At 31.8% G+C, this 63,283-nt stretch overlaps 2 protein-coding genes and 1 pseudogene across 4 annotated transcripts; 1 reads left to right on the top strand and 2 right to left on the bottom strand.

The window, feature by feature from the left end:
• The first annotated feature begins 5,042 nt into the window (after nucleotides 1-5,042).
• Nucleotides 5,043-11,590, top strand: LOC129302644 (MDIS1-interacting receptor like kinase 2-like; annotated as a pseudogene).
• Nucleotides 11,591-17,266: 5,676 nt separating this feature from the next.
• On the bottom strand, nucleotides 17,267-18,648 carry LOC129301727 (uncharacterized). Of its 2 annotated transcripts, none has more exons than XR_008591081.1 (2): nucleotides 18,323-18,648; nucleotides 17,267-17,374 (listed from the first exon to the last, which is right to left on the bottom strand). XR_008591081.1 is itself a non-coding variant. In XM_054940319.1 (2 exons), the coding sequence occupies exons 1-2, from the start codon at nucleotides 18,517-18,519 to the stop codon at nucleotides 17,740-17,742; spliced, it is 414 nt and encodes a 137-aa protein (XP_054796294.1). In that variant the 5' UTR covers nucleotides 18,520-18,648; the 3' UTR covers nucleotides 17,648-17,739. The 2 variants fall into 2 exon arrangements, 1 of the variants encoding a protein (XP_054796294.1); XM_054940319.1 differs by lacking the exon at nucleotides 17,267-17,374 and adding an exon at nucleotides 17,648-17,956.
• Nucleotides 18,649-31,215: 12,567 nt separating this feature from the next.
• LOC129304235 (putative lipid-transfer protein DIR1) lies at nucleotides 31,216-32,523 on the bottom strand. Of its 2 annotated transcripts, none has more exons than XM_054943928.1 (2): nucleotides 32,135-32,523; nucleotides 31,216-31,436 (listed from the first exon to the last, which is right to left on the bottom strand). In XM_054943928.1, exons 1-2 carry the CDS (start codon nucleotides 32,448-32,450, stop codon nucleotides 31,423-31,425), a joined length of 330 nt encoding a protein of 109 aa, XP_054799903.1. In that variant the 5' UTR covers nucleotides 32,451-32,523; the 3' UTR covers nucleotides 31,216-31,422. The 2 variants fall into 2 exon arrangements, with proteins under 2 accessions (XP_054799903.1, XP_054799904.1); XM_054943929.1 differs by having other exon boundaries at nucleotides 31,216-31,548; nucleotides 32,135-32,518.
• Nucleotides 32,524-63,283: the final 30,760 nt, after the last annotated feature.

The following is a 63,283-nucleotide window of genomic DNA, read 5'->3' as shown; positions in this document are numbered from 1 at the left end:
TACATCCAAAATAAGACCAGCTCACTTGAAAAAAATGTTCTTTATCAAAGAAGAGAAAAATTTATCTGAAAAGAATAGGATCAATAAGTGCATTTCTCTCTCTCTCTATTTTTTTTAAGAAAACAAAATTAACCTATCCAACAATGCATAAGTGAAGTATGGAAAGTGAAGGCAATTAGGCATATTGTAAGGAATTGATTTTAAAAATTAGGTTTGATAAGTAAATCATTAAGCATAAATTGTGTTAAATTCTAATCATTGGCCCAATATTTTAATTAAAAAATTTTATGAGGCACATTGAACTAGCGTCCAATTATATAATATTGATATAAAATTTTATATTTAAAAATAAAAGAAATATAATACATGCTTAAAAATAAAAATAAATTAGAAAAAACTAATATGAGTCCTTATAGTTTTATTAAATTTTGAGTAAGGTTTCTTTAATTTTTCTCTCTCTATTGAATCCTCATAACTCACTTCATTAATGGTAGCAATCCATCTGTTAATTTTTTTCCTCTTGCCAATGTGAATCAATGTTGGAATCAAGATTGCGGAAATGCAGTTACTATGAGATGAAAAAAAAAAGTAGGAAGAGAGAAGAATGAAAAAAGGAGTGAGAGGCGTGGGGGTAAAGCCACGACCTCCTTGGGAAGAAAGAGTGCTTAAAAAATTGTGCGCGCGCGCTGCTGTTCAATACCATGTCATCCTATGTCAGTATGCATTAATATTGTCAGGAGCATTGATTAACGAACGGATTAAGAGTGCGTTTGGAAAGCCTCCAACTGAATGAACTACGAGAATCTAATAAAAATAAAAAACATTGGAGGGACTTAATTTAAAATTTAATGAGATTATAAGAACAGGTAGATTAAAGGAGCAAAAATGCTCATAAAGTGATCAGCCAGACACCTAATATCTTAAAATAAAAAAAGAATAAAAATATCTATAACGTTACATAAATGGGTGTAAAAATAATTAGATTGTTAACTTTGACCTAATATCATTAACTTTGACCATTAAATACTGATTGTGTATGCCACATGTCAGTCTTTGCTGACATAGACTAATAAAGGGACAAAAACACCCATAAAGTTATCGGTTAGAAGCAAAAATACCTACCAAGTCATAAGTTAAGAGCAAAAATACCTATAACGTTATTAGAGTTGGTATCAAAGTGATCAATCCATCCAATCCCTTAAAATGTTGACCGTTTAGCTGACAATTAAGTAAAAGGTAACCATTTTTTGCTAACACAGACAAAAAATATTCTTAGATAAAATTCTTTGGAGGTTAATTAGTCATATCATTTTGATTGAATATCAAATTAAATTGCTTATTTCTTTATAGCAATGGTGAAAATTATTTAAAATTTTTGAATCTATCATGAATACAATTGCTTAAGGTTGTGACAGTATTCCTAAACTAGATGTGCTCGGTCTCAATTTTTGATTTTGTACAACCTATTTCACTAGGTTAAATTTTAGGTTTTGCATATAAGAAAAATGAGTGGAGAGGGAGAAAGGAATGGAGTGAGATACGTGACGATAGAGAGAAACCATGTGGCATTGAGTTTGATTGATTGATCACTATTACATCCACTAATGTAATATTATAGGTATTCATATGATGTTCGATCAATCTCCGTAAAAATTCATTTGGGAAATTTTTTGTCTATATCAACGAAAAAATGATCAACTTTTACTTAAGTGTCGGCTAAACAGTCAACATTTAAGGGATTAGATGGATTGGTCACTTTTACACCAATTCTGATAACATTATGGGTATTTTTTCTCCTGACTGACAACTTTGTGGATGCTTTTGCTCTTTTATTACTCCACGTCAGCAAATATTGACACGTGGCATGTACAATCAGCATTTAACGGTCAAAATTAATGACGTTAGGTCAAAGTTAATGGTCAAGTTACTTTTGCATCTATCCATGTGATGTTATGAGTATTTTTATTCTTTTTCTCATTTTAGGATATTGGGTGCCTATGGCTCATCACTTTATAGATATTTTTGCATTTTTTTCCTAATTTTTTTAATAAATTAATATGATGCATTCATCAATCAACGATATCACCGCAATGATGCATGGTTGAAGACTCTTGTTTCTGAATATATGTGTGTGGAAGGGTGTGCAAGGCCATCCCAACAATTTCGTTGGTTCCTTTTTTCTTTTTTTCCCCCCTTCCTTGTATTAAACGTTAGAAAGTGATGTACGCCTATTTTCTTCTTTTTATTCCTGTTAAATATACTTTTTTAGCTAAGCAACAGAAAATTAATTTAATATATTCACCAGCTCATTATGTCCATCTTTATTACTCCAAGAGGGAAGGAAAAATACTGTAGCATTCTCTCCTATAATTGTCTAATAATTCAAGAAAATTCGTTGGGAACAACTTTTATTACTTTCTAATGTATTTTATATTTCCCCATTAAGTGAGTCGGATAAGATAGAGGGTCATTTAATTTAAAATAAAAAAAGTTACTTTAATTACGTTTAGCTCTCGATTGTTGGAAATAATTAAGCCAATCATGAAAGTTTTGTTGGGGCAAAAAATATCTAGTTTTAGCCCTTTTTTATTATTTATTTCAAATAAGTTATCAAAATAAGCTTTTTCTAATATAACTCTTATATGTGCAACTTAAACTCTTTCAACAAATCTCCCTCATATTCATGACAATTTTCTCATGTTTAATTTAGCCTAACTAAAATTGCCTTTTTAAAATTTTAAACAAGCTGGATAAGGGTCCGTTTGGATTTCAGTTGAGTATAATAGATTATGAAAATAATTGATTAAGTGGTAGATTTTAATCATAATTGATTATGTTATAACGTAATCTGTTTGGATACTATTTTTTTAAAATTGATTTTAATTGAATTGAAGATATTTGGATAATTTAATCAAAATTAATTTTTAACTATATAAATTACTATATAATTTAATTTTTAAATATCAAATATTAATTTTTTAAATATATAAAGTTTAAATTTTATTAAGGAAAAAAAAAGAAAAAGAAGAGAGTTTAATTTTATTTTTATTAAATTATGTGCTTTCTTTGTAATTTTTTCCTGGGCTTGTTTTTGTAATTTTCCCCAATGTTTTTGACAAACTTTTGGCAGAAAGCGGACAGAGGGAGCTTCTGGAAAAACGCGCATTTTGGCCCATAATCGATTTTTGATCATTTTTGACTGTTTGGATAAATTGACAGAAAAAATTAATTTTGGATCCAGAACGCACATTCTTTCCTCATCCAAACGGGCACTAAAACAATCATTATGGATGGGATGGAGTCAAATCCATGAACCGTGCAAATAGGGATGATTTAATAAGGTCTTCGTATGAGTGTTCTTTGGTTGTCAGATAATTGTACCGTGTTTGCAGGGTTGTTTCAAAAAGTCATGCCGTAGGTTTTTTTATGAGGTCTTTTCCATTATTTTGTTGAGTCAAGTCTACTCAGGCATATTTTCCATTATTATACGTTTGTTTAATCCCATCACAAAATTAAGGAGAGGCTAATTAAATGCAGTACATAGTAACCTAACAAGAAATGGTAGATTTAGAATCTTTAGGTAGTGAGGGAAATTTTTACCATAAATTTTACTATATATATAAAAATATTGTTTATGTAATATTTTTTGTCTATATTACAAAATTGAATTTAGATTTATATGAAGCGTGTATGGTATTGGGTCTATATAACTTTTCATATTAATATCAATAGTTTCATAGCTTGTCAGCTAAAGAATAGAAGTAAATCTATCACTTCTAGTATTTTGATTTTACTTTGAATCTCAACTTGTATTTCTTATTCTTTTGAAATTTTGTACACTATGCAAACAAAAAAAAACATGAATTTTAAATGTGAGATTATATTTAAAAAATTAAATCTAAAATTCAAGTCTATCAATTATCCAAACACCACCTGAAATTATTTGAACATAAAATATGGGGTAAAAGAGCAAATTGACTCATCAACTATAGGTTAAAAATGTTTAGGACCCTAAGCTCATTTTCAGTACGATGTTTTCCTTCTACTTTTAAAAATAATGCAATATAGCCTTACTATTAACAAAGGTTAAATTTGACCATTAATTTATAAGAAAATAATAGGAAAAAACCTCAAATTTTTTTTTAAAAAAGAAAAGTCTCATGAAATTTTCTTGGTCCTTTTCTATAATTTTTGGGTTCTTATCTATAGTTTTCGAATCCTTTACTATAATTTTTTATTTTTTAAAAATTTTTGAATTTCTTTTATGTCATTTTTTGTCAACTAACGATCAAAATTAACTTTTGTTAATTGTATCGGTCAAATTTTACTATTTTTAAAAGTTAAATGGAAATGTAGCACCAAATTAAGTTGATGATATGTTCTTGAATCAATATTTTAGGGGCTAATTTTTCATTTAATGTTGGTGGAATGAGTATTTCGTTGAATTATTAATTATTTTTGCTTAGTTATTAAGTAAACATTTTCATTAACAACTATCTAGCAGTAGTTAATAATTTTAATAAAAAGGCGCAAAACTTCAGAATAATTTTGTAATTCATTAAACTTGTATGTGTTTAAATTGCTTGTGTGGATCTGAGGGCGATTGTCCCCTTAATATTCTCCAAGTGTATCCTCATCATTAATTAATGGCATGGCCACTCCACTCGCACATGGGTTATTTTTTCTGTCTTTTAGAAGTCTTTCTTCCATCTTTTTTTTTTTTTTTGAAAAAATAGCACGGTGCTTCTTTCTTTATTAGTTAACCCGGTCGCAAGTTCCAAATAAGTCCCCAAATAGCTAGATAGGCATAGAGTCATAGGTTCTTGACACCCTATTTCAGTGGCGATGCTTTTTTTTTTTTTATAATTAATATTATTGTCTAACCAAAAAACTTGCCCTCATGCATGTAAATATCTCTACCGCATCCTTTAACTTGTTATAGCATTACCAATTGATCCAAAGTTTCCTTCTTTGCCATGGGATTTCTATTCAGAAAATCTCAATTCTTAATTGAGATGTTTGCATTTTAGGGGGTTTTGTTCATGGGCCACTTAAATTTGTATTCATCACCTGTTTCTTCTTTAATGACTTTGGGAAACAATGAAGCCAAAGCTCTGCTGAAGTGGAAAGCTAGTCTTGATGGTAGAAGCCAAGCTCTCTTATCTTCATGGAATGATAGCTCTATTCATCCTTGCAATTGGGTCGGGATTACATGTGATGAGTTCAAACTTAACTTTGTTGATTTTTCTTATAATGAGTTCTCTGGTAGTGTTCCAACTAGTATTGGCAACTTGTCTGCACTCTCACAAGTTATTTTGGGTCATGACAATCTCTTTGGAGAATTTCCATATTGGGTCACACAAATGGCCAGCATCATTGCTCTAGGATTAGATAATAACAATTTCATTGGCCATATTCTTGAAACTATAGAAAATTTAGCCAACTTCACATGGCTATCTCTAGGAGTCAACCGCCTTTCTGGCCATATTCCTCCTCAAATTGGTAGGTTGACTAACCTTGTATACTTATTTCTTAGTGATAATCAACTTACTGGTTCCATCCCCCATGAAATTGGAATGTTGCAAAATGTTATTGAACTTGAAATTTCACAAAACAATCTCTCTGGCAATATCCCTCCTATAATAGGAAACATGACTAGCTTACAATATCTTTATCTTTATTCCAATCAAATATCTGGGCCCATTCCTTAGGAAGTAGGGAAACTTTATCATATGGAAATAATGCAATTGTTAGACAATCACATATCTGGGTCAATCCCATCCTCCATTGGGAATATGGCCAATCTAGTCACCCTCTATCTTTCTGAAAACAACCTTTCTGGATTTCTTCCTTCTAGCATTAGAAACGTGACTAAGCTTTCTCAACTTGTTTTTTCAAGAAACAAGCTTAGTGGCAATCTTCCATCAGAAATCAATAATCTCACACAATTGCAAAGCTTGCAAATATGGAATAATGATTTCACAGGTCATTTGTAACATCCTGAAACTTTAAGACTCGGATTTATAAAAAATAAAATAAAATAAAATATCTATAATTAAATTAAAATTTAGAATAATTTGATAGAGGTCCAGAGTTTGAATTTTACTAAGCAAAAGTTTGGTTATTTGATTTTTAACTATGGGAAAGATTACCAAAGTTGACCCGGGCTTTTGTGCAATAATAAAAATGTTAGGCCATTTCTTGTAATTTTCCCCAAACTTTTAGATCAGCAATTTAAAGACCAAAACTGACGCAGAAAACACAGAAACTGAATTGGAAAGGAAAGGAAAGGAAAGGAAACACACGAGAGGGAGAGAGGAAGAAGAGAAGAGAAAAGGAGGGAGTTAGGCTTGGATTTAGGAGTCTTTGCGACCGTTACGAGCTTGGCTACACGATAGGTAAACTCCCTACTTCAATCCTCTTCTTTTTCTCTTGATTTTCTTCAATTTTTGGAAGAGGAGATTTTTGGATATTGATCCCAAAGGCTTTATTCTTTTTAGCTTTTGTTTCTTTGGATCCTAGGAAGCATGTTTTGAGTTTTTATATAGTGATCTAATATTTTGAGTGGATAATTGGATGAAAAGAGGTGTTTTGGGAACAAATTAAACCCTGAGAGATTGGGTTTTGCTCTTCAATGGTTAAAGCTTATTAATTTAGTTATAATTTTACTATTTGAGCCCAATAAGATTTAAATTAAGGTTTGGTTTTCATTATAAGGGCTAATGGTGAAAGTTGGTGACACTGAGTGAAGGTTTTTAATTAATTAAAAATTATATAAATTAAAAATTAGCCTAATGATGGCTAATAAATGGTTTTAGTAGTTAAGCGATATTACCTGAATGGTTGATTTAATATATGGACCATTGGGATGGACTATGGCTCATAGACCCAAGTTGTGTGGTATGAATTATAGTCTTCATTAATGCTATTTGACATGATAAGTGATGTGGATCACTTATATGTTGTAGGAATTGTTGGTGGAATTTGTTCAGAAGTTAAGGAACAAGCTGAGTCCTATTTTATACAAGGGGAACCCTTTTGGTACCAAGGGTTGAGGTAACAGGGGAAATTTATATTTCTTATTACTCTGTTTTAGCTATTTTTGAATAAATGTTATTAGCTATCATGTATTACATGTTTTAAAAGATTAAATGTGCTTTATAAGGGATTATGGGGTCCTAATTTGATTATAGTGCAAATATATTTTTTAATTGTTTAACAATAATGTTTTTATGAAAACAAGATTTGTTTACATGTATTTTAATCATAAGGAATAAAAGTTGCACTTGAGGAAGTGTAACTAAGTAAGGTACCTTAGATAGGCTAAGGAACTGTTTAAGGGAGATTTATAAATGTTATACTACCTTAGAGTGTTGAAGTGATCAATACTCAGGAAAGGTAGACACGAATAAAAGGCATGATCTCAGTGGGAGTTCACCAATGAGAAGGTGTGTACTTTTGATATTCTATGGCATACTACCAGTACTCAATGTTGTTTTACGTATTATGGGCTCAGTGTACTAAAGTGGTTAGTGTATTGAGTGTTCGACACCTCTCAGTGGGGGAGGGAATCTGACATATGAAGTGTGAGGTTGAGTGCCTAGGCCAAGGTAGCCCTCACATAGAGAGTAAGTCGGGCTAGCTCTAGGAGGGAGTTAGCTTTAACTACTTAGCATTCACATCGAAGGGGCATAGGCGGTTCGGTGGATTAGATCATGTCTTAGATTTTGTTTTGTGCCTATGGAGGTACAAGTAGGTATAATGTTTACCTGCGAATTAAAGAGTGCCAGGGGCATTTTGTTGGTCATGAAAGGCCATACTGGCCTATGTCATGCATTCATACATTTTAAATAGCTAAATTATATACTATGTTGAATTTATTATTCATTTATTTGATTATGGCTTACTTTATAATAATCAATGTAGATTTCTCTATTACTGAGACTGTGGTTGTCTCACCTTTTTCTTTTCAATATTCTAGGTTCAGGCGAAGGATCTAGTGGTGGACAGGGAAAGGAGCAAAGCTAGGGGTTTGCTTGTGATTTGTAAAGAACTGCAACCCCTTTCTTTTGAGCAAATATATTGTAATGTATTTAGGATTAGGGTGCTAGTAGGATATGATGATATATGTATGTGTGAATATGTGTGGATTGTGTGCTTGTGTATAAATTTTTGTCTGTTTGTAGACTTGTGGCTAGGAAACTTGGTTATGGTGTGTGGTTTTGATGGATTTACTTAGTAGACCAAGTTTCTATTACAAGCAAATATTTATTTTGATATATATATATGTGTGTGTGTGTGTGTGTATGTGTGTGTGTGTGTGTGATTCTATAAGCAAATGCAAAGTGGTTGCATTGTAAATGGTGTGCTATGGGCAAGCATACACCTTGGATAGAGAGAGTGGGTGTGTGAGCCCCACAAGGAGTTCTGAGCCAAGTGAAAATGTTTAGCATATGTATTTACATAAATACATGGTATTTGGATTGATTTGTAACCACTCTTGTATGATTTGTGCATTTTGGAGGTTTAGGGTCCATTTTGGGAAATGGCACTCGGGTGGTCAAATTTTGATGTATGGGGGTTTTCCATCATTTGAATATTTTATCAGGTGTTTTTAGTCTTATTTGATGTGTCCAAAGTGTTCCCACAGGTTTGTGACTATTAGGTTGAGATTTGGACAATTTTGAAAATGGTTTTTACCAAAAAGTTGCACTTTTGCATTCGAGTGTCCAAATCTTAATCCGACCGTTGGATTTCTCTAAAATTTGGGTCACAAGTAAAACCTTTTATAAGCTTCGTGTGAGATTTGGAATCATGTCGATCGGATATCGGATGGAGAAATGGCATACTCCAAAATTTGATCTGGAGGTGTTGTCATGACAGCATTTCATTGCTATTATAACAGCTACAGTAGTGATATTGTAACCTGCACAAAATTTAATCCATCCGTTGGATCTTTTTAAAATTTGGTATGCTAATATTATTCTTTAAAAGTGACATGTGGGCTTTGAAATCACTCCGATCGGAGGACGGATAATGAAATGGTGCACTCCAAAAGTTGGTCCGGAAGTGCTGTCATGACAGCTCATGACAACAAAAGTGACCAAATTTGTAACATGTCTAATTTTTAATCTGACTGTTGGATCTTTTTTGAAATTTGGTACACTTATAGTACCCTTTGAATGTGACTTGTGAGCTTTAAAATTTCTTTGATCGGATATCGGAAGACAGAACGGTGCCTCCCTGAAGTTGACTTGGGAGGCTGTCATGACAGCAATTTAATGCTGTCATGACAGCATATTTTTACCTTTCTTTTGTCTAACTTTCTTCTATGCGCTATAGGTAGAACCTATAAAATTTTTTAAAGGCTTTAAATCATTAATTTGCAATTGTGTATTTGCTTAGTGATTTAAATGGTTTGTTTCCTAAGTTGGTTTTAGGATTAATTCCTTAACCACACTTAATTTGTTTGAATTGTGTGATTTTTGGATAACACTCAGGGCAAGTGTTACATCATTTGCCTCAGGGAATATGTGATGGCGGGCTACTAAGTCAATTTAGTGCAATAGATAATCATTTCACTGGTTCAATTCCTAAAAGTTTAAGGAATTGTTCTAGTCTCATTAGAGTTAGGCTTGAAAGAAGTCAACTATTAGGAAATTTAAAAGATGCTTTTGGTGTATATCCAAATTTAGATTATATGGGTTTAAGTAACAATGCATTTTATGGCTACTTGTCACCCATGTGGGGGAAGTGTCATAATCTTACAACCCTTACGATCTCCAAAAATAACTTATCAGAGGCATACCACTAGAACTAACTGAGGCAAGAAAGTTACAAGCACTTGATTTGTCATGAAATCAATTGAGAGGAAAGATTCCAAAAGAATTGAGACATTTGTCCCCATTGATTAACCTCATTTTGAGCAACAATCAATTTTCAAATAACATTCTTATTGAGATAGGATTGCTAAAGAATATAGAACAATTGAGTCTAGCTAACAACCATTTAAGTGGCTCAATTCCAGAACAATTTAAAGGACTGATCAAGTTATGGATATTAGACTTAAGTGGAAATAAGGTCTTCAAACTTCCCTTTAGTTTTGGCCAATTACAACATCTTCAATTTCTTGATCTAAGCAGAAATTCTTTTATCGGACAAATCCTAACAATGCTTGGTGAGTTACCACAATTGGTGACATTGAACATCTCACATAATAATTTCACGAGTAATATTCCTTCAACTTTTGGTGATATGAAAAGCTTGGTTTGGATTGACATATCACACAATGAATTAGAGGGCTCACTTCCAAATATTTTAGCCTTTCGTGATGCTACAATGGACATATTGAAAGACAATAAAGGCTTATGTGGTAACCTATCTGGCTTGCTTGCTTGTTCAAATACAAGTTACAATATAGGTAATCAACATAGCAATAAAGTGTTTATCTATGTTGTACCCCTTGGTGTAGGAACTTTGATCCTAGTGGGAATTTTATACATTATTTACCATTGTAATATGAAAAAAGCAAATAGCTAAGAAAGAAAAACAAAAATTCAAAATTTGTTCGCTATTTGGAGTTATGATGGAAAAATAGTATATGAAAGCATCCTTGAAGCCATAGAGGAGTTCAATGGAAAATATCTCATTAGTGTGGGAGGTCATGAAAGTTTCTATAAGGCTGAATTGTCCATTGGTCAAATTGTAGCTGTGAAGAAGCTTCATGCTCTACCAACTGAGGAGGTGTCACATGAAAAATCTTTTATTAGTGAAATTCGAGCATTGACAGAAATTAGGCATCGCAATATTATCAAGCTATATGGGTTTTGCTTGCATTCAAAGTTCCCCATTTTGGTTTACCAATTCCTTGAAGGGGGTAGCTTGGACAAGATACTAAGCAATGATATACAAGCAATTACATTTGATTGGAATGGTACAATAAAAGTTGTTAAAGGTGTGGCTAATGCCTTATAGTTCCTTTATTGTGGGTGTTCACCTTCTATAGTTCATCATGGCATATCAAGCAAAAATATTATTTTAGACCCAAATTCTGAGGCTTATGTCTCTGACTTTGGAACATCTAAGATTTTATATCCAGATTCAAGCAATTGGACTTCATTTGCTGGTACCTTTAGCTATACAGCTCCAGGTTAATGGTTTTATATTTTTGGTGATTTTTCATTATTTTTAGTTGTATGATGCTATACTTCATGTTATGTAACATATGAGTAAAATATTACTAACATTAATTTTTTTTGTTTTGAATAATGTCATTTTGCTTTTATTAGAGCTTGCTTGCACAAGGGAAGTGATAGAGAAATGCGATGTTTATAGCTTTGGAGTTTTAGCTTTGGAAATTATTATGGGAAAACATCCAAGAGATCTTGTAATGTCCCTTTTCTTATTAGCTTCCACTATAGTTAGTCATGATTTTCCTTTGAAAGAGGTGCTAGACCAAAGGCTAGATCATCCTCAAGGCTCAAAGGCTAATATGGTGATGTTGATTGGAAGAATAGCATTTTCTTGCTTGAATGAAAGGCCACAAATTCACCCAACCATGGAGCAAGTGTGTAAGGAGCTTTCAATGTGAGAATCACCTATTTTGGTTCCATTCCACAGTACTACACTTAGTGAACTCAACTTTGAAAAATAATATAATGTCCTTTATCACTATTTGTTGTATCTCTTTCAAATTTTGTTTCTTGATTCTATGGTTGTATGTTGTATTAATAAAGGACTGTTTAATTTTTTTTCCCCTTAATTGAACCTTTTGAATGAACATTGATATCATACAACGTAATGGATAGATATTTTGTAAGTTGATCTGAGATACGTACTTAGTTTATATTAATTGGTTGTGTGTTTTCTAAAGCATTATTAATATTTTTTATAACGTAATGCAAGGTTGTGTTTTTTCCTATTTACTCTACTAAAACATTAATCCACACTCAGCTTCTTGTATTTATCTTTAGCTATCATTTTCTATGGGTAATATACTCTCAATCACATGACTTTAATTGGTTGGTTTGATCATTGCAATTTGATTAATCAACCCATACTTTAAAACTATGAATCATCAAGGAATTGGGGTTTTATTGAATTAAATTATTTACATTTATGCTTCGAAGATTTGAAATTTAAATTTGATAAAAATAAATTTTAAACTATATTAGAACTTCAGGAATACATCCCTACATTTTGAAATATATAATTTGTAGTGTCTCAATTTTAATGGGTTAAATATATATTTAATATCATGGATTGGGAGTCTTGGATTTCTTGCCAATTTCATGAAATTGATCTAAAATAAAATTTTGCCAATGAATATATATATATATATATATATTGCAATAAGTATAAAATCTCTAATTTGGTTGTTAATTCATGAAAATATATAAAGCTTGTTAATAATTTCTAATTGTATTCAGGTTATTTGGAGTGGAAAAAAAATTGATTTAGATTGGTGCTTTCCATTGCTATAATGTATATCTATTTTGTCTTTGCCTTCCTTTGATAAATGAGTGCTTAGGCCTGTTAGTCTTGGTGTATGAAAGCAGGAAATTTGTGATCAAGGCTTTCCTTATTCATTTGTTAACCCATTCTATCCGAGGCAATGGATTGTAAAGTTTCTCCATTTGTTTTTTTAATTCAAAGAGGTACCAATAACTAACCAAGGTTTTAGGTAATACATGAAAAAGATTGCCTTATATGATCCACCACCTTCCAACAGTAAGGTGAGGATTAATTAAAAAAAATAAAAACTCTAATAAATTAGGATCATTGGTGGCCAGCAAATGGGCACACACATTTACCTCTGCACACATAAAATATTGCAAAACATAAAGATTCTCTGATTTAGAAAAGTATATATCATGTCATTTTTTCTTGTTGAGAATTATCAAAGCAATATGAGCTGAAAAATATTGCATGTTATCACTAGAACTCTCATGAACTGTTTTGCATAAATGTTGTACATTATCCATAGAAAATGATAATTAACCTATACTAAAACTCTCCTTAACTCAACATGCTGCTCAGTTGATGGAAACTCCTCTCATTGTACCACTTCTAGTTTATTATACGTTGTACATTGCTCATGTCACTATTAAGAGTTGTTAGAAAATGCCTTTTGTGTTGTTAGAATTTGCCACTGAGAGTTGCTGATTCATGGCATTGGGAGGTTGCTGTGTCCACAGCTGTTGTGATCACCGGAGGTGGTTACTGTGTTCATCATTACAGAGCTGCTAGAAAGTGACTTCAAATCACTCACCCAGCAAGCCAAGTTAAGAAGCCAGACAAATTAGAATCATAGGGATTCGATTGGTGAGTGAGGAGTTGATAAGTGAGATGATATTTTGGGCCCAAATCTATTAGGGGGTTTAAAAAAACTATGTTTTCGGCTTATTCTGAAACAAAATTGCGTCACTTAATAAGGAAGAGTAGGTTGAATTTATGGCCCAATCCAAATTAAAAAAACAACTTGAGAACTATTTTGGAATTTAGGCTAATATATTGAGCCCAAGGTCAAAAGTTTCTGAGTGCCTTGAAAAAAAAATTAGTTTTGTAAAATTTGTACCCAATTTGTTTAGAAATTATAATGTGACCCTAAGAAAGTTTCTAGAAATTACAAGTTCATCCCTAAACATCAAGAATTGCATCTTCACCCAATTGTCTTCCAAAATTACTGTCTTGCCCTTGAACACTACCAGAAATTTTATTAATGTCCCAAATTTATCCCTTATTCCTTATAGATAGAAAGGATTCATGAAATTACTTTAGTTTGTCCTAAAGGTCATAAAAGCCTTATAATCTATCATGATTTGGATCTTAGTCCATTGACAATGGACATACCCCATAGGTATGCCCTTGTTAATTTATTTATTTTTTGGTTTGGACTTTTGAGGATAGGTATATGCCACTTATGAAGTATTAGATATTTGATGTACTCTATAAGTATAGAAAAATTTATGGCATTTTTTAGAAAGGACTTTTGTGTGAGCCAAATCTATGTGGTATGAGAACTTTTTTGGTACATCATAAGAGTTTCATAATTGAAATTTGCTTATTGAAAATTTTGTATTATAATTATGCTACGCACACATAATTAAATTAATTAACATAACCCTAAGATTAGGGTGTGATTCGTATGTGGACACTTTGATTAGTTATGGATAGCATTATATTAAAAATAATTAGATTCACATTGTTTGTAGATCATGATATTGACACCATTAAAGGTGATAGTCCACTTGTTCAGGGGGCTATATTGGCAATGAGCAAAGGTAATCATTGTTAATGTGTGATGGGGTGTGTGTGGGTGTGATTGATTATGTGTGATTTTATTATGCTAAGTAAATTATGTCATGTATGGAAAGAAATATTCTTGTTTGGAAAATTAATTGTCAATTGGGATTAATTGTACATGAGTATTATGTTTGGTATAACTATTGTGTAGAAGCATATTTTTGTTCAGATATGTTTTTGTGTAGAAATGATTGAAATGTGTATGACTTTTTATATTTGTTTTGAAATATGTGATATTGGGGATTTTGTCCAAAGATCACCTACCATGTGGTAAGCTTTTATTGGACCCAAGAGTGGCTAGCAGCTTGGACTAACTCATCTTTGGCTAGATGATTTAGTTCTAGGCAAATATATAGAGGGATATAAGGTATAGTTATGCAAATAATTTTTGTTTGAATTGTTTAAATAACATATGTTTGGTTATATGCCCACTTAACAATTGCATAGTTAGGTGCATTGCATGCAACCTTGCATATTAATTTTTGGTCATTAGAACCTTTGCTTCTCATTTCTTGTGGTTAACATTTTTACAAGAAAGAGTTCAACTAAAAAAGCACCAAGGGAGTAGTTGGTGTGTATAGAATCCACCTAGTGTAGTTGGCCTTTATTTTATTAAGTTGTATGTAACTACTAATCTTAGGGCATATTTATTGTAAATGAACATATAACTACCTTATTTTTTATTAAACTACTATTTGATTGCCATGAAGTAGTTTTGTGACATTCATGACTGTATTTTGTGATGATTAAATGATTTGCAACATGTTTTGATGAAATGTTTTACTTGTGATGATTTATGTGATGTTTGCATATTGATTGTGTTGGGTGATTGTAACATAACTATAAGATTTTTTACTATATGTATAAATGTGTGGGTGTATATTTGTTGTTTGGAATGTGTAAAGTGGTCAAGTATCCTACACAATGGCTTTGGCGCTAAACCAAAATTCATTAGCTAAATTATTTTATAAGTTTTGTATAGACACTTAAATCACTTAATTTAAATATTTGTAAAGAAAGTTATCCTCATTTGAAGTTTACTATCATTTTGCTGATACAACACCATGCTACAACATATGTTGCATATGTCACGACACATGTCACAAAGGATAGATTTCCTTCTCTCTGTGATATGCCATGGCATATGAAGAATTTTTTTTTTCAAAATTGCCCTATTAAGTTTTTCACTTTTAAAATGGCCTTGTTAAATCATTTTACCCTTAATAAATTTATTTTTTGAATTCTAGCCCAATGAGATCCTATGAGATACATTTTATTTATCTTATATTTTTATCAGTAGTTATTTATTTGAGTTAATTACTTTCTTATCTACCATGGTAGTTCTATTGTATTATATTTAATATTTTCTATTATGATAAATCCCTTTCTATTATGATAATCCAATATGAGAAATGTTTTGTTTGTAAAAACTCTTTCTACCCATGATATGCTTTTATAAAACTGGTTTAGACTCTTAGTTAACATGATAGCCTCTTTTCTATCATGGTAAGATTTCAAAATATTATCTAAAATCTTTTCTATCATGGTAAATATTGGTCGTGTTTTGAAAATTAAATTTTACTATTTACTACTATGATAAATTCTTTTCTATCATAGTATATGTTAATAAATAAAGTTGTTCAGAAAATCATATAAATTCTGAAAAATAGGTATAAATTTTAGAGTGTTATAAATATCATTATGCTCATACAACCAAATTTCTGTGTTGCTATTAAATATGACGACAAATGAATGTAGGCATGGGCTGGCCATAGATTGATTTTGCTCCGTCGTAAAATTCCTAAAGTAATACCTCTTTCCTTCTTTCACAACCATTTGAAATTTCTGGATCAGGGCTTCATCAACTAACTTTCCCCAAATTTTGTTTTGCCAGACATTTTAATAGTGTGCAAAAAGGAACAAGACATGTTACTCTTATCGTTGGTCTGCAAAGGAATCAGGATGGAGAGAGCAGAAAATAGGAAAAGTATGAACACAAAACTATGATGTATAATACTTTTATCACACCTCTCTGTTCATTAAACATAATCAAATACATGCTAATTTTTGAGTTATCTCATCACGTTCTATTTTTGCCATATATAAATTTGATAGAGAACCCATATTTCAAATACTTATAATGTATAAATAAAAATGTCTATTTGAATTTAGTCCAAATCAAAAGGAATAAATGACGTTATAAATTAAATTAATATATAGTTATGTAAAAATATGTTATCACAAAAATAGAAAAAATCTAAATTAGTGGAAACATAGTACTTTCTCACAATCACAGACATGCAATTTTCTTTTATTTTATTTTGTCCAACGAAGTCCAGGAAGTTCCTATTTTGCCCACCCCACCCATTTTCAAATCTCAATCCCAATCCCAATTCCAATCTCTAACATCTTATTTATTATCTTCCATCATCCACTCTAATATTTGTTTGATATATTATTTTGATTTTATTTATAAGTCATTTTGAATATATTTTATCAATATAAAAAAACTTTAAAACTCATTAACTCTGTCTTAAAATTTAATAAATTCTTCTTTACATTTATCAAACATACATGCCTCAACAACACTTTTTTTTTCTCCAACATTAAATAAAATGTAAAAAGTAAAATTTGCAATGAAAATTTATTAATGTGACTTGTAAGTAGGACAAAATTTTTTTTTTATTTACCTTATAAATAAAATCAAAAAAGTATCTTTAACATTGTGCAACTACGAGGTCAATTGTCAATAATATATAACCCCTTTAGAATATCCCAGCAACAAGAATAACAACAATCAATATTCAACGTCATGTCATGATAAGAATTACATGTTTCTAGTACAGATAGTGATAAGAATTAAAAAAAGTCAGCATATCACATTTAATTAAATTTCAAGCTTGATTAGAATGTAAATCGTCTAAATTTTAAATAAACGGCAATAAAAATTAATTTGATAGTTTAAGTTCATATCATCTGTACTTCTTATCGAATGAACATTGTTTCTCCTTACTTGAATCTTCTCCTTTTGCTTGGTTTCTGCAATTTTTGGTAGTTTCAATGTTCCTTTCTGCATCGAAGTTGATTCATCGAATATCAATAAACCTTTTTTTTAATTATTTTTTTTAAGATTTTAACAACACAAGTCAAATTAATTAACAAACATGATTCTAGTTCCCTCACACCATGATTTATATTTATAAATTTGAATTTGGTGACTGTAAGCACTGCTTATACTGAGCTGTAAAAATTCACATTAATAATTTAAATAAACTCATTTATTTATTAATCTCAAATGAAGTATATAGTCAAATTAAAATATAACATTAAGTTCTGAGGAAAATCAACAGAGTTTCTCTTAAAAGCTAAACCTCCTGAAATGCACACACCTAGCTTGTTCAAAATAAAGCAAAATGTTTTAACATCTAAATTCATTCAAACAATAAGACGGCGATTGACATTATACAAGCAATTTGTAACACCTAAACATGGTTCAAGTCTTACAAGACTCTGTAATGATCGATGACCAACGGAGTTACACAAATCTCTGAGGCTTAGCTGGGCTTGGGGAGACCATAAAGGAGCGTTTTGCAACCATATAAGAAACTTTTCCTTGTGTGAACCAAGAAGTTGCTCTGTGCTCACTGCGTTGCTATATAAAAATGGATAAATTCTAAAGATTCTTTTGCAGTGGGAGGATAATCACATGTATATACTCTTCAAGTGTTGCAAGTTATCATATACCCCATCCCAAATTAAAAGCAACCAAAAGCATATATAATACACGTAGCAGTACACGCACGGCAAACACCATATTTAAGAAGACTATCATACACACACATATAAAAAACAAACACCATCCTGAACTTAAAAAATTTTATAATCTACAAATGTGATGCGATGAGACGGACACTGAGGAATTAGATCTGTCAAGAATGGGAGACTGAGGAGAAGAAGCAGAAAAAGACAAGCAAACAGTAACTAAGATCCGTGAGATACGCATGGTTCGAGGCGTTACCAGGGTGTTCGACGATCTTGAGTTACAGATCCGACGTCTTCAGGCGATCTGAAGCAGAATAAGAGGAAAAGGGGGAGACGAGAGTAAGCGAGAAAGAGAGGTTGAAAATGAGAGGAACTAGGAAGAGTCTGGAAGAATGAAGCGGAGTGATTAGGTGAAGACAGATCCGTTATCTTGGACGTTGAAACAAAAGGCATGAGAATGCAGAGGAGCTAACCCCACTGGTTTTTAATGGAAGCAGAATCATGTGGAAGTTAAAACAGAGGATGGCTATTGCAATGATAGAATCGCTCTGTTTTCTTCTGCTTTCGAGCAACCAAATAGGAAAGCATCCCTACTCTAGTTTCTTTCTTTTCTTCAGTTTGGAAAAAGACTTTTTTTTAACCCGTCATGTAGTCCATTTTCACTCATTCAAAAGGAAATTTACGAGTTACATAAATTTTTCATGTCATTCCAAATTCATTCATTGATAATAAAATGTTCATTCATTTCATACAGGACACATGATTTACATTAGTTGAATAAAAGAAAATTTACAAGATATTCAAATAAAATTTATAACAGAAACCTTATAAATAATACTTCCTTCGTTCAAAAATATAAAACATTTTTTGAGAAGTTAGATATTTAAAAATGTAAGAAATTTTTAGTCTTTCGAGGTGTAATCATTATCTTTTTTTTAAAAGTATACCTATTAATGAATGACTTTATATTTATTATAGGGTGTTTATTAAGGATAAATATAAAAAGATAGAGTTAATTTAAAATTAAATAACTACTTTATTAGAAGGTGAGATTCAATTAAAAATACCTTACATTTTTTAACGAAGAGAGTAGTTAAATTTTATTTATTTACAAAAAAAATGTCTATCTATTTTATAAAGGAACAGTTTCATCTTTTCACGCGTGGAATCAACTCCTTACAGGTGTTTGGCTTTCTTACAAAACCACTTATCCCTTATGTTCTTCCCGGCCATAGCGCGACAAGGAAGAACATCACTCATCGGGAATCCGGTAAGCCTATTGAGGACTAGAATCTACCATTGCTGTCCTTCGAGGAGTCTGCAGCAACCAACATCAGCCGTGCAGAGGAAAGTCTATCAATGTTGATGGAATGTCCTGTATCTGTATACACCATACATCATTATTGGAGGAAGTTTGGTGATGCATTTGACCCATATTTGGAGGCCCTCTTGCATAGTCAGTCACAGTGCAAACAAAGAGAACTAGGAACACTAACGATGATCTGTTTGAGTTCACTTGTGAAGTTTACTTTGGATACATTTAATGAATGGGTCAAGGATCAAGTTTACTTTTGAATATTTACATGAACTGGGATAACTTCTGTGAAGCTTTATGCGTTTTGATGGTGATTATAGGTAAGTTCACTTTATATGTGTTATTCAAAATTTGAAAGAGTGGACCGTTATTTTGTAAGCAAGTGGAATGAATTATGTGTAATATCTTCTAGGGTTAAAGGATAAAAATACCTAACAACTTTTTCTCTAATAGCACCCAAAATTCTTAAATGAATAAAGATACAAAAATACCTATGAGCTTGTTATAATGATTTTGCAATGATCCTCATTCCATTAAATTTAACCAACTATTAACATTAATCGCTAAAAAAAGGAACAAACATATGATGTAAAAATATCTATAATTTTTTTTTCTCTATAAGCTTATATCCTGAATCAAAGTCAATAATGACGAGCTTATGTCCTAAATTAAAGTCAATAATGGTGAGTGGGTACCCATTAATTTTGTAAAATATGCCAACCTTCCCCAATTCATTAAGTTGTATTTTTAGAACTTCATGGTCAAGTCAAGTTATTTTAATATATTTGGAAAAGTATAGGTTAAGCTTGATAGGCCATGTCAAAGAAGCTTGAAAAATTTTAGGATTGAACTTGAAAGTTTAAAAAATTTTCTTTATTTTAAACTTATTTGGACCGCCTGAGTAATCTTGAAGAAATCCAAACCAAGCTCAAATCCAAATAGCCTTAGCCTAAATAGCAAATTAATTTTTAGTATTAATAAAATAAAATTACAATTAGATAAAAATTAAAAATCTTATTTTTTTAAGATAAAAATTGAAATTGAATGGAAAAGAAAAAGAAAATAAAGTAAAATAATATTTAACAATTCATTTATATGGCTTATTTTATAAAGTTAATAGATATCCATGTACCATTATTGACTTAAAGATATTAAAAGCTCTTAAAGAAAAAATTTTAGGGTATTTTTACACCTTATATTTGTTTTATTCTTTTTTAAAACCATCAACATTAATGGAGGTTAGTTAAATTCAATATAACGGGTACTATTGCATTAATTATAACAAATTCATTGATATTCTTGTAGCTTTGTTCACTTAAAAATACTTGGGGGCTATTTTTATAAAATTAAAAAAGAATACTGGATGCTTCATAGAGAAAAAATTATTGGATATTTTTGTTCATTAATTCTATCTTTTATTTTTAATTCTCATCTCCACTATGGTTTATATATTGCAGCTAGGTGTTGCATTTTCACTTTTTAAGAACATAATAAACTGAAAACTGAGTAAATCACTTTACTCTCTGGATAAGATATATAACCTCTCTTTTTTCCCAGTATCTATTCTCTACGCATAAGTTAACCCAATTTATTGAATCGACTAATACCCTGTTCCTGTAATTTATTACTCTCATCAACGTGCTCATTGAACCTCTATTTGTTGGTGGATTAAAGTTTTGTGGAGGATTTGGTCAACATTTATGTTGCCCTGAATTGACATCTTTTTGTGTGCTTGGGTTTGTATGCTTGACAAGTATGGTGTTTTGCGTGGAGAGAAAATGATACATAGAGTAGGAGAGTTTCATTTGACTAATTCCCATCAATTTTAGATTCAAGGAAATAAATCAAAATCATTTTTATAAACAATTTTTTTGGATAAGCTGATATTTAAGAAAAGAGTAATTGGGTGTTGTTAAATTTTTCAAAAACTTAGCCCAAACCTAATGAATAGTAAACAACAAAAAATAGAGTGAAAAAGAGACTATGATTGGTTCAGAAATTGAATGGGAGAAAAATACTTTGGGTTATTGCTTCAAGTCATGGTGCTAGTACACGGAAAACACTGCTCTGAGCCTTCAACAGAACAAAGGAAAATAAATGGCAGGTTACAAATGTTTTTTATTTGTGTTAATGGTAGTGTCCCAATGGACACATGTTTCTTCCCTTCCGCACGTTTCTTCTCGTTCCTTCATTGTTGTTGTTTCATTTCATCCGCCCAAATTGTTTTTTAATTTTATTATATGATTTATAATTTATATTTATATATAATTAATTTAATAATTTATTATTATGTTATAAATAAATAATTTAGTAATTATTATTTATTTTTTTAAATTATTCATATAATAATAATAATAATTTAAATTGTATTCTTAATTATTTGTGTTTAAAAATAAAAATATTTTTTAAAGAAATAATCTAAAATTATATTTAATTTATAATTAAAGACTAAGATGTTGGATAGGCTGGCACTTAAGAGGAAGGTGAATTGGATGACACTTAATAATTTTTGAAAACTTAAAGAGTAAAAAACTTTAGTGAAAAGTAAGAAAATGAAACATACAAAATTTATCTTGATTTAACCTCAAACTTGACCTACATCTATTTCTTAATATCACACTTGAGATTTCCAACTAAAATACAAGCTTTAATGGGTGCTTGCCAATACAGTACAATTTATAAGACTTAACTTATCTTGATTCACTTAACAATCCTTGCTATATAATCTAGCAAGTTGTTACAAACACTTGAAAAACTCTTTTTCAAGATTTTAGAAGTAAAAAAAATAAACTTTAACAAAAAAAACTCTCCTAAAGAGTAGGTAGATTATAAATGAAAGCTTATAAACTTGTGAGAGCTTTTCACAATTCTTTTCAAGAATGATGAATGAATGCCAAATGTTTAAGCATAATTTGAAAGCTTTTTGAATGCTCAGATAAAGAAAAGTTCGCTCAAGGATCAAAAGTTCTAGTTCAAACTTGAATTATATCACATATATAGTTTTGGCAATTGACAGACCATTAGAACAGTGTTACTAGCTATTGGTGTCATTTCTCACATGTATCCTGACATATCATGCATGAAATGGCTTGTATAAAAGTTACAGATATGAGTATGTGACGAATCAGGCGTGAACCTCAAGGTGTCTCACGTGTGGTTTAGAGTATATATAAATATGCAATCTATTTTGTGCGTAGAAACTCGCGTGCAACCCTCTTGCTCTCACGTGTAGTTTGGCTAATAGAAAGCCAAAACCAGCTATGTGTGACAAAACTTGCGTGTGACCTTTTTGTCCTCACACATGATTTGGCTGGTAGAAAGCTATGGCTAAATCTGTATGACAGAACTTACGTGAAACTAACATGCTCTTATGTGTGGTTTGGCTGGAAAAATGCCAAAGCCAATTTTGGGTAACAAATCTCAATTGGAAACAACAGACTATCAATCATGGAATGACTTGTTTCAAACCCAAACCATTTGGGAAGAAAAATCACTTGTGGAACACAACACTCACGCATGAAATGGAAAGTTACAAAACTTAAACCATTTTGGAATACATATCACGCGTGGAACCATTATGCACTCAAGCAAGATTTTGTATGATCAAGAGATATAGAATTGTAAATCACAGATCACACAAGTATGCAAATTGAACTTCACTTGAAACAATATAAGACTCAATTTGGTAAGATGTGTTCAAAGGACTAATGAAAAATCACGCTTGGTTATCATCTACTCTCACGTGTGAAATGGCTTATGACAAAAGCAATGAAATACAACTTTGACAAAATTTGTGTGTAGACCAAAGGGTTGCTTGCATGATTTGGAACACAAAAGCAATGTCAAAGCATCAAACGAGCACAAGTGACAAATGACGTGCGGATCACTCTCTAATTCAAGTGTGAAATGTCAGTTGTTGTGCCTAACATGCTAAATCATGCATGTGACCCTATAGAATCACACGTGATATTGCAGACAGTGAAAAGCCAAACTTCTATGAACCACTGCAAGCTAAAATGACATAACTTGCAAGCTTGAATGCATTAAGATGAGACTTAATATACATAAATGAGACTTATGAGCTAAAGATGATGCATTCATTTTAATGATAATGAAAAGAGATTAAGCTCTCAATATTTTCACATTGAATCTAAGAGATTTAAACAACTTATCCTATATATCTTTATCTTCTCTTAATTCTTCATGTTTTTGAAGTTGTTCTTCATCTATGATTCTTTATTTCTCTACACACATGACAAACATCCCTTCTCTTGCTTTTGTAATTATCAAAACATATGATCTAATATTAGCATCTCTTTTAGCTCAACTATCAACAAGCAGGTGGATACAAAGATACTACAAAGGTATGAGGTTGTAAGTTTGAGCTTGTCAAGACAATTTGAAGTTATTTGAAGTTATTAGATGATGTGGTAGATTGACCAAATATATATATATATATATATATGATGTGGTAGTGACATGTGACATGGCGATAATATGGCAATGACATGGCAATGAGGTGACATATGCTCCATCAGGTGATGTGGCAATGGTGATTTTTTGATTGATCTAAAATTTATGATGGATTAGCAATGAAATACATTCCATCAAAATGTTGAAATAGCTTATGTTTGTTTAGTGACAAAAATTTTTTAGCACTAAGTACCATTGCTAATTAGCCATAAAATTTTAAATTTCATCACTAATAAATTAATGGTGGTGTTTTTGCTAACAAACTTATTCCATTGCTAACTCATTTAGTGATAGAACTTGGCTTAATTAGTGACAAAAAATTCCATCATTAATCTAATGTTTCTTTGTAGTGATAGTAGCTAGTGTGTTATTTGATGCACTAGAATTATTTGACAGATTTGGTAACTTGGTGTGGAAAATGAATCAAGATATTGAAGCTCAAGTGTGCTATGTGAAAGACAAGGACGATAACTAAGTGTCTAGAAGGCAACAGAAGTGAAACTCTTACTTGATAGTATGTTATTTGAAAGACTTTAGAACGCACACTTAGTTTCCCTTAAGTTGGATAGTGTTGGCGGTACCGGCGACAGATGGGAACAGTGAACTTCAAACTGCTTGAGTCATGCCCGAAAGGACACTGTCCTTAAGAACTATTCCGGCACACCAAAATGACGGACCGGCAGTTCCCTAAGATTAAACAAGCACTTCCAGCAGCAGAGCAAGGGAACAGAACAACAAAGACTAAAAGTAAACACAGATGAATAGACAAACAGAAGGCAAAGGGAGGAGAGAATTGTCCTGAAAACTCAAGAGGTTGGTTCCCTGTTCTGTTTGCACCTATGGCTATATATAGCCCGAGGAAGGAGACATGAATGTTGGCTCATAATCACCAAATTAAAGCTTCGGTTACACTCTTATAAATCACGTTTAAGCACTTGTCTGGGGGTTACGCAAACATAAATCTCAATTAAGCCTCTGTCTGGAAATGTTGGCAAACAAAACGTTTAAAATATTAACTTTACAAAACCGGTTTATCTGGAAATGTTGGTAGACAAAACATTAACTCACAAAATCAGTTTTCAAAAGAGGTTTAATATTGAAAAACTGCCAAGGCTTCAAGTTCAAATTCGAAATAGTAAAATCAGAGATTTTCGAGTAAGCTAAAAATAATTATTTATTTAATTATTTTTGTAAAAATAACTCAGTAAAGGGAACCCATTGCCTCTTGAACTCACGCATGGGGGGCGAATTGGCTGATTTCAAATGCGATTGCCCTGAGTTGGCCTATCTCATGTGCGCGAGGCCACTTCTCCTCTAAGCCCATTTTACTAGCCCACTTCATTCCTTAGTGTATATGCACTAGGAGATTCCATCTTTTAGTCAATGTGGGACTTTGACACACACACACACTTTTGACACACATACAACAATTCCCCACATATGTCAAAAGGATCTATGTTCATTTGTGTTATTCACATAGAGGATAATCACTTCGAATTTGGTGTCTATCGACTTGAACCAAACCTAGACTAATAAAACTTAGCACACAGAAAAGTCGGTGTAACTTCATTATTGAACCAATAGATCTTGAGCATGTACTAGAGGTCTTATTAATCAGATTATACCCCCACAATCTCTGCTGTTAATAATGGTTTTGTATGTTATTGGCCATGCGCATGCCTGGTTTTAACAAATGCTCTAGAGATTTTGCCATGATCTCATAGGAGCAACCCCACTCCATATTTGTATAGGTGTTTTCATCAAGTGTATCTGCAATAAATACACCATCTATAAGGACTATGAAAACATTAAGAGCTTTCACTCAGCCTCCATTCAATGCATTCTAGCACTTTCTCAGCTATAGGAAGGGACAAAATTCAGTGCTAGCAGAACTAACAAGTAACTTGTTCTTACCCATTGAACTTTCTTCATAGGATCTCCAATCACAAAGGTTGGGTTGCCATCATCGTTAATTTCAAACAGGCTTAAGTCTCATTTCCCTCGACATTTCAATAATAAATTTTTCCCCAAGGGTTTAGTTAACGAATCTGCCAGATTTAACTCTGATCTCACATAATCGATTGAGATGAACCCATCTTTGAGCAGCTGCCTTATAATATTATGTCTCAATTGAATATGTCTACTTTTGCCATTGAAGGTCTTATTTTTAGCCGTTGCTATTGCAGATTGGTTATCATAATGTAAAATAACTGATGGTGTGGGTTTTTCACCTATTGGAATACTCGCTAAGAAGTTTTTCAACCACTCAGCTTCAGTCCCAGCCAGTTCCATGGCAATAAACTCAGAATCCCTTGAGGATTTTGTGTTGATTGTCTATTTTCCAAACTTCTAGATTATTGCACCACTATTAAGAGTGAATATATAACCACTAGTGGATTTTGTCTATTCTGAATCTGAAATCCAGTTAGCATCACTGTATCCTTCTAATATAATGGGAAATCCACTATACAATGTACCATAATTCATGATACCTCTTAAATATTTCAAGACTCTCCCCAGAGCCTCTTAATGTTTACTACTTGGATAGTAGGTATATCTGCTCAATCTACCAACAGCATAAGCTATATTAGGCCTAGTAAAGTTCATCAATTACAGATTGAGCAATTAGGTCACCCTTGTGCTTTTTTGATTGCACACTCGAATCATAAGGAGTACTCAGAGGAGCATCTTTAAGATGTCCAAACTTTCTGAGAATTTTCTCAACATAATGTTCTTGGGAAAGCAAGATTCCATTTTCATTCCTTATAATTTTTACACCCAAGATTACCTTGGCTTCACCCATATCTTTCATGTCAAAATTTGAAGAAAGAAAATTTTTTGTTTCAATTGCAACATACATACCAGAGGCAAAAATTAGCATGTCACCCACATACAAGCATATAATCACACAATAATTATTCACTAGTTTTATATAAACACATCTTTCTACTTCAACAGTAAAAAATCCACCAGTTGTCAAAACTTGATCAAGTTTCTCATGCAATTGCTTAGGCGCTTGTTTTAAGCCATACAAAGACTTGACAAGTTTATAAATTTTATTTTCTTGCCCAGGAATCACATATCCCTCAGGCTATACCATGTAAATTTCTTCTTCCAAATCACCATTTAAAAAAGTAGTTTTAACATCCATTTGGTAAACAAAAAGTACGTAAACTGAAGCCAAAGCAATAAGAACTCTTATAGAAGAGATTCTAGTCACAGGAGAAAATGTGTCAAAATAATCTATATTTTCTTTTTGAGTAAAACCCTTGACCACAAGCCTTGCTTTATATTTATCAATTGAACCATCTGAAAAATATTTTTTCTTAAAAATCCATTTACACCCAATAGCTTTAGCTCCTTGGGGCAAATTTGCTAAAACTCAAGTTTTATTTTTCCTTAAAGAATCAATTTCAATTTCTATTGCCTCTTTCTAAAATTTGGCATCAGGAGAAGAAATAGCTTCATAAAAATTTAACAGTTCATCTTGTACTAAATAAGTGTAAAAATCATCTCTAAAACTTGTTTCTTTCCTTTGCCTTTTACTTCTCCTTAAAACCAAATCCTCATTTAAATTTTATTCAAACTCTAAATTCTCAACAGATTTAGAAACATGCTTAATTTTCAAGGGAAAAATATGTTCAAAAAATTCAGCATCCTTAGTCTCTACAATTGTGTTTTGGTCCAAAATATCACTTTTTGAAACTGAAAAATGATATGTTACACTTTGTTCAGCATACCTAATAAACATATAATTAGAAGTTTTAGAACCAATTTTTCTCTTTTTAGGGTTAGGTAATAAAACTTTTGCAAGACACCCTCACACTTTTAAATATTTTAAATTTAGGGTAAACCCTTTCCATAACTCATAAGGTGTTTTCTTTGTTTTCTCATGAGGTATCCTATTTTGTAAAAAACATGTAGATAAAATAGCTTTACCCCACAAGTTATCAGGTGCAGAAGAATTTACAAGCAAAGCATTCATCGTTTTTAATATTCTATTTTTTCTTTTTGCAACACCATTAGACTCGGGAGAAGAAGGAGGTGTTATTTCATGTATAATTCCCTCTTTTTCACAAAAATCATTTAATAAAACATATTCTCCACCTTTATCAGATCTAACCCTTTTAATTCTTTTGTTTAACTGATTTTCAACCTCTGCTTTATATAAAAGAAATTTTTCACAAGTTTCATCTTTGTTTCTTAACAAGTATACCTTAGTATATCTTGAAAAATCATCAATAAAAGTGATATAATATTTTTTACCACCTCTAGTCATGGTTTGTTTTAAATTACCTAAATCTGTGTGAATTAAATATAGTAATTCAGATTCTCTTTGATTAAAAAAATGAGGTTTTTTACTTTGTTTAGTTTCTATACATACTTCACATTTTCCAAAATCATTGTTTTTAATTTCAAAAAGTAATCCAAGTTGTCGCATCCTATTTATATAACCTTTACTAGCATGACCTAGCCTAGCATGTCATAGATCAAAGGAATCAACCATATAAGTAGGCATATACTTAGAAGATTCAGTCTTATTCATTTCATCAATATTCAAAACAAATAGTCTCTGATTACAATACCTTTTTCCCACAAACATATTATTTTTTGTCATTACAATCTTGTCAGATTTAAATGACACTTTAACTCCAGCTTTCCCTAAAAGAGCAACTGACACTAAGTTTGCTCTAACTTTAGGCACATGCAGAACATCATTCAGAGCCAAAGTCTTCCCTGATATGAGCTGTAAGACCACTTTTCCTTTTCCTTGAACTTTGGCAGTTCGGGAACGGGAAGGTAAACATGGTCTTCCCTTTCCTTTATAGGATTATAAGAGGTAAATATCTCTTGGCTAGCAAATATGTGCTTGGTAGCCCTGGAGTCTACCACCCATTTCTTCACATCAAAAATCAAGAGAGCTTGTGACACCACTACAGCAATGATGTCATCATCACTATCACCATCTCGTTGTACCAAATTTACATTTGGCTTTTGAGGCTTATCACAGTTTGTTCTCTTCCTACACTGTGCTACATAGTGTCCTGGTTTACCATAGACAAAACAGTCTCCTTTCTTCTTAAAAGAGGGGTTAGAAGCATTGGGTTTGTAATCAAATTTCCTATTCTTCTTATCTTTAGGTTTAGAATCATACCTCTTGTTGTGAGGCTTTATCTCCACCAGGTTGGCTTTGGATGTCATTTTTTTAGTTCAAGCTGCACGTATTGCCTTGCAATTGGTGTCTTCAATGATGATATGAGTGATTAGGACAGTCAAGGACAGCTGATTCTGTTTGTGTTTCAGTTGCTATTTGTAATCAGACCAACATTCTGGCAGCTTCTCAATCAGGATCCCAACAATGAACTCATCTAAAAGGTTGGTGTTTTTAACGTGAAGCTCCTCCAATAGCTTATGATATTTGTTGATTTTCTCCTTCACATCCTTGTTCTCGATGATCTCCCATTTGTAGTAGTTGCCCACAATGAACTTTTGTTTGCCAACATCCTCAGCAGTGTACTTTGTCACTAAGGACTCCTATATCTTACAAGCTTCTTTATAGACACAGTAGACATCGAACAAATCATTAGATAAAGTGCTAATGATAATGTGTCGGCATACCTTGTTTGCATGAGTCCATGTAACTCTCTGGGCCTAATTAGTATTAGCAGAAGGCTTGGATTGAGCAAGAGCAGTAGCTACACCATGCATGTCAAGAATGGTGAAGACTCGTTCCTGCCACCGTTTAAAGTTCCTACCGTCAAAGACTTCTATCTTTGATATGTTTAGGAATGGCCTTGGTAGGGAGATAGCAACAGCGGCAGGGACGTACTAACCTCTAGCCGAACCACTGGGCACACTTTTGGGAGTGACATTCTCAATATTGTTGGTCACCATTGGGTTGGATAGTTCTTAAAATTATTGGCAGCATCAACGACAGATGGGAACAGCGAACTTTAGACTACTTGAGTCGTGCCCGAAAAGACACTGTCTGTAAGAACTATTCCAACACACCGGGATGATGGACCGACAGTTCCCCAGGATTAAACAAGCACTTCCTGCGGCGGAGCAAGAGAACAGAACAACAAAGACTAAAAGTACACACAGATGAACAGACGAACAGAAGGCAAAGGGAGGAGAGAATTGCCCCGAAATCTTAAGAGGCTGGTTCCCTGTTCTGTCCGCACCTATGGCTATATATAGCCTAAGGAAGGAGACATGAATGTTGGCTCATAATCACCAAATTAAAGCTTCAGTTTTCAGAAGAGGTTAATGCTAAAAAACTGCTAAGGCTTCAAGTTCAAATTTAAAACAGTAAAATCAGAGGTTTTTAGGTAAGCTAAAAATAATTATTTATTTAATTATTTTTGTAAAAATAACTCGATAAAAGGAATTCATTGCCTCTTGAACTCACGTGCATGGGGGGCAAATTGGCTGATTTCAACTACAATTGCCCTGAGTTGGCCTGTTTCATGTGTGTGAGGCCACTTTTCCTTCAAGCCCATTTTATTAGCCCACTTTATTCCTTATTATATATGCACTAGGAGATTTCTTCTTTTAATCAATGTGGGACTTTGACACACACACATTTTTGACACACATACAACAGATAGCACGCTAAGTAGAGATGACAAAGAGGGAATTAAGGAAGACACACTACATAGTGTGCTATCTGCTGGATATCATGGTAAAGGACTACCAGAAGCCAGAAACATATGGCCTATTTGTTTTTGTTCTTGATTATTTTTTGTTTTTAAAATTATTTTGCAATACGTTTTTTAATATTTCTCTTCAAAACAAAAAATTAATGTTTGGTTATATTAATTTAAAAACAATTTTATAATTTGAAAATCGACCAATAATGATAGTTACTAGCCATTAATAGTGATCGCTTATGATAATAATTAGTTAAGATAACTATATACTTTTTAATAAGCAAATGTAATAAGCAAGAAAAATAAAATGAAAATAAATTTAACTTGTTTCTACTTTCTGTTTTAAAGAAAATGAGAATAGTTTTTTAAAAAAATTAGATTCAAAAATACTTATCCAAACAAAGTTTTTAAATGTTTTTGTTAAAAAAACTATTTTTAAGAACCGAAACCAAACATGTCCTAAGTCTTCATCTCTTGCAAACTATTAATTTAATTGTCTTGTGTCTTCAAGATTTTCTTCAAGTCCGGGGGAAAAAAACGTAACAAAAGGATTTGTTATCATCTAATCAAACAAGTGAATGGTGAACCAACAATTTTCCTCATATGCAAGATTCAAACTTAAAATAGCAGAAAATTATTTGAACTAGTTACCATTAATGATGATCTATTCTTTACAAAAAATTATAGTCAAAAAATGGATCTGCAGTATCAAATTTTAACGATCTACTGTTGCAAGATGAACACTGAACAGACATCCGTTTGCAAATTTAATTAATAAACGGAAAAATAATTGTTTGGATATCATTATATCTCTTGGCCGGTGAACAGCATATGCATATCAAGACCTTTTGCAGTACATATATCAAGTGGCAATACAAATTAATTTTACAAACATAAGAATCACGTTACATCAGATCAGACATCTTGCCCTGTAACAAAAAAAACTAAATCACAGTACAAATTAATGATATTTATTTAAGGGCAGGTTATTTAAGATGATGCTTATAATTAATAAATATGATCTAAAACAACTTCAATTCCCTGCAAAAAGAAAAAAGAAAACAACAGTCAACATTATTCAATAATATTATTTAAAATGCTTGCTGTGCATAAGTTTAAAATCTTTTGACAGACTGACTTGTTTTCATTAGGAGATATGTTCCTTTGATTTTATCTAAAATATTAGGAGGGGTTGTGAATAACTTCCTTTTCAATTAACTTATATAATATATATATATATATATATATATCAAAAGCTAAAAAAAAAATCGCTTGTATATATATAATCAATACACACGATAAAACAGAGCAGATGAAAACCATAATTAACTCATCCAAACCTGAATTAGGAAAGGAAAAAAAAACGGAATGAGTTGTGGTGGCTGTTAGATATAGTTATACAATTTGAATAATAATCTCCATCTAAATGCAAAAAGTTAAAGTAAATTGAATTTTATATATATCCTAAAATTCCTTGCATAATTGATCAATCAATATCAATATGAACAGGAAAATGATTTTTCCCCAGATTCATGTGTTTCTTTTTATATTTTTCTTTCTTTCCTTCTTTTTATAATTTTTACAAGTCAGGAGTCAAAATAATTAAAGGATTGATTATATATGTTACCTTTACATTGTGGAGGGGTGGTGAGACCACACTTAGTAGGCAAAGCGATGGCCTTGTTGGGGTCAATCCCAAGTGCAGGAAGCACAGACTTGTACTTGCAAAGGCACGCCAGATCAGCATGCCGGCAAACCGCGCAGCACGCCTTTGCCGGTGGTGGCGGGTGTTGCCCGGTGACCGCTGGACGACACAAGCTCAGCTTCGTGGTGTCTGTGTTGCATAACACAACCCCTTCAGCTATTCTACCCAGTAACCCTATCACCACAAACACAGCCACTGCCACCACACACTGCACCAAGGGTTTGAGTTTGATCGCCATGTTCTTATTAAGATGTTGAGGTTGAAAATAGAATTGGTTATTACACACACACACCTTGTGTGTATGTGTGGACATAATTTGAGAATTCAACTTTGACCTTTCAAAATGATATTTTGGCGCAGTGCAGTGAATCGTCTTGGTCATCAATCAATTAGTCATGGCCCATGATATGAAAAGGAAGTTTCATATGAGTCTAGATCTACATTGTTTTCTGTCTTATATATAAAACACATACAAGAAGTAGTTACAACCAAACGATTATGACTTTGCACGAGATTTACGTTTATAGCTATATATATTTATATATTTAATTTTTTTTTAAATCTTCCTTGGATGGTTGAGGTTTATTTTTTTAATTAATTGTTTTTATGTTTAAGAAGTTTAACATCTTTTTATGAATCATTAATCAGAAAATCATTTTTATTTTACATTTTATTCCTATTAAAATATTGATTTTCTAATTAATTTAAAATAAACTATGAATTACTCAAATGTAATTTAAAGGGTCTAATTAATCAAAATATGATTAAATTAATCATGGATTAATATAAACTCCCTTCGATATCTATTACAGGGCACATTCTAGAAGAATTATTCTTTTATCCTTAATATAAAACACTTAATGGAGTATGAATTATGCTTTTTTCAACATTACTCCTATCTAAACTCATTAACTATGAAAAATAATATAATATAAATTTGAAATTTTTTTATTTAAATAAGGGTAAAATTGAAAGTATATTATATTTTCAGACAAAATTTATAACTTAATTGACTCTCCTTAATTTTAATGAGATAATTAAAGATGCCTTATAACCAACATAAGATGATCAACATAATATTCTGAGTATATTCTCTAAATGACAATATAACCAAACTGGTTCTATTTCCCTAGTCAATGTAGTGGGGCCTAAGAAGTATATGTCCTCGGGTCACAAGTATAGTGTTGATAAGGAGGATTTTTCTCACGCGAGTAAATCTGTGATACAACACCTTTCCCCCCTTTCTTCATTCCAATCTCATATCATGGATTTAATTCGTCAGAAATAGAGTTGAATAAAAAAAAAAATAGATCACTTTGTCAGGGATATAGTAAAATTTGTGAGGAAACGTTGTTTTGTACCCTAGTTTGGATATGGAAAACTTATACACTTAAATAAGGACATGTGGTTCATTTATATATATTATTTATTTTATGAAAATTTCTTTTTATTATTAATATATTAAAATCCTATTGTTTTGATTTGATTGGATAAAAGTATATTAAACATATAAAAAATTATGTATACATCTCATGAAGTAAACTTATTTACAAATAAGTTTCATAAAATTTAAAAATTATAATCAAGTCTCTTGGAATCTAAGTATAATTTGAAATTGGATTGAAAAGACAGTAATAACCCTATAAAAATATATTACATATATCAATCAAGTAATTTAAGACTACTTTATCAGTAATTTATAATTATAATTTTACAACTATAATTTTACATATTCAATATTTAAATGAATCATCCATAATATAACATCCTAATTTTATTTTTAGAATTTAAGACATATTAAAAAATAATTTTAAGGTAAAGAGAAATTACCATGGAATTACTTGAATAAAGAAAATTTACTCAAAATGGGTTAAATTTTTGCAAACTTAATTTTAAGTTAGAGCTTTGAAAAAATCAAGAAAAATAATTATGGTTAATCGTGATAAAGAATTATTTAAAGTATTTTTTTCAAATTAACATGTTATAAATATTTAAATATTATGAATATTTTATTTGAAAAAAATACATAAATTTAACTCAATCCTTTAAATTTTGAAGAAAATATATATATATATATATATAAATATAGATGGAATTTTAAAGAAATAAGAAGGTAACGGAGAGATTTAAAAAAAAAAAAAAAAAAAAGAAAAACAAAGATTGGGGGTTGGATTGAGACCAATGGGCTACAGCCTACAGCCCATCATGCCACCTAATATTAGATGGCAAACAATCTCATCCCTTCCCACATTTCATTTTCCAAAACGGACAGAGAGGAGAGAAATAGAAGCTTTCGCGCGAAACTGGGTGTGCGTTCGGTTGAGGGAGATTTCCAAGGGCTTCATTATATGATACTTTCAGGGTGTTCTTAAATTTTTTAAGACTAGGTAACTATTTTAAATATTTTTTTAAGTATATTTTCTACTTTGTTTCTGGACTTCTTCACAGTGAAAAACTTGGGTCTCTAACTGATTACTTTGTATTTACATGTATTAATCAGGTTATATCAAGTTTTAATGGGTCTAGATTTGTTCAAATGTTTGGTTTGGAGGATTTGAGATTAGGGCTTGTAATGAAGTAGAGGTTTAAAGTAATTAATGACATTTTAACTGTTTAAATTTGAATTCAATGCCTGGGTTGTGATAATATGAGTTGAAATTGAGATTTAATCTGTTTATAATTTATTATTCGCACTTGAATTGGAATTTGGGAATTTTTAGAGGAACCCTAGTAGTAGAAATTGAGGATTTGGATTCTCGGAGTTAATTATTGCTTAAAACTTTGTTAATTGATAATAGGTAACTTAGAAATACTTGTTAAAAATTGATCGTGGGGTTGAATCACAAGTTTAAGTTGTTTGTTTTTTCTATTTATAGATGAATTAATGCAAATTTTTTTGAATATTTTTTATATGCGTAACCTAGACATTATTTGGCTATGAAATTCTTTTGGTTAAAAATTTTAGGTAATAAAGATATTTTGTTCAAATCCATGAGATTATTTATCTAAAAAGGGCTTTTTGACAAAATTGGGACATTTGTAAGCCTTCTAGTGGATTGTGGAAGTAATTTGAGAATGAATAAAAGTTTATGAGTTGTTTGAAATTATGAGATTTATTTGATATGCTTGAAAACATGAATGAGAAATTAATAAATAATTTCAAAGATGTCATGTTGAGTGACGGATATTAATTAAAGAAATTAAGAATGTAGTATAATATGAGAATTTAATTGTTGATTGATGAAATTTTTTACCAACATTTGAGGATTTAATTGAGTTGTTTGAATTTAGAGATAACTATAATTAAGACTAGAGTGTGAAATTGGGAGTTGAATCAGAGAGTTGAAAATTTGGTTGGAATTAGGGACTTTATGTGGTAAATTCCATTTTTTGGGATTATTATTAATGTGTATGTAACTAATTATATTGTAACAACCTACAAAATTATTACTAAAATTAAATTTTTTTGGTAATCATTAAAATTAAAATTTTTGGTATGGTAATTTTGAATAAGCTGTTAGAAATGTTTTCATTAGACTAAAATATATCATACTTTTTTATTTCTTTATTCTTTTTAATTTTTTTGTTTAGCAATTTTGATTTGTTTCGTAATTCTTTAATTATATTACTATTATTGTAAAGACCCAAAATCTTAAGTAAAAATTTAAAATTTATGATGAGGAATTTTAAATGTATTTTTATTAATTTTGGCTGAACATAATAAGAAAAACACAATGGCTTATTGGTATTTAATCTTTAGGGACTAGGTTTGAATCCTCAAAATGAAAAGTGGAAAATTTGAAATAGGTGAAATTTCTCATTTGAGGTAGTTACTTAAGCTTGGGGAGCTTAAGAGGATTTAAGATCCTCTTTGTAAGTGGGAGAGTTACTTACTCAAGGAAGAGCCTATATAAATTGTATTATAGCAACCAAGAGTTTGAATTGATCTTGGTTGAGTTAGTTAAAAATCTCAAGTATATCGTGAAGACTACACGTAAGCTCAAGTGGTTAGAGCTAAACTAAGATAAAAATTTTGTGCAAAGCTTCTCTTGCCTTCACTTAGCTTTATTTGGTAATATCATTCCTTTCTTATAATTATATCTTCTTAATTTTTTTAAACTTTAATTAGCCCAATTCACCCCCTTATGATTGGTATCAAAGCTTGGTTGCTCAAATTTGACTTAACAGTCAAAGTTAAAGATCTTACTAATGGCTAATTTTGCAGATGAGAATCTCAATGAAGGATTATCAACCACCAGACCACTTGCTTTCAAAGGTGAGGACTATCCTTTCTAGAAAAATCATATGATGATGTACTTGAAAATTCTCGATATATAAATGTTGGACATTGTCATTGAGGGTCGATACATTCTTATGATGGTTGGAGATGATGGACTCATGAGAGAAAATATAAAAGAAGAATATAGTGATGAAAATAAGTGGCTCATCAACCTCAATGCTAAAGACAAGCTTACATAGCTTGTGCATTCAATTGTGTCGAGTACTATCATGTCACACATTGTACAACACTAAAAGAAATGTGGGATGCATTAAAGCAAGATCATGGGGAGCTATTAGAGTCAAGAAGAATAGGAAGAGCAGTCTCATACATGAGTATGAGACATTTAAAAAGAAGGATGGAGAAACCATTAAGGAAGTGCATGTTAGGTTCACACACATAATAAACCACTTGATGAACTTAGAGAAGACTTATACTCAGGCAGAGCAAATAAAGAAAATTTTGAATAGTCTTCCAATGGAATCGTAGCTTAAGATCATAGCAATCATTGAAGCTCAAGATGTTTCAATGCGTTTAGTAGTTGTACTATTCTAGAGTTTGGAAGAGCATGGATCCACTATTTTACAATATAATAAAGATATGAACAAAAATAAAAAGAGGATTGCTTTAAAAGCTATTGAAAAATAAGAAGAATTAGATGAAGAATTTGATGAGAATGAAGAATTTGCCATGATAGTAAGGCACTTCAAAAAGTTCTACAAAGGGAAGAAAAATTTTAGAACAGGATCCTTAAGCAATAATAAAGAGGAAAAAAAGAACCTCTTACTTGCTATGAATGCAAGAAACCTAGGCATGCCAAATGAGATTGTCTACATTGGCAGAAGAAGTAAGAAAAAGAGAAGAAGGAGAAACCAAATAAGAAGAAGGCCTTTGCAGCTTGGGGGGATAGTTCATCTGAGGATAAAGAAGAGGAGGAGATTGCCAACTTATGTCTCGTAGTGCAAGAACATGAAGATGATGATTAGATTGAATTAAAAGAGGTAAATCCAATAAACTTCAAACTAAATATAATGAATTGTTTTATCTTTTTCAAGAACAATATAAACAACTTTTGTGTGCTAAATAGAAAATTTTATAATTAGAGGATAAGCTGAAAACCTCCTCTGACAAGGAGAAAGAATCACATGTTTTGCCTGTTAATTGCATTTCATTAAGTAATCAGCTTAATATTCTAAAAAGGAATTTGGCTAAGTTTACTCATGATACGAAGATGATAAATATTCTAATTGGCTCTTAAAGGTGCATCTCTGATTGATCAGGTATTGGATATAATTCCATAATTGGTACATCTCAAAAGAAGCTAAAGAAGGCCATAAAATTTTATCATAGTTATTTCAAACCTTTTGTGCATTCATCCGGTCCCTTTAGTACTTGTGCTTACTATAACAAACAGGGTCATCATGTCAAAACTTACCTCTAAAGGAAGAATAGCTTAAGTGACTCCATGAAATGGGTTCTTAAAGTTACCAATCACAACTACAAAAAAAAGGAATATAAAACGGTTATTTTCATTAATATTTAATTATTATAAACCGTTGAGTAATCTAACGCTAAATATTCTATGACCCTTGATTCAACAGTTTTTAGTTCAAAATAGTTGAAAATTTTTTGCAATTTAAAAATAAGAATTTGCAAGAGATAATATTCAACGATTCTAGATTAAAAACTACTAAATAGTTTGTTATTATTTAATGGTTTTTTACTTGTAACTGTTAAATATATGTAAATATTTAGCAGTTCTGTGACACAACCGCTGAATAGTTTTTACTGTATTATTGATCATCATATTCAATGCTTTTTTATAACCGTTGAATATTATGACCTAATTTTTTAAAATAGGTAGGCTGCATTTCTAGCAACCCCCCTTACATTGTAAATTACAAAATGATATTCCAGCACCTAGAAACAAATTCTAGCCAATAATAGTCACGTGTATACATAAATGTATAATGAATTCCTATAAAAAAACTTATATACAACTTGAAGTGCTTAAATTAAACTAATTAGTGGCTAAAACAAAAATCTCTAAATTCCAAAATTTGCCTAAGTTTCCTAACTATCACTGCTGTTGGCTATTAGAACTAAACCATGCTTCAAAAATGCTGTTTGCTAACTCTTAAAGGACTTCTTCCATTTGAGCATGAGTATACATGTCACAGTATACATCCTCATAGTACTGTATGCAACAACAACAACAACAAATTAAAATCAAGTTTATTAATAAAAACTAATATAATATTAATGAATAGAAAGACAATATATATTACATCATTCGGAAGAATTTTGGTTAGAGCATGTTAGATTATGTCCTTCATGAATTTCATGACAGCATACCCATAATCCCTAACTTTGTCTGCTTGCTCTGGGCACTACAATCATATAATGGATAAAAAAACCAAACAATTAATTAATAATATAATATGACCTACAGTGACGTTGCTAACATAATTAACGATAACTACGTATACCTTGACAACTATCCATGATGTTGCTATGTCAAACTGACCACTGCCCTTTACTAGTTATCGAAATTGTTGATCAACATCAATGCGGTAAATGACAATGGCCTTAATATGAAATAGAAAATTTGATATGAGAAATATTCATATAAAAAGAATAAATTACAAACATATACACAAAAAAATTAATCAACTTATTGATTAATCATTTCCACAATATGTGGTTTGTTGGAAGGATGGCCATTACGAAGAAGGTCAAGGTACCACACCCTCCTTAAAGTTGGATTGATCATAAGTAACATCCAATGTCCTCTATGATAAAAATTACAATTAGAAAGTGTCATATAAATAATTAAATTTTGAATAAATTAAAGTGAAGTATCGTAAAGTGAAGGGTGCTATGAATATTGTGTTTTTGTCAGCACCACATTACTGGAAGTACTTTGAAAGCTTTTGAGATATTTACAGTCCTTGTTTAGGATTCATTATGTCATGACCATAAGGAGAGACCATATGAGAACTGATAAATATAATCCTCCGTGCTATATCTCTTCCAGAAAGCATGGTAGTATAGAGGTTTCTTAAATGTCAAAATAAATAGAACAATAAATGATTAAAGTGTGTGTGTGTGTAGCTAAATGTTTAATAAAAGATTTCAGAAACATACCTCATATATAAGTTGCATAAGGTAGTGGTAGCCTCTGCATGGTTGAATAAATCATTCAACACCTTATTGTTGACTTGGTCAATAGACTGTGGATTACCATACATGTCCACAGGGAAAGGGAGCATCACTCCTTCTTGCATGTTGGCATATATAACATCTTGAAATTTTAAGACTCAAATTTATTGTTGGCATATATAACATCTTGAAATTTTAAGACTCAAATTTATTTTAAAATAAAATATCTATATTTACATTAAAATTAAAAATAATTTAATAGAGGTCCAAAGTTTGAATTTCACTAAGTAAAAGTTTGGTTTTATTTTACTTTTAACTATGAAAAAATTATCAAAGTTGACCCGGGCTTTGGTGCTATAATTAAGAAATGTTGTGCCCGTCCTTATAATTTTCTTCAAAGTGTTTGGATCAGTTTTTTAAAGTACAAAACATGCAGAAATTAAAAACAAAAGAGAAAGAAATGGAACAAAGAGCATGAGAGAGAGAGAGAGGAGAAGAGAAAAGGAAGAGAGGGAGTTAGGGCTCGGATTTAGGAGGCTTTACCACCGTTGCAAGCTTAGTTACATGATAGGTAAACTCCTTATGTCAATCCTCTTACTTCCGTCTTGGTTTTCTTGAGTTTTTAGAAGAGAAAAATTCTTAATTTTAATCCTAAAGGCTTTATTCTTGTAAGCTTTGATTTCTTTAGGTCTTATGGAGGTTGTTTTGAGTTTCTATATAATGCTCTAATATTTTGAGTAGGCAATTAGATGAAAAGGAAGTTTTAGGCTAAAAAATCAAACCTTAAGAGATTGAATTTTACTCTTCCATGTTTTAAGCCTATTGATTTACTTATAATTGTACTATTTGAATTTAATAAAATTTAAATTAATCTTTCATTTTCATTATAAGGGCTAATTATGAAATTTGATGACATTAAGCGAAGGTTTTTAATTTATTAAAAAATTATATGAATTGAAAATTGGCCTAATGGTGGCTAATAAATAATTTTGGTGATTAAGTGATACTATGTGAATGGTTGGTTTAATATATGGACTATTAGGATGGATTATGGCTTATTGACTCAAGTTGTGTGGCATGAGTTATAGTCTTCATTAATGCTATTGACCATAAAAAGTGACATGGATTACTTATATATTGTAGGGAATTATTGGTGGAACTTAATTGGAGGATAAAGAAGAAGCCAAGTTTCATTTTATACAAGAGGAAATCCTTTTAGTATAAAAGGATTGAGGTAACAAGGAAATTTATATTTCTTATTGCTTTGTTTAGCTATTTTTGAATAAATATTATTAGCTATCATGCATTATATGTTTTAAATGATTAAATGCAATTAATTTAATTTTGTAAAGACTTATAAGATACTACTTGAATAATAGTACATATATGCTTTCTATTTGTTTAATAATAATGTTTTTATGGAAACAAGGTTGTTTGCATGCATTGTAATTATAGAGAATAAAAGTTGTGCTTAAAGAAGTGTAACTAGGTTTGGTACCTTAGATAGGCTAAGGAACCGCTTAAGAGAGGAGTGATATTTGTTATACTACCTTTAAGTGTTGAAATAATCAATACTCGAGAAGGGTAGACAAGGGTGAAAGGTATGATCTTGGTAGGAGTTCACCAATAAGGAGGTGTGGACTTATGATATTCTATGGCACACTACCAGTACTTAGTATTACCTTTTATATTGTGGGCTTAGTGTACTAAAGTGATTGGATTGAGAGTTTAACACCTCTCAGTAGGGGAGGGAATCTGACATATAAAGTGTGAGGTTGAGTGCCTAGGTCAAGGTAGCCTTCACATAGAGAGTAAGTTAGCCTAGCTCTAGAGAGGAGTTAGCTTCGACTGCTTAGGATTCACGTTGAAGGAGCACAGGCGGTTAGGTGGATTTGATCATGCCTTAGATTATGTTTTGTGCCTATGGAGGTACAAGTAGGTATAAGATTTACTTATAAGCTAAAGAGTGCCAGGGGGTATTCTATCGGTTAGGAAAGGTCATATCGAACTTTGTCATGCATTCATGCATTTTAAATGATTAAATTATGTTATATTTAACCTATTATTCACTTATTCGACTATGGTTTACTTTGTAATAATAAATGTAGATTTCTTTGTTACTGAGATTGTGGTTGTCACCCCTTTCTTTTTCAATATTTTCAGGTTTAGGCAAAGGATTCAGTAGTAGATAGGGAAAGGAGCAGAGCTAGGAGTTGTTTGTGGATTGTAAAGAACTGCAACCCCTTTCTTTTGAGCAAATATATTGTAATGTATTTAGGATTAGGATGCCAGCAAGATGTGATTATATATGTGTGTGTGAATATGTGTAGATCGTATGACTTAGTATGAATTTTTGTCTGATTGTAGATTTATGACTAGGAAACTTGGTTATGGTGTGTGATTTTGATGGATTTATTTGGTAGACTAAGTTTCCACTACAAGAAAATGTTTATTTTGTTATATATGTGATTATATAACCAAATACAAAACGGTTGTATTGTAAATGGTATGCTATGAGCAAACATTTACTTTGGATAGAGACAGTGGGTGCGTGGGCCCCATGGGGATTTTTGAGTCAAGTGAAAATATTTAGCATGTGTATTCATATGTGTATATAGTATTTGTAATGATTTTTGGCCACTCTTGTGTGATTTCTAAATTTTGGGGGCTTAGGGTTTATTTTGGGAAATGGCACTCGAGTAGTTAAAGTTTGATATAAGTGATTTTTTTCATCATTTAAATATTTGATTAGGTACTTTTAGTTCTATTTGATGTGTTCAAAGTATTCTCACAAATTTATGACTATTAGGATGAGATTTGGACAATTTTAAAGATAGTTTTTACTAAAAAGTTGCACTTTTGCATCCAGGTGTTCAAATTTCAATGCGACCGTTGGATTTTCTTGAAATTTGGGTCATAAGTAAAACTTTTTATAATCTTCATGTGGGCTTTAGAATCATCTTGATCGAAAATCAAACAAAAAAATGGTATGCTCTGAAAGTTAATCCAGAAATGCTGTCATGACAGTAATATAATGCTGTCATGACAACAACCCTCACTGAGGTTGGGATGCGCACAAATTTTGATTTGACTGTTTGATCTTTTTAAAATTTGGTACACTTGTAATACTCTTTGAATGTGATGTGTGGGATCTCGAATGGCTCTAATCAAAAGCCAGATGACGAAATAGTGCACTTCAGAAGTTGATCTGAATGTGCTATCATGACAGCAAAATTAATAAATTTGTAATGTGTCTAAATTTTAATCCAACTGTTAGATATTTTTAAAATTTGGTGCACTACTAGTAATCATTAAGAATGACATGTGAGATCAAAAATCATTTTGATCAGAGGTTGGATGATAGAACAGAGCCTCCCAGAAGTTAGCTTAAGAAGGCCATCATGACAGCAGCTTTTTACCCTGATTTTACCTAGTTTGCTTCCGTGCTCTATAAGTAGAACCTATAAATTTTTCTTAAAGCTTTTAAATGTTTATTTTATGATGGTGTATTTATTTATTGATTTAAAAAATTTGTTTCCTAAGTTGGTTTTAGGATCAACTCCTTAACTACATTTAGTTTATTTGAATTGTGTGCTTTTTTGATAACATTTAGGGCAAGTGTTACAACATAAGTCTTAACCAATTGCTAATTTTTATTGGGTGTTACTTGAGGCTTAGAGGCTTGAGGCTAAGAGACTTTAGGCAGATGGGCTTTAGGGAGAACCAGTGTCTTTTAGGAAAATGTGATGGACTCCTTGGATTTGTTAGAGCTCTTCTTATCGTTTCCCCTCTTCTGCTTAGTAGTGGATGCTTTCATAGTCTCCGGTGCTTTCTTTCCCATTGGCTTATCAACAAGCTAATTTTTTCAACATATAAGATAGTTAGATGTCAACTAAAAAAATATGCAAAAGAAGTTAATTTTCAATTATGAGTGTAACAAATATACCTTTGAAGATGGTGTTGAAATATGAAGGAGACGAACCGACCATGTAACAAAGCTGAGCAATGCATGTACTACTTTCATTGCATCCGAAGTAGAGTAAGGTAGATCATAATTAGGATCTTTAGCTATCTTCAAAGAGACTTTCATTATTCCTTTAAGGATTTGTTTACTGTGAAGCATCACTGGTCTAATAATGTTGTACATGCACCCTAATACAACCACATGTCCATCTTCTACCAAACAATCAATGTTGACCTTGCCCTAAACAAATTAAAGAAAAATTATGTAATATGGATAATAAAAGTAGTATTATATGTAAGACTATAGTAAAATGAATAATAATACCTCATGTAAGAGTTGATATGGGACTGTGAAACTATCATTCACACTAGGGCTACCATCACCTTATGGAAGCCCCAACCTATATTGGTTTAATAGCATGTATATGACTCTAGATTGCTCTTGTATCTATTACGATTGTGCTAGTATCTGATACTTCTGTTTTGCTAGCTCTTGCCTTAACTCTTGAACCTCAATAGGAGAAGCAACCTTTTTACTGTACTTGAACCCATCTCCAAAGTAATCTTTTCTTGTGACTCTAAAGCTGACGCCTTGAACACAACTGGGGTAGTTAGTATTCCCCAACTCCTTCTGTAATATATCCTTACCAATAGTTTGAGTTCCTGCTAATGCCTCCTAAGTCAAAGTCTCTTGTGAAGCAGAAAAAGTACAATGAATAAGTAAAAATTAATAACATTATATCAATATATCATTAATACTTACTATTATTTCAACAACCACTTTTGTTTTTGGGTTGTCAATATTGCCTTCTTTATTTTTTCGAGCCTCAACCAAAATCCTACCATGGGATATAAAACCCTTTAACACTTTCCCTTTCTCAGTCAAGCCCTTATCAATGCTCGCATATCCCTTGTGTCCAACCTTATAGGTATATTCATTCTTCTTCACCAACTCTTTATTTTTGGCACTTAATGCCTTTAAAAAAACACAAAACATGACAAGTCAATTAATATAAAAAGGAGGTGACAACAAAAGTAACAATACATAAATAAAATAACATCAATATTACCTTGAACTCTGGACTGTGGCGTGAGTTGACAAAAGCTTTCCATTTATCCTCACTTACAATTGTTGAAATGATGGAAGAAACTATATCTTCAATACCCTCTATATCAAGGTTCACTAAGAATTTATGGGTAACAAAACTTCTAAAAGATCTTAGGGCTATCCCAGCTTTTTGTGGAACAAACTTATTGTGGCTCTCCTCAATCTCAAATCCTAACTACAAGACAAATATGTCAATTTAAACAAACGACTACAAAACAAGTTTTAAAAAATAAGCAAAGTGACAATATCTTACTGTTAAAGTTCTCCACACTGCATCCCTCATTACAAGAGTTGCATTCTTCTAAGATTTTAAAGTAATAGGCACTGAGGACTTTACTGTTACGCCAATATAACTAATGAAGTTATGACTGTCAACTGCTTGATTCTTATTGTTCCACTTGACAGTAAACTTTCTTCCTTCATTTCTTGCTTTAGTAACTTCCTCTATCACAACCAACCCCCTCTTTAATTTTTCTTCTTGCCTATCAAGGTCAGTCTTCTTCTTAGTTGGGTCATCATTTTGTGTACTTGAACTACTGGATTTAGAGCTAGTATCAAGATGATCATCCTTAGTAGCCATTTACCAATGAAAGCAATAATAATCAAGATTAAATAAATTAAAAAAAATGAGTCAAAAAACAAATCAAAAAATTAATAACAATATGTGAACTTTTTTAATAAGTCAACAATAACATAACTATCTATTTATGTTGTTATTTTTCTTCTTTTTTTTGTTTTAACTACTTTTTTAAATAATTTCTTCTTCACTTTAACAGCCTTCTTCTTTTGTTGAATTGATTTCTCCCTATTAGAAATTCAAATTCCCTCATTATTATCACATCTTACATAGAAAACATTATCTTCAATACTATCTACACCATCATCATTTTCAAATGATGTCCCATGAAATGGATCAACTTCAACCTTATCATTTTTTTGACTTTGCTCATTTTTTACATCTTCCATTTCTTCAACATCCTTATTACTCCACAAAATAATAGACCATTCCTTATTAGCTAGATCATGGATATAAAAAACTTGTTTGGCTTGGGAAGGAAAAATGAAAGGATCCTCTATGAACCCTTCCTTATTCAGATTCACCCTAACTAACCTAGAGTCATCGACATATACCTGATTCTTATATTCAACCCACTTGTAACTGAAGATTGAAACTCAAAAGGAGATGTAATCTAACTCCCAAATGTGCTTAATTATTCTAAAGTAATGCATTTTTACATAAATGGGTTTTTTTTATCTTTCACACTAAAAATGTGCATGCTATCACCTATAGTGGATACACCACTATTTTGTATCATGCTTCAATCATTATGCTCCTTTGTGTAGAACTTGTACCTATTGCTAGTATAGCTTGTGTAGGAGACGATATGTTTATTCGGACCTTGTGCCAGACATCTTAATCTATCAAGAACTGAATTAGGATTAGTATTGTACTTCTCATTGATATGCTCTTTCAACCAGTGAATGAATTGTTTATTGTGCAGTTTGATGATTCAACTCTCTAATTGATGATAGTGCTTCCTTTGTAGCTCTGCCTAGTGAAACTTTACATACTCATCAATCTCTGAAGAGTTGTACAGCATAAAAAGTTGTACTTTTTCTCATTGGTCACTTGAGATAATGATAGCTTTTTCCCCATTGTTCGTTCTGTAGCTTCATCATCAACATCTCTTGAATTCTTTAAGTATTAATTGCAGAAGTAAATAGCCTCTTCACTAATATATCGTTCAATAATGTAATCTTCTAGTTGACTCTGACTTTTGATGATCTTTCTATCATTCCTTTCCTCTCCATATTCATGAGTCGCTAATTACATTTCCTTGAATGAAATTTTTTATAGATTAAAGTTATGAATAAAGAATGAATGTGTGCCAATCAATTAAATAAAAAATATTTGAATGGCGTGAAAGAGTTTATAAGGCTTGCTCTCGAGCATATAAAAGACCTTAGAAGAATAGTGTACCTTTGTTTAAGATGTAGTCTTTTAAAGCAAATTAGTACATTTGAGTTGAAAGACCATTTAGTATGCCATGGAATTGATAAAAATTACAAGTATTGGCATAAGTATGGAAAGACTAGGGATGATAAGTGTAGTAGTAATTGTGAGTATAAAGGAAGATTTGAATTAAATGATTATGACACAAATACTTATTAGAGTGATCGTCTTGAATAGTTAATATCGTAAATATAAATTAATCCATTTGTAATATTTATAACAGGTGCTTGTATGAAAAATTTATTGTCCCTTTCGATATAAAAATGAAGTTCATCTTCGTTAGTCCTTATGAAGTTGGTGCACATGCCTTAATTAAAAGTGCCAAAATTTTAGAACAAGCAAAGGCATTAAGTGAAAATTTCAAAGTAAGAGCTTATAAGGGAACATTATTCATAATACCATACTATCAAGAATTACGTACTTCTCACTTATCTTATTGATTTTTTATTTTTAATTTAATCAATTAATTATAACTTTGTAACACTTGTTAATACTATTTGGGACTATTGGATGTTAATCACTACTAAACCATTCAATAATACTCCAAAGATATATTATCTTGATTCTCTAAGAGGGCAACTAGGGAATTAACAAATTTTATTAGAGTTGATTAATATGTAAGTGCATAAAGTATTTTTTGTATTTATTTATTTATTTAAATTTCATACTGATGTATTTTTTACTATTTTATTAGGGAAATTATGTTATACCATAATAACACAAAACAATCAATTCTAAAGTCCTTTACAAATTTTGATACGGCCTACACTTGGAATATAATAATGGTAATTGGAATCCTTTATTGAAATTGAAATATAATGCATTAATACATACTCATCAATTTCTTAATTTGTAGTGTCCAAGACAATGAAAAATAGCTTGGATTGTGACTTTTGCATCATGAGGTTCATGAAGGACATTATTATCTATAACAAGAGCATAATTCTTAAGATGAAATGTCAACAATATTCAATTTTTAATTACAAAAAAAATTAATGTATTTAAATTAATTTATGGTGGATCATTTATATATTGCAATACTATAATGATTCTTACGTTGAAGAATTTAGGAGTGTAGACATAAATGAGATAATTGAAGAATGGTGTCAATATATTTTTCAAATGTAGACCTTGCACAAAGAAGATCAATAGAACTACCTAGAAAAAGTAGCTAGAATGTTTATATTTTTAATAGTTTACTTTATAAGAGTACATTTGTTTACTTGATATAGATTACTAAGATATGTTTATTGATAAATTTTGCAATTGAATAAAATAAATTCTATTAATATTCAAATTTAAAATGACTGTCTACTACTATTTTAATTTCTTTTTACAAGGGGCTGGTATTAAAGTAGCTCTTGTATTTAAAAAAATCATATAATAAATGATGGTTATCTAAATAACCATCATATGGGTATATCATTTAAAATCACAATAAATGATGGGTAAATTACCCATCATTTATTGTGACCTTAAATAATGGGTAAATTATTTACTTATCATTTATTGTGTCCTTTACGCCAAAACCCACTTAAAAATATATTTTAAATGATGGTTATATAATCATCATTTATTGAGGAGGCTTTAAATGTTAGCCACATAAATGATGCATATTAACCATCATTTATAGGCTAACACAACCATCATTTATTTTTTTTTTATAGTAGTGATTGTCCGTATAATCACTCTAAGTGCATTTTGATTAAGATATTTTATAGTTGTGCAAATTCTATATCAGTCTTCCTTGCCTTAGTTACAAAGGTAGATCATTTTGACAATTTTCCTTTTGATTTGATTGGCTTTTGTGCTATTTCTTTGGATTTTAAGGTCTATAAAATACAAAATTAATTAGTAAAGTCAAAATTAAACATGAATGAGATATGAAAGAGTAATCAATTTTCATATATGTAACTTAATGAGCTTTATAGGCCAAGTCATGTAAGTGCCAACGGCATTAGAAACTGTGAATATATCCTCATTTACTACTGGTATTGGTAGTTTGGTATCATTTTCTATTGGTATACTTATCGTCACTTTTAAGCAATCAACGAGCATCAGTTTGGTATGTATAGTATCACTATTATCATTATACACGGATCTGAGTGCCACAACATGATAATTTGGTGACTTTAATCATAATTGACATTGTGACTTGCCCTGAAAAATTCATAAATGAATGTTTTATAAAACTGTGAGATATAATTTATGAATATATAGATAAAAAATATAAAGAGAAATTAAAACCTTGGGAAAATCTTTCTTAGTATGAAATGAACAACAATCTTTCTCGTTGAGGCTGATTTCTGGCATATTTATTAATCCAACTATTTGCTCAAATTTCTTTTGCTGCTTTTGCAATTGTTTTTTTATTCTAGCCTCTATTTTTGCCATGCTTTCAACCACCTTTGCCATGTCTTATTTGGCAAAAGTTTGGACTAACGTCTAAAATACGTGCTTTGAGAAATGCTAAATCCAATTCCTCTAACATTACCAGAGACATCTACGACTCCCAATGCCTTACCAAGGATGTCCATATGGCCACTCGTGTCATCCTATGATACTGATTATGACAATGCTTTCGATTAAATAAATTGTAAATTAGTTACTAAATAAATGAAGTAAATACACTAAGACATCAATACTCACACAATCCTTCCAAACTTTTCAGGTTTGATCATCTAGTAATCTACCTTGCTTATCCTCTCAAGCTATCTTCCATGCCAGAGCTTGAGTAATTGTGGCATCCAATCCAGCATTTTCCTTCTATTTAAAGAAGGTAATATATTAGAATCATTAAAAACCATTTCTTGCTCTAAAAGGAAAAAAGGAGTGTTTACAACTCTAGAGTGATTGAACTGACTTATCTATTGAAATTTAGTCTACTAGCACATTTTAATAAATTCATCCCAATGCTCTTGCTCAATCTCCTAATACATTTTAGGAAGATGTGGATTGATTTCTCTATTTGCATCATTAAGATGATATGTTGTAAAAGTAGCTCAAAATTCCTATGAGCATATACAGCTTTTCTCATGATATGATGCCTACGACGCTCATCTAAGTCAAAAGATATCGAAAGACCTTCCTAGGTAAATTGACCATATAGGAATCTTCAGAGATGTGAGCTCTAAACTAATTTATAAAATACCAGTTGTGATCTGTTATTAGCTAACTTTCATGCTTACCCTTATTCTGACTCCTAACTTTGGCCATGTGCTCTTTGAAATATGGCTTAACCTCCTCAATGTTGTGTAAAACATATAAATGAACTTTCTCTCATTATGTCTTGCCTATGTTAATGAGTTTTTTTCTAAAGGATTTCACCACATTGACCTGTGATATCCTTTGTGTGCTTTGGCAACCCAATAGCATTCACATTAGAGAAATATCCAATGCACAATTCAACTGCTTCCTCCAAGATGTACCTCTTAACAATATAGCCCTCAAGCTGAGTTTAGTTTTTCACATATCTTTTTAATATCTTCAAGTAATGCTTTATCAGGAACATCCATCTCAGATAAGTTAGGCCACACAACTTTGTCTCTCTAACCAAGTAAAATGACAAGTGAACTATGATGTTGAAGAACGATAGTGGAAAATACATATTAAGCTCATACAAGATCTTAGCTATTTTATGATCCAACTTAGGCAATTTTTCTCTGGGTCAATCACCTTGCTACAGATTGCCTTAAAGGAAAAAAAAATTTAGTGATGGTTTCATGCACCTTCTTTTATACCTACCGGTAATTGATTTTCCATGATAATATGGTACTCATGAGTCTTCAAGCCCATTAGTTTTAGGTCTTTCATGGATATAAGGCTACTAATATTTGAAGAATATCCTTTTGGCTCTTTAACTCTATGTAAGAATTCACATAGGGCCAATTTTTTCTTTCTAGATAGGGTGTGAGCTATTAAAGGTAGAAAAGTGTGTTTTCCCTTTCTCTTTGATGCCAACTCTTCTCTTAACCCTATAATAACCAAATCTATCATTACAGTGATGCCTTCCTTACACTTTCTTGAAATGTAGAATAATGTGTTAATGAGATTGTTATAAACATTTTTTTCAATGTGCATCGCATTAAGGAAATCTCACATTTAAGGACTTTTAGTATAGCAGTTCAAAGAAGATGAACTTCTTTTTCTAGCCATTTCTAACAACCCTACCTACAAATGGTTTTTCAAATTTAATATTTAAATTTTTAACCTTTTCAAAAGAGCTACTTATTGGTTAAAGGCAAAACAACTCTACCTTTCTCGAATTAGCCATTAAAGGCCTTTTTCAATCGTTGATAATGATCCAAGAGGACGTTCTTCCTATGATGTTCCAATTGCACTAAACAAGTATGCTCTTCACATATGGGTATGCATCTTGTCCTTTGATATTGTATCTAGATAGGTTGCCATAGGCAAGAAAGTCATTTATAGTGCCAAACAACATAGCTTACAAAATGAAATGTTTCTCCCTATACCCATCATAGACCTCCATACCCATCTTCTACAGTAGCTTTAAATCTTTAGTTAATGAAACCAAGTACATATCTATATCATTTCCTAGTTGTTAAGGCCTAGAAATTAATGATGACATCATCATAAATTTACACTTTGTGTATAACCTTGAAGGGTGGTTATAGATAATCAAAATTGCTAGCCATGTACTGTGAGTATTACTTTGTATGCCATGAGAATTCATTTTGTTAGTGGCTAATGTGAGGCATATCTATCTTCATCCTTGAACTCCAGATACATAAGATTAAACTTTTTCCATTAAGGAGAATCTGTAGGGTGTAGTTGCTTGCCACCCTTAATTCTCTTATTGACATGCCATGTTAAGTGCTTAGCATCTTCTACAATACTGTACATGTATCTAAATCTTAGTATGATTGAAAAATACCACAATTCTTTTACCGGACTACACTTATTTCTCTTCTACTGTAAGGTGTTACATTTTATACACTTATTTAAGGTTGAATACTCATATCTTCTCATAATTCATCCTAATAGACCATAGCATTCGTCTAAATAGACCACAGCACCCTTTTAGCCTCAAAAATATTAAGTGAAACCTTGTTGTACTCTGGCAACATTTTATATAAAAGTGCAAGCAAATTTGTAAAACTCTTGTCACTCCATCCATTAGTTGCTTTTTGGTTTCACAAGAAAAACTGATAATTTTATGAATTTTTTACAACTGAGGTGTAACATCCCAAAAATTTTAAGACTCAAATTTATTTTAAAAAAATAATAATAAAATATCTATAATTAAATTAAAATTTAGAATAATTTGATAGAGCTTTAGAGTTTGAATTTTTCTCATCAAAAGTTTGGTTTTGTTTGATTTTTAACTTAGAAAAAATTACCAAAGTTGACCCGAGCTTTTGTGCTATAATAAAAAATGTTGGGCCCTTTCTTGTAATTTTCTCCAAACTTTTAAATCAGCATTTTAAAGGCAAACTGGATGTAGAAACTGAAAAGAAAAAAGAAAGGAAATGCGTGAGAGAGAGAGAGAGGAAGAAGAAAGGAGAAAGAGAGGGATTTAGGCTCGGATCCAGGAGACTTTACAGTCATTGTGAGCTTGGCTACACGATAGGTAAACTCCCTACTTCAATCCTCTTCCCTTCCTCTTTGTTTTTCTCAATTTTTGAAAAAGAAAATTTGTGAATTTTGATCCCAAAGGCTTTATTCTTATAAGCTTTTATTTCTTTGGATCCTAGAGAGGATGTTTTGAGTTTTTATATAGTGATCTAATATTTTGAGTGGATAATTGGATGAAGAGGTGTTTTGAGCACAAATTAAACCCTGAGAGATTGGGTTTTGCTCCTTAATGGTTTAAGCCTATTGATTTAGTCATAATTTTGCTATTTAAGCCTAATAAGATTTAAATTAAGGTTTGGTTTTCATTATAAGGGCTAATAGTAAAAGTTGGTGACACTAAGTGAAGGTTTTTAATTGATTAAAAATTATATAAATTGGAAATTAGTCTAGTGATGGCTAATAAATGGTTTTGGTGGTTAAGTGATGCTATGTGAATGGTTGGTTTAATATATTGACCATTAGAATGGACTATGGCTCATAGACCCAAGTTGTGTGGTATGAGTTATAGTCTTCATTAATGCTATTTAACATGATAAGTGATGAGGATCACTTATATGTTATAGGAATTGTTGGTGAAATTTGTTCAGAAGTTAAGGAATAAGTCGAGCCCTATTTTGTACAAGAGGAACCCTTTTGGTACCAAAGGGTTGAGGTAAGAGGGAAATGTATATTTCTTATTACTTTATTTTAGCTATTTTTAAATAAATATTACTAGCTATCATGCATTACATGTTATAAAAGATTAAATGTGCTTTATAAAGGGTTATGGGGTACTACTTTGATTATAGTGCAAATATGTTTTCTAATTGTTTAACAATAATGTTTTTATGGAAACGAGATTTGTTGCATGTATTGTAATCATAAAGAATAGAAGTTGCACTTAAGGAAGTGTAACTAAGTAAGGTACCTTAGATAGGCTAAGGAACCATTTAAGAGAGATTTATAAATGTTATATTACCTTAGAGTGTTGAAGCGGTCAATACTCGGGAAAGGTAGACATGAATAAAAGGCATGATCTCAGTGCGAGTTCACCAATGAGAAGGTATGGACTTTTGATATTATGTGGCACACTGCCAGTACTCAGTGTTGCTTTATGTATTGTAGGCTCAGTGCACTAAAGTGGTTAGTGTATTGAGTGTTCGACACCTCTCAGTGGGAGAGGGAATCAGACATATGAAGTGTGAGGTTGAGTACCTAGGCCAAGGTAGCCCTCACATGGAGAGTAAGTCGGGTTAGCTTTGGGAGGGAGTTAGCTTTGACTACTTAGAATTCACGTCGAAGGGGCATAGGCAGTTTACTGGATCAGATCATGCCTTAAATTATATTTTGTGCCTGTGGAGGTACAAGTAGGTATAAGGTTTACCTGTGAGTTAAAGAGTGCTAGGGGGCATTTTGTTGGTCATAAAAGGCCATATAGGCCTAGGTTATGCATTCATGCATTTTAAATGGCTAAATTATACTATGTTGAATTTATTATTTGCTTATTCGATTATGGCTTGCTTTGTAATAATCAATGTAAATTTCTCTGTTACTGAGACTGTGGTTGTCTCACCCCTCTCTTTTCAATATTCTAGGTCCAGGCGAAGGAACCAATGGAGGACGGGGAAAGGAGCAGAGCTAGGGGTTGTTTGTGAATTGTAAAGAACTGCAACTCCTTTCTTTTGTGCAAATCTATTATAATGTATTTAAGATTAGGGTGCTAGTAGGATATGATTATGTATATGTGCGTGAGTATGTGTGGATTGTATGGCTTGTGTATGAATTTTTGTCTACTTGTACACTTGTGGCTAGGAAACTTGGCTATGGTGTGTGATTTTGATGGATTTATTTAGTAGACCAAGTTTTCACTATAAGCAAATATTTATTTTGATATATATGTGATTCCACAAGCAAATACAAAGTGGTTGCATTGCAAATGGTGTATTATAGGCAAACATATACCTTGGATAGAGAGAGTAGGTGCGTGGGCCTCATAGAGATCTCTGAGCCAAGTAAAAATGTTTAGTGTGTGTATTCATATGTGTATATGATATTTGGAATAGTTTTTGGCCACTCTTGTGTGATTTGTGCATTTTGGGGGTTTAGGGTCCATTTTGAAAAATGGCACCTGAGTGGTCAAATTTTGGTATAAAGGGTTTTTCTACCATTTAAATGTTCTATCAGATATTTTTAGTCCTATTTGACGTGTCCAAAGTGCTCCCACAAGTTTGTGACCATTAGGATGAGATTTGGACAATTTTGAAAATGGTTTTTACTAAAAACCTGTAATTTTGTATCCGGGTGTCCAAATCTTAATCCGACCGTTGGATTTCTCTAAAATTTGGGTCACAAGTAAAGCCTTTTATAAGCTTCGTGTGGGCTTTGGAATCACATTGATCAGATATCAGACAGAGAAATAGCGCGCTCCGAAAGTTGGTCCGAAGGAATTGTCATGACAGCAAAAGTGCTGTCATGATAGCAATAATTAATAATGTTGCAACATGCACGAAATTCAATCCATCCGTTGGATGTTTTCAAATTTTGGTATGCTAATAGTACTATTTAAAAGTATCATGTGGGCTTTGGAATCACTCCAATCGGAGGTCGGATGATGAAATGGCATACCCTGAAAGTTAATCCAGAGGTGCTGTCATGACAGCTTTTTAGCTGTTATGACAGCAAAAATAATCAATCTTTTAATATGTTTAATTTTTAATCTGACCTTTGGATTTTTTTGAAATTTGGTACACTTATAGCACCTTTTGAATGTGACGTATGAGCTTTAAAATTACTTCGATTGGAGGTTGAATGACGGAACGGCACCTCCCAAAAGTTGGCCTAGGAGGGCTGTCATGACAGCAATTTAATGCTGTCATGACAGCATCTTTTTATTCTACTTTTGTCTAGCTTGCTTTCGTACGCTATAGGTAGAACCTATAATTTTTTTTAAGGTTTTAAATGATTTATTTCTTAAGTTGGTTAGAGGATCAACTCCTTAACCATACTTAGTTTATTTGAATTATGTGATTTTTGGATAACACTTGGAGCAAGTGTTACACAATGTATAATGGTTTATCAACATCACTCTTCAACCTCTTAAATATCTCAAAACATTCCTTAAGATCCTCTTTAACTATATCATTCATCTCGTCAAGATGGTCAACATTATATATCTCACTATCATGATCAAATGATGTGTAGCTAACACTATCCCTCCAATCACTGGTGTAATTTCTTGTCTCCTCATGCATGGTCCAACAAGTGTAAGTTGGATCAATCCCATTACATATCAAATAATCTTTCAATTCTATTAGCCTTACTCATTTTCCATAACAACATTTTGAATAAGGACATTTGACTCCACGGGGGTCTTAATCATGAGAAAATGCAACCTTAATGAACTCATCTACCCCATCCCAATATTCTCTAAACAATCGATTAACGGCATTTATTTACAATCCATATCATTAATATAGTCATAGAAATTCAAAACACAAAGAGTTAAAATATTTTTAAAAATTTTTTTTGGCAAAGTCAAATGGAATATCCTAAATAATCAAATCCAATAATACAGTATATCAATTCATCCAAATAAACACTTTGTAGCATAATGTAACAAAAATCTATCAAACAATTGTCATTTAGGTTTTCCTATTAACTTAACACTATTATAGTCTTAAAAAAAGAATTCCAATATAAGCATAATAAAACATTTCATAAATATACAACAACAAAAAATTAAACAAGAGCTTCCTCTTAAGTTTCAACCCCCCATACTTCTTCAATAATAACTACATTCAACTTTTGGTGCTTAACTAACATAAAGTAAATTTCAATATAAGCACACCAAAACTCATTTATATAACAACACAATCATGTAACAATTATAATCAAGTTCAAGTTCAATTTTAACTAACATGAGAGTAGTTTAATGTCACAAAAAAATTAACCACAATCATATATTATTATTATCAGACCTATATTATTAATTAATACATATATATATATATATATAAAAACAACTTATTAAAATAACTATATAATTGTATAATTTAAAAAAATTAAAACAAACCTGGCTATATATGAAGAGACCTATTGGACGATGGTGGCAAGGCTACGAATCTTCAGCTATGAAAGACAGGACACACTGATATGATGAACAACAACAACAACAACAACAACAACAAGCCTTTATCCCACTAGGTGGGGTCGGCTACATGGATTGCAAGACGCCATTGTGCTCTATCATTTATTAAGCTTTTAGAAATATTATTAATTAAGAGATCACGTTCAACAACTTCCAAGAGTGTTCTCTTAGGCCTTCCTCTACCTCTCTTAATCGGACTCAAAGTTATATGTTCCACTCTTCTCACTGGTGCCTCCCTTGGTCTTCTTTGTACATGCCCAAACCATCTCAACCGATTTTCTACCATTTTTTCCTCAATAGGTGCCACCCTCACTTTTTCACGTATGTGCTCATTTCGAATTTTATCTTTACGTGTATGTCCGCACATCCATCGTAACATTCTCATCTCTGCTACTCCAACTTTATGCTCTTGCTGTCCCGTTAGAGCCCAGCATTCACTACTATATAACATTGCCGGTCTGATAGCAGTACGATAAAACTTTCCTTTAAGTTTATTAGGCACCTTACGGTCACAAATAACTCCTTTAGCTTTTCTCCAATTAAACCACCCAGCTTGAATTCTATGTGAAATATCTCCACTGATTTCGCCATCATTTTGGATAATGGCTCCCAAATATCTAAACTTTTCCACTTGAGGTATAATTTGATCTCCCAATTTTACTTCCAAATTATTTTCGAATAGTCCTTTATCAAATTTACAATATAAATATTCCGTCTTACTTCTACTCAGACGAAAACCTTTCGACTCCAATGTCCTCCTCCATAACTCAAGTTTGCAATTAACCTCTTCTCTTGTCTCTGCTATAAGAACTATATCATCCGTGAAGAGCATACATTTCGGGATTTCCTCTTGAATATGTTCCGTCAAAACATTTAAAATCAAGTTGAACAAATAAGGACTCAGAGATGATCCCTGATGTAGCCCAATCTTTATAGGAAAATCCTTTGTTTGACCACTAGGCGTTCTTATACTAGTTTTTACCCCCTCATACATATCTTGTATGGCTTTAATATAAGCAATCCGTACTCTCTTTTTTTCCAACGCTTTCCAAAGCACTTCTCTTGGTATACGGTCATAAGCTTTTTCCAAATCAATAAAAACCATGTGTAGATCTTTATCTTTACAACGATACTTTTCCATTAATCCCCTTAGTAGATAAATCGCCTCTGTAGTTGATCTACCTGGCATAAAACCAAATTGATTCTCAGAAATACTTGTCTCCAATCTCAACCTATGCTCAATTACTTTCTCCCACAATTTCATTGTGTGGCTCATGAGTTTAATCCCTCTATAGTTAGTACAATTCTGAATATCTCCTTTATTTTTATAAATAGGAATTAATGTACTTCTCCTCCACTCATCAGGCATTTTCTTGGACCGTAAAATCACATTAAATAACTTAGTTAACCATCTCACCCCTTCTTCACCTAAACATTTCCACGCTTCGATAGATATACAATCAGGTCCGTTAGCTCTACCATTTGCCATTTTCTTAAGAGCTTCCTTTACCTCCTTATCACGTATGTTTCGATAGAATGACAAATTTTGTTCTCCTTCACCAGTTACTAAATCCTCCAAGTTACTAAATGAATCCTCTCCATCATTGAAAAGTTTAGAAAAATAAGTCTCCCATCTATTTTTAATTTCATCATCTGTAACTAAAATTCTTCCCTCTTCATCCTTAATACACCTTACCTGTTCTAGATCTCTTGATTTTCTTTCCCTACTCTTGGCAATCTTATAAATATTTTGCTCTCCTTCCTTCGTCTCAAGGTTCTTATAAAATTCTTCAAAAGCTTTAGAACGAGCTTCACCCACAGCTCTCTTAGTTTCCTTCTTAGCCATACGGTACCTCTCCCAATTTTCCTCATTGTTACACAAATGTATGGCTTTAAAACAGTTCTTCTTATACTTGATTTTGTCCTGTACACTATTATTCCACCACCAAGACTCCTTATCTCTCGGACCAGGACCTTTCGATTCTCCCAAAACTACTTTTGCAACCTCCCGTATCTTTTTAGCCATATCCTCCCATATGATGTTAGCACTTCCCTGAGAATCCCAAATTCCTTTATCCAAAAGATTTCGCTTGAAAATATCTTGCTTCTCACCTTTTAATTGCCACCACCTAATCCTTGGTGTTACTACTTGTCGACGTTTTTGGATTTTACTCATAATACACACATCAAGGACTAGGACCCTATGTTGTGTCGTTACAGCATCTCCAGGGATCACCTTACAATTTTTACAAAGTTTTCTATCTGTGTTCCTAACCAAAAGAAAATCAATCTGCGACCTTGAGGCTCCACTTTTGTAGGTGATGAGATGCTCATCTCTCTTCTTGAAACAAGTATTGGCAATCTTAAAATCATACGCCAATGAGAAATCAAGAAGAGTTTGCCCTTCATTGTTTAGCTCTCCAAAACCAAAACCACCATGCACCCTCGCATACTGACCAGCTTCCCTCCCGACATGCCCATTAAAGTCTCCTCCAATAAAAATCTTTTCACTCTGTGGTATGTGTCGAATCAACCCCTCCAGATCCTCCCAAAATAATTCCTTAAGACTGGCTTCTGTCCCGACTTGCGGCGCATAAGCGCTAACAATATTAACAGTCTCACGTCCAATTATCATTTTTAAAGAAATAATTCTGTCTCCAATTCTGCTAACTTCTACAACGTTCTTCTTCCACTCCTTATCTATAATGATGCCTACTCCATTGCGTGCACTTACTTTTCCTGTATACCAAAGTTTGAAACCTTGAATATCCTTAGCTTCTTCTCCACGCCATTTTGTTTCTTGCAAGCAAAGGATATTGATTTTCCTTTGAATCATAACCCCTACAACCTCTACAGATTTACAATTTAATGTCCCAACATTCCAAGTACCAAATCTAATTTTGCTCTTATGGACTAACTTCTTTAGCCGCGTGCGTCCAGAATGACGCGGTAGCCCTTGCTCATTTAACACTACATCCGGGCGCCGATGCAGCGGCTCTAACTCACTTATCACTGTACTCGAGCCATGCAGCGCGTTACTTACGGGCAACGACCTAGCATTAACATTATAACGTCTATTGTCCATGTTCATGATAGATTCAACAAATTTTTACATTGGCTGTTGATGGCCTAACACAACCCTCCTCCTTTACCCGGGCTTGGGACCGGCTATAAACATAGGCGGAGTTACTGATATGATGAACATGTTAGAAATTTTCAACGACGTGATTTGTGATTTTGAACAGCTCTTCGACATGACACAGATGGTAGCCACTTATAACAGGCTTCTTGGTACGATAAGGATGGTGATCACATGTGACTATTAACGGTAGCTGTTGATACTTAAACAAATCACGACAAGGGAGAGGTACAAAGTTGGAAGTGTTTTAAGAGAAAAGGCTTGGAGAAAATGGATATGTTCTTTAGGAGGTAGTTTATTTCAACTGATATAGAAAATTAATAGTTAAAAAAACATTTTAGATCGCTTATATATAAGCACTCTTATAGGTGTGTTTTCATTTTTATTTTTTTAATTTTCGTATAACATATAAGAGTGCTTGTGTATTAAGTGCTCCTGAAGGCTAATTTTTTTTGCATTTTTTATTGATATACAAGAGTGCCCACCTTGTAAGTGCTTCTATAAAGTTAATACTCCAAAGCATTGTTATAAAAAAGTGCTCCGATATGTTCCAACTATACTTATTGGAGCGCTATTTTTCATAAGCATTTCTAAATAGATGCTCCTAAAAGCATATTTTGTAGTAATGTGTGAGTAGGATGAGAAAATATTTTATAAGTAGAGGATTTCAATGGCACCCTCTTTGAAATGTATGTGTTTGATAAGGAAACATCACCATTTTAACTTACAAAATTTTGTATAAGAAATTATATTGATGATTTAAATTTTAAGTACTGTAAGGGTTATATATATATATATAATGGATGTTGTGGTTGGAATATGCTCTAAATCTAATTTATATCAACCTTAGGAAGGATTAAACAAGTAAGGGATAAATATTTGGAATCATGGAGCAATATTAGAGCCAGTAATTTAGGCCAAACTCAATAGGCCAACCCGAATTCACCTAAAATTTTAGGGCCAAGCCCGAATAAAAATTTTTTTTAATGTCCAAGCTTATTCGAGCAGCCCAAATAAGCCTAACAAAATTTGAGCCAAGCCTAAATATCCATATTATTATTAGTCTTTTTTTTAGTTACTTGCTTTGTTTTAGTACTCACACACATGAGAAAGAACACACTCGTCACTTGCACTATCGCTCACACATAGACACAATAAGTAGAGATGAGAAACCACACTAGACTAAGTAAAGCACTCAAGCTCAAGCCACCACCACCAAGCCTCTTACTCTATGATTTAAACACTCGGAGATTATGCAAATTCGTTGATCATGAGTCTGTGATTGTCTTCCTTTGACCTCTCATTTCACACAACTCGTCTCAGCCTCCAATAAGTTTAGTGAGTCTGCTCTTCTTTTAGCCTGTCCAGATCTCCTTCTCCTCACCTTTCACTATCACAGTCTCACAGATCTCCTTGCCTCACCATCACCTTCCTTTCCTTTTCGTTCTAGCTCTGCACTCTGCAGACATATTTTGCTCGCATCACCTCATTGTTGGATTCTTTAAGGAGGGGAGCCATAGTCTAGGCTTGGGCTCTATACCTTTAGCTTAATACATCTCAAGTACTAGAGATACTTTGGTAGGTCCAATGTGTGGGTCGGATCGTGGATAAGCCTATAGTTCCAATCAGTGGTATAAGGTTGGATGGAGTAATAAGGGTTACTTATCTTGCATATCCTTATATGTTGTACATAACTATTATGAATTATACCCCATAAATTTTCATGTTCATGATTAATAGTAATGAAATTTTATGTATATTGAGATGTTAATACTCACCCTCTTTCTTTATCATTTTAGATAAGCTTAACACAACAAAGAGGAAGTACTTGGAAGCTTGAGACTTATCTTGAGTAAGCCTCAAATCCCATTTTAGTTTGCAGAATAGTCATTTACCAATATAGGATTCATTTCTCATTTGGGTTTGAATTGATAAATTGTTTATTAGTTATTGAAGACTTATAAGAATATTACTTGTTGAGGCCTGACGCCTAAGGCCATTTGACTTACATGACTGATTTATTTAAAGTAAATATTTTATTTTAGAATTTTATTATTGAGACTTTTATTGAAATAAATATTTGAGTATTTGTGATGAGACATGGCAAATGATTTGTGGGCTTTAGTAAACCTAGACTTTGTGAAATTGAATATTTATTTTTAGTTTATTTTTAATTTATCATGATAGACTCTTTTTTATGATGCTAGGGTGTTGTTCATAGTTTTAAATGGTAAGATCAAACTTTTATAACCTTTATAGCCTTTTAAACTAGTTCAATCCTTTTCTACTAAGGTTAGTTTTTAAAGATATTTTTATTAGGTATATATTTTTATAATCATGGAAGCTCTTGAAAATAGGTTTAACTCTTTTCTATAATAGTTATCTTTTACAAAAAACAATAATCATAAATTTAAGAACTGATTTTAAACTTTTATACCATGATAAATATGTTTTTTTTTTGTTTGACTCTTTTTATTACCATGGTAATTTGTTAAATTTTTGGCTCGTAAGGTTAGGATGTTCCAAATAGTTTTGTATTGGTTACATTAATTTACTTTTTAAGGGGAAACTTACATACTTAGTTTCTTATATATATATATATACACACACACACAAACACATTTAAGGTGTTTATTTTCAATTAAATCGAGACATGTTGATTTCTTACATATTATTTATTCTATAACAAATTCTTGTTGTTAATAATTAATATATTTAACACATTAAAATATACTTGTTTTCATTTGATTCAATAAAATTATATTAAGTGTATATTAGGCTAAGTATCTAAATATTACGCTAATTTTAATTCCAACAATAAAAAATTACCAAGCAAGAATACATCAACTTCTTAGCAACTATATTCTCCTCAACTACATGAAATAATATTATGTTTCATTTTTTATTATATATTATATATACATATACGTGTGTATTATTGGTGGGTCTATCCTTAACCATTTTCACCATAGTTTGTAAAACTGGGCTAGACTAGCCAGTTGAACTAATGAACCGACAAATTGGCTATGTGTCCAATCTAGTTTGGCTATTTCTTTAAGTGCTAGTTAGCCTCGGGGAATTAACTTAGATTAATCTGCCCAACCCCACGAGTCAGTCGAGTTGATTGGGTTTTCCAGACACCCATTTTAAAAATAAAAAAAGAACCTTGCTCTTGGGCTCATCCTCACCATTCCTAGTTATCTTCAGTCTCCTTCCTTTGTTGTTGAATACACTGAAGTCCACCTTGCCGTTGATTATCCTAACCTATAAATGTGGCTCAGGTGCTCGATGTTGCTGTTATGATTCTGATATGACATGCACATTCTCTTTCTTTTCTTCAACACAAATTCTTTTGTTGCTTAAGCACATATGAAGACTGAAGAGAGAAATAGATAGAGATTGAAGACCTAATGCGTGAATGAAAATCCAAAAGGTAAGGTGATTTGATGTTTGCTACACATTGAAAAGGATAAAAGGATGTTGATATTTTGTAGGCTAGAAATAGATAGGTATAAATAGATGAGAAAAAAATCATGTATTGTAAATTTTATATTTGTGCATTATTTTTTAACAAAATAGTTATTATTTACTATATAATAAAAATATATATTATTTTATTGTGATCAGTCTAATTTCAGTTTGACTCCTGATTGAATCTTTAACTTTTGACCCCTAACTCGAA

This window comes from Prosopis cineraria, unplaced genomic scaffold, assembly GCF_029017545.1.
Source record: "Prosopis cineraria cultivar Desert tree isolate PC_DT_omini unplaced genomic scaffold, ASM2901754v1 PC2, whole genome shotgun sequence".
NCBI lineage: Eukaryota > Viridiplantae > Streptophyta > Magnoliopsida > Fabales > Fabaceae > Prosopis > Prosopis cineraria.
The sequence above is the reverse complement of the archived record's forward strand: the minus strand, read 5'-3'. Positions and strand labels throughout refer to the sequence as shown.

Coding starts and splice junctions, on each gene's coding strand:
- LOC129301727 (XM_054940319.1), bottom strand. CDS start 18,519: ATGCCTTTTGTTTCAACGTCCAAGATAACGGATCTGTCTTCACCTAAT. Junction 17,957..18,322: donor CAAGATCGTCGAACACCCTG/GTAACGCCTCGA, acceptor ATTTTTATATAG/CAACGCAGTGAGCACAGAGC.
- LOC129304235 (XM_054943928.1), bottom strand. CDS start 32,450: ATGGCGATCAAACTCAAACCCTTGGTGCAGTGTGTGGTGGCAGTGGCT.